This window comes from Bos grunniens, chromosome 14 (assembly GCF_055505025.1).
Source record: "Bos grunniens cultivar Pamir isolate PY7600 chromosome 14, Bosgru_T2T1.0, whole genome shotgun sequence".
Taxonomy (NCBI): Eukaryota; Metazoa; Chordata; class Mammalia; order Artiodactyla; family Bovidae; genus Bos; species Bos grunniens.
Window position 1 is genome coordinate 1,963,296 of NC_141178.1, and position 72,089 is coordinate 2,035,384.

A 72,089-nucleotide genomic window follows, 5' to 3' on the forward strand; every position below is an offset into this window, starting at 1 on the left:
TCCTCGCTGTTACGGCCTGTGACTGCTATGTGGCCACGTGTCGCCCTCCTGAGGCACGTGGTCATCATGAACCCCTGCTCCTGTGTTCTGCTGATAAAACATGTTCACTATTGATGGACAGGTTGGCTCAGCTTTCAATGCAGGAGACTCGGGAGATGTGGGTTTGATCCCTGGGTTGGGAAGATCCCCTGAAGGAGGAAATGGCAGCTCACTCCAGTATTCTTCGTAGGCTGGGACAATCTCATGGACAGAGGAGCCTGGCGGGCTACAGGCCATGGGGTTGCAAAGAGTGGGACATGACTAAGTGATGGAGCATTTGGATGATCTGGTTGACGGGTATCTCAAGAGTTGTTAACAAGAACTGCTGCAGGCTATTTGTATATTTAATTGTATTTGATTAGCTTATTGTAAACATATTTACTCTCTTCCTCTCATCTTCATGGGGTCAACATATTTCCTTTTTGATTTTAGATTCAACCACGCAACTTGTTTAGGCCCACAGAATGGGCAGAAGCAACTGTGCACTGATTCTCAGCCCAGACCCTTATAAGCCTTGCAAGTTCTGCTTGTTCTCGTGAGGGTCTGCTGTCAGCCTGGGAAGAATAAGCCCAGCAAGACAAACAGACAAATCTCTCTAGCTAAACGTGGCCAAGATCAGACAAAAAGGCTCTCAGATGCACGAGAAAGCCTAGTCTCAATTCGAAGAGCTCAGCCTATAGCAGGCTGTATTTCAGAATGGTTTGTTACTGAATACTCTGCAGTCATAACTACAACTTGCATGTCTAGATGAAGGACATATTCCTAGAACTAGAATCCCTGAGACTGAATATGTCCCTAATTCAGTGTATTATAGATTTCATTCTTTATTGATGTTCTTAATATATGTTTAATGATAAAATATAGACTGAGTCATTAGAAGTCATGATTTATAGTTTCTATATTTGGAAATTCAACCAAGCATGATACCATCCTGATAATGTTAATCCTAATAGCTTATTCTTACTTTATACGTTAATTCCACTTACCTATATAAATTATAGGCATGGATGTCTTATTTTTATAAAAGCACAAAGTTAAAGGTAAGATACTCTACTGCCTAGAATGGGCTTCCCTGATGGCTCAGCGGATGTCTCACCTGCAATGAAGGAGACACAGAGACCTGGGTTCGATCCCTGGGTTGAGAAGATCCCCTGGAAGAGAAAATGGAAACCCACTCCAGTATTCTTGCCTGGAAAATCCCTTGGATGGAGGAGGCTGTTTGGCTACAGCCCAAGGGTTCTCAAAGAGTCGGACACAACAGAGTGAGCCCACACACACACCCTGCCTCGAATAATAAAGTCAAATATGTAAATTTTGTATAAATAAATAGATTGTCTTAAAATGATTTATGCCGGTACTCTGGAAGTAGAGTATGCCTGTTAAACTTCTCAGGTTCCCCAATAAAATATCTGTCCTCTCAGATCCTAAATCTAGAAATCTACATGGAAATGAAGTTGTATTTCAGGTACTTACCAGGGAGTAAAATCTGGACCTGAGAGCAGCTCAAAAGCTACAAAATCACCTTGAAAACCACATTAGCTGCTTAAGTATTGTTGATCCATCCATTTTCCAGACATTATAAGTGCCTGTCAAGAGCCTCCGAGAGTCGTGGATATCTGGATCACTTAGGTTTTCCACCCAGTTGTCTGACGTTGAATTGGCTGTTGAGTTGTCATTAACTTAAATTGAGAGACATTAGAGGAAACGTCTCTGTGAAGGTTAGAGTTGCAACTATTTTAAGTTGTTGATATTATTTAGTATACACTCCAGGGTCTTCTCTTTGAAATATCATAATAAATTTTTTCCCATCCTACATCAACACCATATATTTCTTTGCCTCAAATTTTAAACTGTTTTAAATTCATTCAGCATTGTGTATTGCTTGGGTTTTTGAAAACCACGCTGAGCCTTATAAGAACATAGCAAAGTACAAATGTGAGTGTAAATCAAACTCTGGCTGAAGTGTGATAAGGTGAGGCAGGCATTGGGATATTCTTTCTATATGATACTATATTATGAGACAGAGATGGGTTCTTCCTCTCATACTTCATTCCTCTGCGTAGCTATTATTTAACTGCCTGCATGTTTTGGCATTAGGTTAACGAGAATGAATGTGTAGCCTGGCGGCTCCCTGATTCTCTGTTCCACTTTGGAATGCAAAGAAAATATGGCCTTGAGAAACAGGTGCAGGATGGTAGTCATAAGATCTATCAAGCAACTCCACTGATTCATGACATGTCACAGCCCTTAGGACACTAAAAATTATATGATGCACGCAGATTTTCACTGGGTAGAGAAAGAGGAATACCTTTCAACAGTTCAAATGACTCTTATGCTTTGTCTCAGATTGCCTGTACAAAGACCCTAAGTCAGTATTTTCAAATCATACAGATAGCAGACATGTATACTTGTTAAGGGTTAAAATAGTTAATAATTAAAAGTTTAAAACATTTAAAAAATACACAAATGTTCTTAATTATCACTGTGTGAATTATTTTTGAGTACATATAATAATGAAAACGTTCTAGTATTTTTCTCTGTACAAAAATCTTTAAATGATTTGAACTATATATTTTTATGTGTTTGAGGTTATTCTTTGGCTTAACCTAACTTGCTTGAGTTAGCAAAGTTTTTAAAGAAAAAAATTTAAAGAAACATAAAAATAAAAGAAAACTGTAGCTGTTAAAGAACATCTGTTTGTTTTGAAACACACATATACACCTACAAGACTTGCTCTCAAAGCATGCCTAAAGGTTTTCCAAACTCTGTGATATTTGTATTTTTCTTTTAGATACTGCATGAAACTTATCTTTGGCATTGAATTTTTACTTCACTTTGTTTTTAAAATGTAAATCATACATAAGTTTTATTTTATGCATTAAATCAGCACAATGACTTGGTTCTTTTTATTATACAATTATTAATTTAATTAGAATAAATAAACTTCAGTCTTGCAAAATAGATCATAACACCAAATCTTAAGTTTGGATGTTATCCCATTGTTCTGAACAGTATATGCAAGTGGATCTTGCCCCATAGGTGAGAATAATTCAGGGAAATACCTGGAAAGATTATAGAGCGTGAGGGCCCAAGACCCAGGTGTCATGGGACAGTGTTCTTACTTATCAAAATATTAAGCTCCAAAAAGTGAGGATATGTTAATAAAAGTCATAATTCCTAGTGTGAAATTGGCATTTAAAATGTTGTGGTAAGTTGTATATTTTCAGAGAAGTAAGTAAAGAACTTGAAGCCATCTATTTTCTACTTAGCTTACAACTCTCAACAGAAGCCTCACTTACCCAGAGCGGTCTACCTTGATAACCTCACCACCCTGCCAGCCTAGGTCAAATTCTCTTTATTGTTTTAAAGTGCGTTCAAAGAACCATGTTCCTTCCTGTGTTTGTAATTAAGTGCTCATTTATACATTTATTTGATCATTGGATAATATATCCTTTCCCTATTGTTCTGTCCCCAGAATTGAGCGTGATGCAGGAACACGGTAAATGATTTTTCACTTTACGAATGGCTGAAATGATTCTTACTGAATCCAAAGAGGTTGCTCTTTTCTTTTTTTTTTTTTCAGAACTGAGGGCTGATAGGGGGCATGTAGTGCTTCTCATTGTGTTTTGTCCTAGGATATATTACTACATGTTTTCTTTTGTATATAGCGAACATTAGATTTAAGAAAGATGCTTTCTAGTGTCATTAATATGACTGACTAGAATTGGGACTTATCTTCTTATCTGAGACAATTCTGGTTTATCCACTTGCCTTCTGAACTAGGTGAACTGACACACGTGTGTGCATTCTAAGTCGCTTCAATCGTGTCTGACTCTGCGACCCCATGGACTGTAGCCCACCAGGCTCCTCCGTCAATGGGATTCTCCAGGCAAGAACACTGGAGTGGGTTGCCATGCCCTCCTGCAGGGGATCTTCCCAACCCAGGGATCAAACCCATGTCTCTTAGGCATCCGGCATTGGAAGGTGGGTTCTTTATCACTATGGCCACCTGGGAATCCCAGGAAACTGACAGGTTTTGTCAATTATGTTTGAAATGCAATTATCTTTGGAAGCTAGAGACAGCTCCTGCTCTAAGTCACAGGCAGATTATTTTTTTCCCTCACCAGGAATTTAAAGATAATGATTCTCTGTGGAGAAAGGTTGGGCAGTTTTGAAAATCTGTAAAAGATCAAGGGCCTCTGAATTTGAGGTTCCTTTAGTGAAAATGAAGTCGCTCAGTCGTGTCCGACTCTTAGCGACCCCATGGACTGAGGCCCACCAGGCTCCTCCGTCCATGGGATTTTCCAGGCAAGAGTGCTGGAGTGAGGTTCCTTTAGCTATGACAAAGACTCATATATGTGGTGTTCACATTGGTCTGCCTCTGTAATACTTCACGAGACTTAGAAGAAAGGCAAGACTAACTAGTGTGAACATGAAGTTAATGATGCTGCCTGTGGCAGAAATAATAAACTATCTAAACCTATCAGGGCTTGTTGTCTCCTTCCCCCCCCATCTATGGAACTGTGGCAAGCTGACCCAGCAACTATAGTTTTTGGTGTTATTTAGGGAATTGGCAACTTTCTGCTGAAAGCTTTAAAATCATAAATATCTATATATCTTTCAGGGCTTCCTACTGTGTAATCATCAGGGATTTGATTTAGGTCATACCTGAATGGTCTACTGGTTTTCCCCACTTTCTTCAGTTTAAGTCTGAATTTGGCAATAAGGAGTTCATGGTCTGAGCCACAGTCAGCTCCTGGTCTTGTTTTTGCTGACTGTATCGAGCTTCTCCATCTTTGGCTACAAAGAATATAATCTATCTGATTTTGGTGTTGGCCATCTGGTGATGTTCATGTGTAGAGTCTTCTCTTGTGTTGTTGGAAGATGGTGTTTGCTATGACCAGTGCGTTCTCTTGGCAAAACTCTGTTAGCCTTTGACCTGCTTCATTTTGTACCTGAAGGTCAAATCTTCCTGTTACTCTAGGTATGTCTTGAATTCATACTTTTGCATCCAACTCCCCTGTGATGAAAAGAACATAGTTTTTGGGTGTTAGTTCTAGAAGGTCTTGTAGGTTTTCATAGAAGAGTCAGTTTCAGCTTCTTCAGTGTTACTGGTTGGGGCATAGACTTGGATTACTGTGATATTGAATGGTTTGCCTTGGAAACAAACAGAGATCATTCTGTCGTTTTTGAGATTGCATCCAAGTACTGCACTTCAAACTCTTTTGTTGACCATGATGGCTACTCCATTTCTTCTAAGGGATTCCTGCCCGCAGTAGTAGATATAATGGTCATCTGAGTTAAATTCACCCATTCCAGTCCATTTTAGTTTGCTGATTCCTAGAATGTCAGCATTCACTCTTGCCATCTCCTGTTTGACCACTTCCAATTTGCCTTGATTCATGGACCTGACATTCCAGGTTCCTATGCAATATTGCTCTTTACAGCATCAGACTTTACTTCCATCACCAATCACATCCACAACTGGGCATTTCTTTCTCTTGGGCTCCATCTCTTCATTCTTTTTGGAGCTATTTCTCCACTCTTCTCCAGTAGCATATTGGGCACCTACAGACCTGGGGAGTTCATCTTTCAGGGTCCTATCTTTTTGCCTTTTCATACTGTTCATGGGGATCCCAAGGCAAGAATACTGAAGTGGTTTGCCATTCCCTTCTCCAGTGGACCACATTTTTTCAGAATTCTCCACCAAGACCCTCATATATGCAAATGACACCACCGTTATGGCAGAAAGTGAAGAGGAACTAAAGAGCCTCTTGATCAAAGTCAAAGAGGAAAGTGAAAAAGCTGGCTTAAACTTGGCATTCAAAAAACCAAGATCATGCCATCTGATCCCATCACTCTATGGCAAACAAATGGAGAAAGAATGGAAACAGTGAGAGACTTTATTTCTTGGGGCTCCAAAATCACTGCATATGGTGACTGTAGCCATGAAATTAAAAGATGCTTGTTCCTTGGAAGAAAAGCTATGAGCAACCTAGACAGCATATTAAAAAGCAGAGACATTACTTTGCCAACAAAGGTCCATCTAGTAAAAGCTATGGTTTTTCCAGTGATCATGTATGGATGTGAGAGTTGGACCATAAAGAAAGCAGAGTGCTGAAGAACTGATGCTTTTGAGCTGTGGTGTTGGAGAAGACTCTTGATGCAACTGGTTGCAAGGAGATCCAACCAGTCCATTCTAAAGGAGATCAGTCCTGGGTGTTCTTTGGAAGGAATGATGCTAAAGCTGTAGCTCCAGTACTTTGGCCATCTAACGTGAAAACCTGACTCATTGGAAAAGCTCTGATGCTGGGAAAGACTGAAGGCAGGAGGAGAAGGGGACTACTGAGGATGAGATGATTGGATGGCATTACCGACTCAATGAACATGAGTTTGAGCAAGCTCTGGGAGTTGGTGATGGACAGGGAAGCCTGGCATCTGCAGTCCATGGGGTCACAAAGAGTTGGACACGACTGAGTGACTGAACTGAACTGAACAGGACTTCCCAGGTGGCTCCCATGGTAAAGAACCTGCCTGCCAAAGCAAGAGATATAAGCGACCCAGATTCAATCCCTTCCCAGGGTTGGGAAGATTCCCCCAGCCAACTCACCCAAGTACTCTTGTCTGGAGAATCCCATGGGCAGAGGAGACTGGCAGGCTACAGACCATGGGGTTGCAAAGAGTTGGACATGATGGAAGTGACAGCACACACGTGTAGAGTTGGAAGAACTATTACTCTTAGTAGTAATAGTGTGAAACAGGAGGAAACCACCCATCCTGCCAACACTTCCAAGTGCTACAAGGAAAACTGCCTTTTCATGGAACAGAGAATTAGGGACAAAATCTTATGAGACACTGTAACCACAAGTTTGCCAGTGATGACTTACAGGACAAATCACATCACCCAGCCTGCCCAAGATACCTTAGGATGCGAATGTCATTCAAAGTGGGAGTGAACCAAGGTGCTTTGCAAAAATCAATGTCAGTGCTGTCTAGAAGGAGGCCACTCATCTTGGACAACAAAGAGTTCGCAGTAATAGCTGGCCAAGGAAAAAGAATCGCTGACCATGAGCAAGAATTAAGATAAAAACAAAGCACTAGAAATAAAAAAATGACCTGCAAAGAAGACTTCAAATATTCGAGTCATCAGTCGTATATTAGTAAATTACAATACATAATGTGCTTAAAAGAAAAAAAGGTTAAAAAGATCTTTGAAGTGCGAGAAACTACTACAAAGGACCAAACAGATTTGGGGGAAAAAAGCACATCTAAGAAATGAAGGGTCCATAGAATTGGAAGTAAAATAGGATGGCTTAATGGAGGTACTTGACAGGTAGTTAGATGAAACAGTAGGAGAGTTAACTACAAGACTGAAAAGAAGGAATTATCTTCAGTTTTGGCGATCTTTGTAATTTGAAGTGAGACGTTTCCAAGTATTACAGTTTGATCTAGAAAATGAAGGAACGAGAAGAAAAGACTGTTTTCATAAACTCCAGGTTAAAGTCTCATGAACTGTGGTTATAGTAATGGTGATGCTGATGATAGTAGTATTTCTACTCTGACTTCTGTGCATGTTCCCAATACTACAATATATTGAGCTCAATTTAAAAAAAACATTATTGATTTGTAAACATTTAAAACATATTGTAGATACTATATCTTTACCAGTTATATACACTGAAAATCCTATTTCTTCTGAGCAGACTGTATTTTATGAAGTCATTTGTTAAATGAATAATAATTTCAATATAATCATTTTTATTATTATTTTCTTTTAGTTTGTGATTCCTGTGCCTTGTTAAGTGTCATTATTTGAACTAAATGAACATTCTATCTTCCTATTTATTTATTACTACTTATTTTATAAAATTTCTTATTTAATATCTTTGTCCTTTAATGCAGTTTTACATTTTTATAAAATATACATTCAAGGCTAGATATATTCAAAGGTTCTTAGAATTTAAACATCTATGTTCTGTATCTTTTACCCTCTAATTTATTGAAACTCCAATTGTTTTAAGTTATTGATCTTGTTATGTGGCAAATCTCTTGAAGCCTTTTATTATACTTATTGCCTACACATTATCCCATGTTTGTTACATAAATGATCAAATCATGCATGCAGAATAACACTCTTCTTTATGATTCTTTTCAACTTTTACCCTTTTATCACTGTTTAATTTTTTATGACTGCACTGAATGAAACTTCTTACAGTGTTGAAAACAAATGATCCTAACCAACAGCCCTGTCTTCTTTTTTAACTTGTTAACAGTCAAGTAACCGTAGCTCTCATTACCTGACAACTGAGTCTGCTTTTTCCCTCTTAACTATTTATTATGAACATTTTACTAGATTACCATTAATTCTTAATAAAATAATTCCTAATAGCTGCAGAGTGATCCATGAATGGATGTGTTGTAGTTAATTTAACTACAATTCTATGGTTAGATGTTTAAGTTCTTTTTTTTTTTTCCATTTTAGAAACAACTCTGCAATGAACATTCTTTTAGCTAAATCTGTGCAAATGGGTTTAACTATGTAAGTTAAATTTCAGGTACCTACTTTACACTTTTGTACACATATTAAAATGTATCACCTATATAAGATTAAAAAAGAGAAATGTTTCTTACAAATCACTATAAAGTATGAGGCATTTTAAAGAGCTTTGGAAAAACTTAGAACTTTATATTATACCACACTGCCTTGATAGATTGTCTTCTAATAGCATTTAAAGACAAGAAGCTTAATAATTTGTGAGAGGAAGTCCTGATGCCCTTCAGAAATATGATGAAATATATGGATTTTCTCTACAGAAATAAAATAGACTTTTGCACATTGACATAAGCACTTTGTATACAATTTTAGGGGTTCATGGATCTGTGAAACTTTCTCTATTGACTCAAAGTTAAGACCCTTTGACCTCAAAGAATTTTATTCATTAAGACATTCAACAAATATTGATCGAATTTCCATTGTGAGGGTGACTGTGAAATGTACTACGTACATAGAAAAAGCAATCAACACTCACGCACTCTAGGTCCTCACGGTGTCAGACAGACTAAAGCAGACGTTAAAGTAAAATAGGACACAGTACTTTTGAGGAGGAGATACGAATTCTTATCCCAGTGACTTTCTTTGGGTGTTCTGGTGACAGTGCAAGATCTAATTTCTAATACCATTTTGTTATTGTGTAAAAGTTCCCAATATTAAGATAAACACAAGTCTGGACAAATGAGAATGAGTTCATGCAGTAATAGGTCAACTCTGTCTGGCCTTTCTGTCGGTTCGCCCCCGCCCCTTCCAAATCTCGTATCTCACCATCCCGCACCAACACTAGCACGGAATGGGACCATGCTTTGTTTCGGTTCAGCCAACCTAGGGATGCTCACAGATTTTTTTATTAGTAGTTTTGCAAAAATGTCTGCAGGTTATTTTGCTGAAAAGGAATAACAGATCCCTTAGGCTTTATAGAAGAAGCTTTGTCTGCTTTTGCTTTCTAAAACGTCGCTGACAACTTGAAAATAAATAAATGGATAAAACGCTTTGGTTGAACTGATTGTAGTGATGGAAAAGGCGCCTTCTTTGGGGAAGTATGGCCGCAGGCCGGCTGTGCAGAGGATGGATTTCAAGCCCGGAACTTTATCTTACCTGCAGCGCTTGTTGCCTCTCGGCGTGAAGAGCAGATGATTATTTTCGCTGGACCTCTCAGCTGCTCCTCAGACCTCCCGCGCGTTTCACTGGTTTCTACACTCAGAGGAGGCATTCTGCCTGTGGCTGGATTAACCTCACTTTTTTTTTTTTTCTTTAAAAGGGGGATGTCAAATTGGTCAACGCTTCCTTGGGTGTATTTCTATTCCATCAATCTTTTGAAATGAAATTGCTTACACCTACTTCTAGGGAGGTTTCAGGAGGGAGTTTTCATTCCAAGTGATTAATACATACAGTGTCTTCCTCACTAACAAGTAAGGCTAAAAACAGCACACAGAAATACTTCTTTAGGGTCAGGAGGGAGGGGATGTATATTATATATATATTATATATGTGTGTGTGTATATATATATATACACTTATGGCTCATTTGTGTTGTACAGCAGAAACCAACACAACATTATAAAGCAATTATCATCCAATTAAAAATAAAAATACTATAAAAAAAAAGAAATACTTGTTTAAGTTTGCAGCAAATTTCAGGGGCAAAATCTAGTTACTAAATTTGCATATGTATCTTTGCTTATCAACTCACATTTAATTTTCATATGTATCAGAAAGTAAAAGATTCATGGAAAGAAGAACTATAACCATAATATAATAAAGCCACTTACTCAGTGCATCTATCAGTACTGAAACTTAGACATCAATTGACTTATCCTACCTACATGGTCTTGGATATAATTATGCTAAGTGCCAATCAGTGTCTTACCCAGAATTGGCAGAATTAACTGTCAAAGTAAAATAGAACCCATTTCAAAGAGTGGTTGAGTAATTCCTCTAATAAATGTTTAATATTCATATAAGCTATTGAATCATTAGTTCATGCCCAGTGTTGAACTTGATCTAAGACTTAAAGCCTTGATCTTTTGTTTCATGAATATTTAATTGGACTGAACTCTTTCCCTTTTACAGTGTGAGTGAGAATGAAACATTCTTTACTACTAAAGTTACCCGTTGTGCTTGGCATTTTAATGTACTTTCTTAAACTTTTTAACCAAGGACCATTTCAATTCCAATGAGCATACTTTATCACACTTTTTCAGATGATTACATTTTCTCTTTGAAGTTTTTTTTTTTTTTTCTTTTTAATTCTTTGGAAGCTTGAGAATATTTCTCATCTAGTTTTGGCTTACTAAGGTGACACTGAGGTCACATGGAAATCATTCTTTTATGGTCTGGGGATTTTGGTTGGTAGGTGGCTAACTATAGCTCGAAGAATGTTTCATCATTTTACTAGAAATGATCAAATGTGATCATATTCATTTCTATGCTTAATGGAATATTTGATTTATTAAGAATTAAGTGTATTAATATAAATCACTATCTCTTGAAGAGAATTTAATAAGAATTACCAGTCATGGTTATGAAATTGTTTACACCTGTTTTGAGGGGGTATACATCCTTTCAAATGATTAGTACATGCAGTGTCTTCCTCATTAATAATTAATGATAAAGATGAAATATTTAAGCATCCTTTTAAAATAAGTGTGTAGTAAGTTTGGGACAAAGTAATTCCCTCCCAAATATTGTCTATCTTCATTAGGTAGTGAGGTGGAATGAGAATCTGTAATATTGGCAGGCAGTGAATTTTTACTATATATTCTATAAATCATGTATATACTATATATTTATACATATATAGGCATTAATTAAAAGAACTACACTGAAGTTAATGGAAAATAATCATTATTAATAATAGTTTAATTACAATGCTTCAAATGTTTAAGTATTTTATGACTTCCCAAGCATTTTCTTCTCATTTTATTCTCATCAAAGTGTTATGAGTAGATGATGTTCTCATATATTTACTAAGTAATATAAATAGGTTAAGATAACATATTTTTAAAACTCAATGTGACTATCTTTCAGCTATTTGCTATTACATAAATTTCAGTGTTTTGCACATATATTAAGAAAATCATTGCCTACATTTGGGACTTCATTTATTTAAACCAGTTATTTCTATATTCTTTTTAATGCAGATTTTATCCAGATATTACAGAGGCTCAAAAATGATGAACATAAGACTGAACTGAACCTGGAAATATCCTTTGTTTTGTGCACTGTTCATTATTTTAAAATAGGAAATGAAATCTGTATTCCCAGCTTTTCTTGAAAAGTGGGAATGATGGGCAAGAAAGATGCAATGCCTCTGTGTGGAAATCATCAGACAGTGCTAAGGAGTCGCTGTCTCTTTGACGTACGATGTTCTGTTTTCAGTAACCCAATCCCTTGTGTCTTCCTGACACAGACACAGTATCTCATGCTGAACTAAGAACAAAATATGTTGACACTATATTTCCAGAATTTTTTTCATGAACTCACTTTATTCTTTTGTGTTTTGTGACCTGACTACTTCAGGCTATTGCCTTGTGACCTTTGCTGAGTCACTAACTCCCACTTCTGAGTTGCTTATATTGAGTTCTTATTTAAATTTCTTCATTGCTTATACATCCCTTAAGCAGTGGTGTTTGTATATGGAAGATCAAATATGATCGCATTGTGAAAGGCCTTCTCAACCCACAAAATTCTCCTAGGAGGCGTCTAATCTCAGCTTTAAAGTGAAAAGTCTTACATCTCTATCTGTAGATCATCTTTTTCTTTATTTTCTTTGATGTTTCAATTTTTATATCCCCTTCTTATTATACATCTCCATTTGAGTTTGGGGAAGATATCTCTCATTAAGCTGATTTTTATACTATTATCAAGGTTTGATTGTCCTTATATATTTCTCAACTCTGATAGTGGCAATATCATACCCTACTTATCAAAAACTAGAAACATTGACATTTTTCATCTCTTTTGCCCTTTTTATCAATTCCTAAGTCTTCAAAAGTAACCAGCCTATGTTCATTTGACCTCTGAAATTCACAACTTAAAATTTTTATTAAAATATTTACCATCTCTGGGTTTCCCTGGTGGTTCAGATGGTAAAGAATCCACCTGCAATGCAGGAGACCTGGGTTTGATCTCTGGGCTGGGAAGATACCCTGGAGAAGGGAATGGCAACCCACTCCAGTATTCTGGCCTGGAGAATCCCAGAAACAGAGGAGCCTGGCGGGCTACAGTCTGTGGGATAGCAAAGAGGCAAACGCGACTTAGCGAGTAACACTTGCACTTTTCACATATATGTACTAGAAATATACAATGAATATAATGAAAAAAAGAAATATGAATATTATAAAATTCAGTTTTAACATGAAATTTTTATTTAAAATTCTTACTGCCTACTATCATGTACTAAAAAATATACAGTGAATATAATGAGAATAAGAAAAAATTTTGACTTCCAAATGCTCTTGATTATGAATACAAAATTGTGATTTAATAGAAATTGTGATTTAATTTACATGAAAAAAGAGAAAATTATACAGAGGATGTCATAGGACTCACACTAATGTCACCTAGGCACTACTGGGGGGGCAGGTGTGGAGACTGGTGGTATTGCTTCAACTGAATGGTGCTACAGTTGAGTTCACCAATGACCAATTTAAAGAATGAGAATTCAATGTAAAGGGAACAGCCTGAAGAGAAACAAGGGCAAGGTATATGTTGGAAAATTTAAAAACAGCATAGTTTGCTTGAGTATAAAGTTTAACATAGAAAGTATGGTTGATAAGCTGGAGAAACAAATAGGAATTGCATTATGTAAGTCCTGAACTTTATCTTCTCAGGAGAGGATTTAAAAACCCTAGGGAAACAGGCAATAGAGTCAGAGATGTAGTTTACTGAGAATTCGGTTGCGTGTTTTTACTTGGTATGAACGGAAGGGTCCAATATGGAGATAATGCAATGGTTATGAAAATAAATTTTGAGGGCGTGAAACCACGTGGTTACAATAAGGACACAGAAGATCTGATCTGGTAAATATTTAGAAGTTAAAGTCCGATGAGCCCGTCAAATGTAGGAGTGGGACAAAGAGACAAATGAAGAATGTCTTTTACCTTTCTAGCTTGGCAGTTGAGTAGTTGGTGGTGTGCTCAACAATAGCAATGAAAATATGTATTGAACTGGAAGGGCATCTGTGGTAACAGAAAATGGAGAAAAAGGTAGGTAGTTGTGTAATACTGAAGCACAATTCTACCGTTCATATGACATAAAAATAAAGCTGCCATAAGCATTCATAAGTATTAATATGTTCTTACAAAATGTTTCCTTGAAGAAGTAAACAGAAGGATGCTGAATATTTGATATAAATGCTGGAGATTTATAGGACTATAGATTTATAGGACTGACTGAATGTGCTGAGTTTCAGAGCTTTGCAAACTGACTCACTTGAAAAGACCCTGATGCTGGGGAAGATTGAAGGTGGGAGGAGAAGGGGACGACAGAGAATGAGATGGTTGGATGGCATCACCGACTCAATGGACAAGAGTGTGAGTGAACTCCGGGAGTTGGTGATGGACAGGGAGGCCTGGCGTTCTGCGGTTCATGGGGTCGCAAAGAGTCAGACACGACTGAGCCACTGAACTGAACTAGAGCAATTTAGATGCTCAAGCCCTGCTGTAAATATATGAGCTCCTTTTCCTAACAAAATAAGTATTTTTTATTCCTATCAATAAAATTAAGTGTAAAGTGATTATGATAAAATAATAGCCAATATACTTACCATGTGCAGGTATTGTGGTAGGTTTATTGTATTCCTTACAATAAATGATTCTCAAAGCAATCACAGAACATTTGGATCAGAAAATAAGGCTTAGAAAAGCTAAACGAAAAATGTCAAATTAAACACTACTGTATATTGCACACATGTAAAATGGTTGACTACAATGAGGAATTCAGTCTTTCTGAAGCACGCACAAAGGGAAGACGTCTGAGCAACGTCACTTTCCTTCTGGTTTATTTGTGGGCGCCTATGATTAAAAAAGGCACTAATATGATATGTACGTAGTTTAAGTTTTTTTGGTGGGTGGCAGTTATAATAAGCAAGGAAACTTACATTTGAGGCCTGTCTTAGGCAGCTGCAAAAGTGAATAGACCTCTGTACCCAACAAACAGAATGCTCTGAGGCCTTAACAGCATTTAGTCACTGTCCACAGCGGCTGGTCTCAAGAGCACATTACTTTCTCAAGGCCGCAACCCTGAAGTGGCTCTAGGTATAAGGACAGTGGGCTGAAAGTCCATTTCAAGTACAGGGCATGGGGTAAGGAAACTGACCGCCTGGGTCCAGCTCATGCTTTAACGGCGGTCACGTCCTCCCCATGACTTAGTCTAAAGAAAGGCTTCCGGTCCTGTGACCTGCTGTGACGATCTTCGTGCACCGCCTTCTGCAGTGTGGCCTGGCAGTCAGTACAGGTTCCATTAGCAGGCAGGGAGAGGGTTGGTGGCTGTCCGGGTGCGCTGGAGGCAGATGCCATCGCAGCAAGATTGGCACATCTGAGAGAAGAGAGTGGAAGATTACTCAGGGGCTGCTGCTGCTGCTGCTGCTAAGTCGCTTCAGTCGTGTCCGACTCTGTGCGACCCCATAGATGGCAGCCCACCAGGCTCCCCTGTCCCTAGGATTCTCCAGGCAAGAACACTGGAGTGGGTTGCCATTTCCTTCTCTGATGCATGAGAGTGAAAAGTGAAAGTGAAGTTGCTCAGTCGTGTCCGACTCTTAGCGACCCCATGGACTGCAGCCCACCAGCCTCCTCCGTCCATGGGATTTTCCATGCAAGAGTGTTGGGGACCAGAGTGAGGTACTCCGCCTGTGGCAAAGGTCATGAGGAAGGAGGCTCGACATACGCAAAGGTGGGATCGAGCCTCAGGAGTCCCCCTGGAAATCCTCGAGCATCTACCCCCATAACCAGAGCCTGCCTGCTTTACTACTTTGTGCTCCCACCTACACCTCTGACTTTACAGGGGGCTGTCCCCCACCGCCTCTTTCGGAGAAGGAGTTAACTTAGAGCTCCAGTTAATAAAAACTCCTGGGCATGACAAGAGTGTTTTAACCTACAAACTCCTCTGAAGGTTCTCTGGCCTGCCTGACAGGCTTGTCCGGCCACATGTGATTGCTCACAGCCTCCCAACCATGAGAGGCATGAGATGCTTTAAACCTTCTAAAAACAGGTTCCTTAGAAAAGTTAGAAAACTATTAGTATAAGTATAATGGGCTGATTAGAAATTGTACTGGTGAAGGGTTTTTCATTTGTTGAGCCAATGTTTGCTGCTAAGTCTCCACATCCCCTGCCCTTACACACATTAATGAATATATAGAAGAAATAAGTATTAACCTTTGATATTAATCACGTTAGACCTTAGGCTAAGTACATTCTTTCCTTAACTAAAACCCACTACACCCTCACCCTGTAGGAATGTAACTTTATTTGGGTGGCGTCTGTTTTAAGAATAATCACCCCTGGAGAAATAAGTGTCCTGGTTGACTGACCGCTGTCACAAGGAGAGGGTCATAAATTGTCAGCAGGCCCCCTGGCCAGAAGATGATGTAACACCTAAGACCTCTGTATACATTTGTATGAAGCACCTGACTTTGATAAAAGTCAGGACTGCTGACCCCACGTGACTTTTGCATAACATCTCAGTGTATAAAAGTAGACCGTGGAAAATAAAGAATTGGGATCAGTTTCTCGAAATACCGGTCTCCCCATGTCGCTCTCTCTCTCACTCTGGCTGAGTCTCCATCTGGAGCGCAGAACCCGCCATGCTTACTAATTATGCCTGGGCTTCTAAGATCTGACCGGGGAGGCCTCAGTGTCTCCTCTCCTTCGGGAGAACGGAAGGACGCCTGTGGCCTACGTAAGTGGTGCAAACTTCTTGTCTTCAAGTTTTATTGGTCTCCCGTGTAAACCAAGCTACTCAGCCTCTTTTCTCCACTGAATTTTCCTACTGAGCTATCCTCATTCTATTACTCTTTACATCTCTAATTTATATCTAATTGAAGCTATTGTATCCTGATCCTCGCTGACGCCGTCCCCGCTTCGAACTCCCTGGATCACCTGGGGCTGGACCCCGGCACAAGAGTACTGGAGTGGGGTGCCACTGCCTTCTCCGACTCAGGGATTAGGATAATGATTTTCCTAATTATGAAAAGCAAGATGGTTTTATTTTTGTACTTCCTACTTAGTTCTTATCTTCTGATGTTTTCCTGCAGTCCCAGAGTTTCTTCCTCATCTTTATTGCTGTGACATAAGACAACATCCCTTCTTGAAGGAAAAAGTGCCTAATTCACAGGTAAGCATAACATCTCACAAACATGGATTGGGATACTTATTAAATGTCTGTGAGTTAAACCTATATTAAGAACTACTATAATATTAGACACTTCCTAGAAAATGCTTAAATGTGATTTTATTATCACACATGGCTTTTGATGCATAAGCCATAATGCAGAATCTACCTAAAGAGCATGCTAACCTCTTTCTCATGAAAGTGATAAAGTTGTCCTTTTAAGATTTAACATAAACATTAAAAATATGAATATTCTTGAACCTTCTATCTGCAGTTATGTGGACTATATGAGGGCGGCTCTTTGTGGACTTTATCTGAGGATGATACTCATAATCATTAACATCGATGAACAGAAGGCACAGCACAAGGGTGACTCCAGCCTGGGCTCCGGTCAACACAAAGACAGCAAAGTACACAGCGGCCAGTCTCACAGAGCTTCCGAGTGTGCATATCGTTTCAGACATGAAGTCAGGAAAGCACACAGCCAGAAGAGGGTAATAATGAGTACAATATTATCAGATCAGATCAGTCACTCAGTCGTGTCCGACTCTTTGCGACCCCATGAATCGCAGCACACCAGGCCTCCCTGTCCAGCACCAACTCCTGGAGTTCACTCAGACTCAGGTCCATCGAGTCAGTGATGCCATCCAGCCATCTCATCCTCTGTCGTCCCCTTCTCCTCCTGCCCCCAATCCCTCCCAGCATCAGAGTCTTTTCCAATGAGTCAACTCTTCGCATGAGGTGGCCAAAGGACTGGAGTTTCAGCTTTAGCATCATTCCCTCCAAAGAAATCCCAGGGCTGATCTCCTTCAGAATGGACTGCTTGGATCTCCTTGCAGTCCAAGGGCCTCTCAAGAGTCTTCTCCAACACCACAGTTCGAAAGCATCAATTCTTCGGCACTCAGCCTTCTTCACTGTCCAACTCTCACATCCATACATGACCACAGGGAAAACCTTAGCCTTGACTAGACAATATTATAGCTGTGCTTATTTTGTCTTTTGCCTCACATAAAACAAACTCAAGGTGGTAAATGTACTTTAAATAATGAGATGTAATTTTATAATGAACAGGATATCCCCAATAATATATAACCTTCAAAGAATCATTATATATATTTATTGATATTTTAATGTATTTACTTCAAATAATGTTTCTTTAATCATTTTGTCACTCAAAATTCCCTTTAAATAATATTACTAAATCATTGGTTTTCTATTTGATAATAGAAAAATCTACTTTCACAATTTCTTAACAATGCTTTTCTGAAATTAAAATTGTCTATATAATTATGTCACTAGCTTATATCAAATTGATTTTCCACTAAGAACAACTGTAAAGTCTACATTTAAAAACAGAAAATCAAACAAACAAACTGAAAAACCTTACTGATTGGAGGCATTGGAGAGCACCCAGGACAGTCAGCAATCGTTAGGGCGACATCCTAATAAAAGGAGTACAGGAGATGAGACCTGTTTTCCACAAATTTTCGCCTTGAGATTATTGCCAAATGGCCGAGGGCATAAAGACTAAGCAGAAAGCAAAATCTCAGAACTTTTGGCAGCCATGTAGGGCTAAGAGATATGATAATATGAAGTACAAGTCTAACTAACCCAGTCAGAATTAGAGGGACCAAGATCCTCAAGGTACATAAGACATTGAGAAGTGTGTCTGATTTTCTATGTTGTCATTAACTGTGAGACAATTTCCAACTGTTGTGGAATGAGAGACAAAGAAATCAAGACGACTGAAGTTAAGCAGAAGCAGAAGCTAAGCTAAGCAGAAAGCTTAACAGATATTTTGTCTGTTTTAATGTGCTGGGAAAACAAAATTGGAAGTTTAGTCTGCCGAGGAGTAATTGCAGGAGCATTTTATCTGAGTCCTTTGAAAAGGTACACCTGGAGAATATGGGCAAGTTATAAACAGAGCACAACACGCAGCTAAAGCCTAGCTTCCTGGGATGGAGAAGGAATGGCACCCCGCTCCAGTGCTCTTGCCTGGAGAACCCCAGGGACGGCGGAGCCTGGTGGGCTGCCGTCTATGGGGTCGCTAAGAGTCACGACTGAGCGACTTCAGTTTCACTTTCATGCATTGGAGAAGGAACTGGCACTCCACTCCAGTGTTCTTGCCTGGAGAATCCCAGGGACAGGGGAGCCTGGTGGGCTGCCGTCTATGGGGTTGCAGAGTCAGACACGACTGAAGCGACTTAGCAGCAGCAGCGACACTCTGGAGATCCAGTGGTTAGGACTCAGCACTTTCACTGCCAAAGGTCTCGGTTCAATCCCTGATACAGGAACGAAAGTCCAGTGCGGTGGGGCAAAAAATAAATAAATAAATAAATAAACAAACAGACAAAACAAAACCCCCAGCTTATCCAGATAAAAATTAAAATTCTAATTGGATCAAAGTGATTTGTCCATTTTCTACCTGGGTGTGTGTGTGTGCTCCGTCATGTTTGACTGTCTTTGACTGTATGGACTGTAGCCCTCCAGGCTCCTCTGTCCATAGGATTCTCCAGGCAAGGATACAGGAGCAGGTTGCTATGCCCTCCTCCAAGGGACCTTCCAGACTCAGGGATCAAACCCGCGTCTCTTACATCTCCTGCCTTGGCAGGCGGGTTCTTTGCCACTAGTGCCAGCTGGGATATTCTATCCACTAGCTACCAGGTAGAGAGGAGTTGAGGGGAGGAAAATCTCTCTGAAAGAAGATAAAACCATCCAAGCAGAGTTTTTGTAATACTTTATTCACAATGCCTGGAATTAAATTAAAAATTTACCAGGCATATTAGCATCAAGGAAGAAATGAGTGCCAACCAAAGAAGTAACAGATAATAGATGCTGCTGCTGCTGCTGCTGAGTCACTTCAGTCGTGTCCAACGCTGTGCGACCCCAAGGACGGCAGCCCACCAGGCTCCCCGGTCCCTGGGATTCTCCAGGCAAGAACACTGGAGTGGGTTGCCATTCCTTCTCCAACAGATGCAGACCTATACCCAAATATTCTATTATTCTCTTCACTCTAAAATACTACTGATCAATGTGTTCATGAAAACATCTGATATAAAATTTTATCAGAGAAATGAAATCTGTAAAAATAATCAAATGGAAAATACAGTGACTGACATTAAGAACTCACTATGAGTTTAATTGTAGATTAGATACAGTAAGAAAAGGGATAACTGGACTTGAAGAAAAGAAAATAGAAAATATCTTTAGTGAAACATATGAATAACAGGAAAAAATACAAAAATTATTGTAAGGGATATATAGGTTATGGTGAAAAGCACCAATATACATTAAATGTTAATCACAGAAGAAGAGAAGAAGAACAGACAAAAGCTACATTTAAATTGGTTCTAGTAAATTTTCCAAAACTGAATCAAGGTGTAAAAGCCACAGGTTCAAGGAACTCTAGGAATTTAAAATACTTAGGCATATCTTAATGAAACTCCTGTTTCAAAGATGAACTATACTAAAAGTAGACAAATACAAAAAAAAAACCCCATCATCATCAGATGGTTTACATTAAGACTGATCACTGACCTTTTGAGAATAGCAAGGTTGCAATTCAGAAAATAATAGTATAAATTGATTGTGCTAACGGGAAACAAAGCCAGAAGAGAATTCTATAGCTGGCAGCAATTTCTTTATAAGTGAAGGTGAAATAAAATATTTCAGGCAAAAACAAGACTTCATAGCCAGCATTTGAGCACTACGTGAAATACTAAAGTGTACTTCAGAGAGAAGGAGAACGACCCCAGATGAACATGCAGGAACTGAAGAGGAAGTTGAGAGTGGGGAAGATAACAGATGCATGTATGTAAGAACAATAATGTCACTTATCGATTTTAAAGATTTGTTCTTGTTGTTTAGTTGCGAAGTCACTTCCAACTCCTCGGCGACCCTATGGACTGTAGCCCACCAGGCTTCTTTTCCAAGGGGTTTCCCAGGCAAGAATTCTAGATGGCGTTGCCATTTCCTTCTCCAGGGAGTCCTCTCAACCCAGAGATACAAGGTGTGTCTCCTGCTTTTGTCGGGAGCCGCGTTAGGCATTACTGACAGAATGGAGACACCCCCAGCCCCCTCTCCACATTCTGCAGGCACGGATCCCGGGATGAAGGAGTTAGGCCTTGGAATTCTGACTTGTCTTTTCCTCTCCTCGGCTGAGTTGACCGAAAAGGAATATTAAGGTGCTTATTGTTCTTGAGAGGGGCATGAGAAGACACAAAGCCTTCTGCAGTTGTGCTCAGAAAATAATTCATAAAGTTAATCATTGACATTTGTTCAAGGACTTTTACAAAAGAGTGTTCCAGGATGAGCACATAGGCCGTAGCTTGAGGCCATGGCAGGGATTGATATCTGAAGCCTATTTGTGTGGAGAAAGTTTATGGCAAAGGAGTTTACTGAATTTAGGGCTTAGAAATAATTAAAATAGTTAGAAGTTAAAGATTTAAGGAATGTTGTAAAGTTAGCATATTTTACTATAGCTTATAAAAGTTAGGAAATTTTAGAGACACTATAGCTAGAAGCCTTTTTAAGAGACAGTGAGCTCAGGATGTTAGGGGCAAACAGGACTTAGGAAGATAAGTAGTAAACTGAGGAGTGTAGCATGAGCTGAAATGTAATCACAGGTTAACTATAGGACACATTAGAGGAGGTAGATAATAGATGATAAGGCTGATTCCAAGAGAATCCCTGAAGCAGGAACTCTGCTTGAAGAGCAACAATGATTTATGGAGATAATAAATCTGGGAGAGGGGGAACTGAAAATGTCAAACCTCTGGCCTAATGTTTTTGTTAAACTATAAAAGAGAATCTTAAACTTGGAATAAACAGGCAGTCCATAGAAAACTGAGAGGCTGTCTCATTGGCCGACACCGTCATCTCTTGAGGTTGACTCCCTGGTTGCTGGAGTTGGACTCCGGCATGCTTTGGCAGGAGAATTCTTTACCACTGAGCCACCAGGGAAGCCTGTAATTTTAAATATATGTAGGATTAAAAATACAGGGCTTCCTCAGTGGCTCAACAGGTAAAGAGTCTGCCTGCAATGCAGGCGATGCGGGTTTGATCCCTGGGTTAGGAAGATCCCCTGGAGAAGCATGTGGCCACCACTCCAGTACTCTTGCCTGGAGAATTCCATGGACAGAGGAGACTGGTGGGCTACAGTCCATGGGATCACAAAGGGCTGGATATGACTGAGCGACTGAGCACAGCACAGCACAGCACAGAGGGATTAAAAATCAGTTCAGTCGCTCAGTCGTGTCTGACTCTTTGCGACCCCATGATCTGCAGCATGCCAGGCCTCCCTGTCCATCACCAACTCCCAGAGTTTATTCAAACTCATGTTCATTGAGCTGGTGATGCGATCCAACCATCTCATCCTCTGTCGTCCCCTTCTCCTCCCGCCTTCAATCTTTCCCAGCATCAGGGTCTTTTGTAATGAGTCAGTCCCTTGCATCAGGGATTAAAAATACATAACCATACTAATGCAAAAGACAGGGGGTGGAATAGAATACAATGTTAAAGACAGTTGTGTATATTGTTTAAATGATTCTGCTCTGACTGTTATAATCTGTATTTCTTTTCTGTGAGTTTAGTTAGCTCTTTTTTTTCTAGTTTTCGAATGTTATGAGGTCATTCATTTGAGCCCTTTCTTCTTTCTGTACTAAATATTTAATGCTATAAATTTCTCTTTAAATTTGCTTTGGGTGTATACCAGAAATTTTTATATATTGTGTTTTCACTTTTCTGTATTTAAAAATAGATTCTAATTTCTATTTTGATTTCTTATTTTGACCCAGTTGAGTATTTAAAAATCCACTATTGTGTCTCCACCGTTTTTTGAAACTGTGGTAATTATCAAAATCCAGCGTTGAGATAGCCTTTTAAATGAAGAAGAATAATTAGAATTGGGCTTCCCTGGTAGCTCCGGTGGCAAAGAATCTGCCTGCACAGCAGGAGATCCTGGTTCAATTACTGGGTTGGGAAGATCCCCTGGAGAAGGGATAGTCTACCCACTCCAGTATTCTTGGGCTTCCCTGGTAGCTCAGACAATAAAGAGTCTGCCTGCAATGCGGGAGACCTGGGTTTGATCCCTGGATCAGAAGATCCCCTGGAGGAGGGAACGGGTACCCACTCCCGTATTCTGGCCTGGAGAATTCCACGGACAGAGGAACCTGGCAGGCTGCAGTCAAGAGGGCCGCAGAGTCAGACGCCACTGAGCGACTAAGCACAGCCCAGGACATTTGACGATAGTAGACGTTTTTCCTCGGGTGATTGCTCATGGTTTAGTTTCCAGAATTCGGTACAGCTTTGGATAATTCCCCCAGCCTTGCTCCTCTCTGGGGCTTCTGGCCAGTCTCTACTTTGACAATTTTGTACCCCTGTAAACAAAAACAAAAACGCATTCTCTCCTGCTCTTTCCAGATATATGCTGATGCTCATTAGTCATAACTCATCAGCAAAGTAAACATGTTTCCTTTTCCAGGAGGAAACGAACAACTTAACCCTCCAGCTCTCACAGGAAGTGAGTAATGTTTTAACTTTCAATGTGAAAACAAAAAGACAAAATCTGGCTTTCCCATTTAAAAATGACAAATATTTCTATCTTATATTTGTGAATAAAAATTTTCAAAGTATATCAGATACATATATAAGTGTGTGTGTGTATATATATATATTTAATGTATAAAATTTTCATTAAGAATTCTAGGTAAGTAGGATATACCTTAGTTAAAATAATGAAATTCATACAAGTCTGCCTGAATGAATGTACCATTTTTGCAATATTATGTATGAAAGTTTAGAGTCATATTTGAAAAACGTTTGTTTCAAAACCTTTAAGCATCCGTTTCATATTATGAAACCTTTAACTTGAATTATCATTAAATTCTTCTTGTAATTTCAGACATACTTCCATTGTTTTACCGATGAGACTTTTTTGTGGAAATATCACTTGATTGTAAATCCCAAGTTCAAAATGATTTGACTTGGAAAATAACCTTCAAGTCGTACATGGTTAAATAACCATCATTTTCCAGTTTTTCAAAAGAAAATAAGAATTATATTTAGATTAAAATGCAATAAATATTACACCTCCTGTTGTATAGGTTTAGGTGAAAATGTTAACTACTTTTTCACAGTAAAGTTAGCTAACTACTAAGTTTAGGAAAAATATTAATGATATGCGTAATTCCTTTTCCTTGGAACTTATTCTTCTTTGAAATATCATTCACACCATAGGACCAAACGACTTTATTTTTGGATTTGGCCCATGTATTATAATGTGCAGGGCTGGCTCAATGTATAGTCTTTCCCTTTTAAGGAAATTGCTGCTGCTACTGCTGCTAAGTCACTTTAGTCATGTCCGACTCTGTGTGACCCCATAGACGACAGCCCACCAGGCTCCCCCATCCCTGGGATTCTCCAGGCAAGAACACTGGAGTGAGTTGCCATTTCCTTCTTCAATGCATGAAAGTGAAAAGTGAAAGGGAAGTTGCTCAGTCGTGACCAACCCTTAGCGACTCCATGGACTGCAGCCTACCAGGCTCCTCCATCCATGGGATTTTCCAGGCAAGAGTACTGGAGTGGGGTGCCATTGCCTTCCCTGTTTAAGGAAATTGGGTGGTATTAATTTAGAATGTATATACAGCTTTTGAGTTTAGCATATATTCATTAATCTGTCAACATTTACCTTCCTTTTGAGGCATCCAGGGAAATTAAACTGCTAACCTTGTTGAAGAAGAGCTATGTTTTCCTAAAAGAAGATTTAGCATAGGCACTGGTATGGGTGTGTGCTTAGTCACTTCAGTCGTGTCCAACTCTGTGACCCTATGGACTCTAGCCCGCTATGCTCCTCTGTCTATGGGATTCTCCAGGCAGGAACGCTGGAATGGGGTGCCATGCCTTCCTCCGGGGATCTTCCCTACCTAGGAATTGAACCCTTGTCTCCTGTGTTACAGGCAGATTCTTTACAGCTGAGCCACTGGGGAAGCCAGGTGCTTTAATACCAAGTAGGAGATCCAGCCAGTCCATTCTCAAGGAGATCAGCCCTGGGTGTTCTTTGCAAGGAATGATGCTAAAGCTGAAACTCCAGTACTTTGGCCACCTCATGCAAAGAGTTGACTCATTGGAAAAGACTCTGATGCTGGGAGAAATTGGGGGCAGGAGGAGAAGGGGACGACAGAGGATGAGATGGCTGGATGGCATCACTGACTCAATGGACGTGAGTCTGAGTGAACTCCGGGAGATGGTGATGGACAGGGAGGCCTGGCATGCTGTGGTTCATGGGGTCGAAAAGAGTCGGACACGACTGAGCGACTGAACTGAACTGAACTGATAAGCTTTACATTCCTTCATACCATATATTATTATCCAGGATATCTTTGGGAATTTATGACAATTATTTTTTGCTCTCTTGACATGCAGAAATGCTATAGATATTCCCAATACTTTTTTCCTACCTATATCTAATGTTTTTGTTAATAAAATAAATACATGATTAGCTACACATCCATCTGAGGGAAAGGAAATCAGACATTTTGCCAAGGAGTGAAATTCTGCATTTTACATTTAAGAAACATACGTTGTCCTTTATTATTTATTATGTCATAAGGAAGAATCATTTTACTCTCACAGTCTGCAAATCGCACTTACTAGTATCAGAGTGATTCATAAGTCGGAAACGTTCCCAGTAATGACTGCTGCAATTTTTCAGCAATCAATTGACAAGCCTGTAGATTTGTCAAATGGAATGCTAGAGCGCAATTTTAATTGGGAGGTAGTGTTCTTAGAAAGCCATTATGACAATGTGGCTTTTTTTTTTCATGAATTTTTAAGAGTTTTAGAGCATTCAATTAGTTTAACTCACCTTCTGTAATGTGCAAGAGAAAAATCTCTTAGATTTGCTTTAATTACTTACATATTGCATATTATAAAATAAATTCAGATTTGTTGTAAAATACTTGGAAATATGCATTAGAAAATGAAGCAAATTAAAGTCTTTTATAATTGTACCAGCTCCAAATAATCTCTTTTAAAATTAGGAATATACAATTCCATTTTTGGATATATACAAATACAAATATCCATGTGTGTGTGGGGGAGGGCAGACAGAGAAAAACAGAAAGGACACTTTTTAAAATCTATAATTTTATTTCTTAAAACTACTCTACTTATATAGCAGTTTATTTACAAAATCCCATATTTCTTGTCAAATAGCGGTTGTGAATATTTTACTGTTATCAGTAGTGTACCATTATATATTTCTGTAGCTAACCTTTGGCTATAGTTACATCTGTAACTATGTCCCTTGGATTAATTTTTAGTAGTAAAGTGCAGGGGTGCAGTTGGTAAAGAATCCACTTGTAATATGAGAGACTGGGGTTTGATCCCTGGGTCAGGAAGATCCCTTGGGGAAGGGAATGGCTATCCTCTCCAGTATTTTTGCCTGGGAAATCCCATGGACAGAGGAATCTGGCAGACTACAGTCCATGGGGCCACAAAGAATCAGACACTGAGTGTGTATTCGTGGGCACGCGTGCGCGCACACACACACACACACACAAGACCTTTGGCTACATCTGTAATTATTTCCCTGGGATTAATTTTTAGTAGTAAAGTGAAGATCATAAAACAAAATACTTTTTAAGCTTTTCTAATACATATTGATATAAATTGCCAAATTAATCAATAGATTTCTTTCTCCAAATTGCTCTTATAGCAGATTTAACACTTTTCCAAACTTGTTATTAGAGTTGAAAACAAATTTAGATTTAAATCAGCATTAATTTAAGTGAACAAAAAGTTAAACATTTATGTTTATATATTATAATCAATATTTTAAAATTGTATAGTAAAATCCTATATACATTTTATACTAGCCTTTATCTATTTTTATAGATTTATAGAAAGTCTTTAATTAAAAAGATATTGGTTTGTCAGATTTTGTGTAATTTTCTTTAGCCAGTTATTCTCCTTTTATGTCAACTATTTCATAATCTAAGAAAAAATATTACATATACACAGGTAAAAATCCATTCTCACTTTTTCCCTTGATATTTTTTCTCTTTGCTGAAAATGTTCTCATCTAATTATCCTATTTCCATTTAGATTTTAAAAAATATTTTGAATTTTTTAATCAAAATTGTTAATTGATCCTCAATTTATTCCTGTGTTAGTATAAGGTGAGTTTAAAAGTTATATATTTTATTGAATATCCATACTTTTTTATAATATAAAATGCTGTATCAGTCAACATTTTAATTATTCCAAGCTCTTTTTAAATTTTAAAATGTAGGTTCACAGGGTTCATATGCCATGCCACCTATTTCTTTTCATGTTCTTTTTCTTGGCACTGTAACTTTCTTTTATATTTGAATGCTTAAATACTAATGAGAAAGTTCTCAGAGAGATTATCTGCAGTTCCATGTTCACTGTAGCATTATCCTCATATCCAGAACATAGTTGTCATGGTAATGCCAACTGATGAAAGAACAGATAAAGAAAATGCGGTGTAAACATAGCCTTTAAAAAGGGAGTTCATTTTCAGTAACATGGATAAACCTAGAGGATATTATACTAAGTGAAATAAGCCATTCCAGAGGGACAAGCCCTGCATAAACCACTTAGACGAGGAGTTTAAAATTGTCAAACTCAGAAGAGTTGAACGGGGGTTACTAGGGGACATGAGGAGACAGGGGAAGATATTGATCAAGGCATTATGTTTCAGTTATAAAACATGAATAAGACCTAGACACCTTCATGTACAAGATAGTACTTATAGTTAACAATACTGCTTTGTATACTTAAAAATTTGCTAAGGGAGGTATCTTAAGGTAGGTGTATTCATCACAAATAATACTAATACTACAGAGGACAGTAGAGAACTTTTGTTGGCGATGGATGTGTTACGGCGTAGCTTGTGGTGGTGGTTTCACTGCTGTGTATTTGCCTCCAAACAGATCAAGTCATTTAATTTAAGTGTGTACAGCTTTGTGTATGTCAGTAGTACTTCAGTAAAGTAGTTGTGAAAAAGAGTCTTTGAACCTTATTTTATTACAGGGACAGAGGCAATAAATGAGTGTCAGTAAGTGATCACATAGAAGTAAAGTTCAATTAAATATTTAGATAATTAATATTTGTTGTTGTTCAGTCACCAAGTCTTATCTGACCCCCTGTTACCCCATGGGTTGCAGCATGCCAGGCTTCCCTGTCCTTCACTATCTCCTGGAGTTTGCTCAAATTCATGTCCATTGAGTCGTGATGCTATCTAATTATTTCATCCTCTGCCGCCCTCTTCTCCTTTCCCTTGAATCTTTCCCACCATCAGGGTCTTTTCCAATGAGTCAGGTTTGGATAGCATCAGCTATCCAAAGTTACTGGAGCTCCAGTTTCAGCATCAGTCCTTCCAATGAATATTCAGGGTTTGATTTCATTTAGGATGGACTAGCTGGATCTCCTTGCAGTCCAAGGGACTCTCAAGAGTCTTCTCCAGCACCACAGTTTGAAAGCATAAATTCTTCAGTGCTCAGCCTTCTTTATGGTCCGACTCTCATATCCTTACATTTCTTGGTGGCTCAGACAGTAAAGAATCTTCCTGCAAAGTGGGAGACCTGGGTTTGACCCCTGGGTTGGGAAGATCTCCTGGAGAAGGAAATGGCTCTCCACTCTAGTATTACCTGGAGGATTCCAGGGACAGAGGAGCCTGACAAGCTACAAACCATGGGATCCGAAAGAGTCGGACATGACTGAGCAACTAACACTGATTAACAGAGAGTAAGCCTGGAGTTAGACTAACAGGCCCTGTGTTTTCACTAGGCCTTATATCACAGGCACTTTATCTACTGTAAAAAGTCCAGTCCACACTGCTCCTTTCCCTACTTACAGGCGCCACTCTGCCTCTCAGTCTTTTTCTCACCCTCCCCAGACTTTTTCATTTGAGGTCCCCAGAGGCCCGCTCTGAGAAGCTGTATTGCCCTGGGGTCTTCCCCATCACTTCTGACACTGATTGCCCCTATCTAGCCCAGAGATGTAGTAACGCACTGCTTTAGGCTTACTTTTTCCCTTGCTTCCTTTGGGACGAAAAAAAAAAAAAGATCAGGAACCTCTTGCTAAAAGTTTGAACTAGTGTCTGTGTGGGCAAAATAGAAGAACTACAGAGAAATGTCTTTTCACACATTTTGAGGTTTTTTTCTCTTCTTAAAGGGCCATGTGCTTAAATGCATGATTCCATTCCCCAGTGCATAGATATGTGATGCTTAGCATTGTTCCCTGCATCCCCAGAGATATTTATATATGAATTTCAGGGCAATTTCATCTAGGCCATATGAATAAAGAAATCTAATCAAATGGACTGCTTCAGAATGATAGTGAACTCAAATAAACACAAATTATGTGCTAAATAATTTTTATTAATCTATCTATGAAATTGTCAGTTCCGTGGTCAGACACTGCTTATTGAATGACTTTTGTTTATTGAAAATACATAGGACAATTAAGAGCAATTTATTTGTAAGTTCTTGATTCACTTGTCATTAGAATTCCTTTATAGATTAATTGCCAAAAATTAAGAGAAATCTCAAAGTGAAATATGCTTAGAGAGTCCAAGTGGTCAAGGGGAGGAGAGGCACTCATATCTGCTTGGTCTTACTACAGCTTGGCACTTCCATCTCCCCGGTCCTTCTGTTTCCAATCTCTGACAATCTCTCAAGATCCTGCTAATTCTAGGTCCTGAATTCACTTTACTCCAACCTTAAACACACCTAAGCAGCAGGATTATATGGGTTTTTTTTTTATTTAACTATCTTTATCTTGATTATCTTTGTTTTCCTTTTAGTCAGCCTTGGTGGGTGATTCAGTTGCCCTTTCAGAATCTAGCTCCTTGGTAATTGATTGAATGCTTTCCTGAAATTCAGCTATTTATTGACAAGCTACCTGATTGCTGAGTGACTTGCTCATGGTAAGAAAATGTCAAGATTTCTTAACTGGGCATCTTTGTCCTCATTGACTGGGTTACCTTGCCTTCACTGTGACTGTGTTCCAAGGATTTCCAATTTCCATTTCCTTTTTCCTTCTCATACACACACACACACACACACACACACACACACACACACACACTCAATGACTCTATGAACAGAATAATTCAAACTATTTTTCTGTACTTTTCATTGTTATATCTATGAATTTATATTCCTAAATTTCTTTGTTTTAAAAGTATAGAGACAAGCTCCCCTTTTCAAAATAATTCCCTGTAGATAATTTAAATTCCTTTGCATCCTTTAAGTTGGTTTGAAGTGTGTGAGAATGTAAACTAGTTCCATCCACATATAGAGATGAATACATTAAATTCAAGGAAAAAGCTATTACTATACCCAGGACCTGGGAATGATAATTGAAAAGAGAGTTATCTCTAGTTTGTCTGAAAAAAAGGGAAAGAAATCACTCCAGACCTAAAGCTATTTCTGTCACCTATATTAAAGTCTGTCTGGTAAGCTTTAAAAGCTGAAAAAATTAATAATACTTAATTCTTAGAAAAATAAGAATATAGGATAGTTCTTAATTTAATTGATGTTTTTCTTCTAGAATTTGGTTCTTCAGTGTTTTAGGGCCCTGCCATTCTCATGTTAATTTGATTTGTTTCTACAATGTCTTTGCTTGTACTGTAAAGTGTATATAACTAATTATATTAGATTCATATCATAGTTCATTAATCAGACATTTTTATTTTTCCTCTTTTAAATATCATATTTGCTTCTCAAATAAATATTGAATATTTCATTTATTTGGTGTGTATAATGCAAAAGCTTTTTTACAAAAAATACTTTGACCAGTAGTATTATGGAGTTCTAGGTTATATTTCACTTAAATGTGGACAACTGTGCACCCTTCTGGCTTAACACTCAACATTCAGAAAACTAAGATCATGGAATCTGGTCCCATCATTCCATGGCAGATAGATGAGAAACAATGGAAACAGTGAGAGACTTTATTTTATGGGCTCCAAAATCACTGCAGATGGTGACTGCAGCCATGAAATTAAAAGACGCTTGCTCCTTGGAAGGAAAGGTATGACCAACCTAGATAGCATATTCAAAAGCAGAGACATTACTTTGCCAACAAAGTCCGTCTAGTCAAGGCTATGGCTTTTCCAGTGGTCATGTATGGATGTGAGAGTTGGACTGTGAAGAAAGCTGAGTGCTGAAGAATTGATGCTTTTGAACTGTGGTGCTGGAGAAGATTCTTGACAGTTCCCGTGGACTGCAAGGAGATCCAACCAGTCCATTCTGAAGGAGATCAGCCCTGGGTGTTCATTGGAAGGACTGATGCTGAAGCTGAAACTCCAATACTTTGGCCACCTGATGTGAAGAGCTGACTCATTTGAAAAGACCCTGATGCTGGGAAAGATTGAAGGCAGAAGGAGAAGGGGATGAAGAGGATGAGATGGTTGGATGGCATCACTGACTCAACGGACATGAGTTTGAGTGAACTCTGGGAGTTGGTGATGGTCAGGAAGGCCTGGCGTGCTACAGTTCATGGGGTCGCAAAGAGTCAGACACGACTGAGCGACTGAGCTACCGTGCATCCTCAGTGGAACACACGAGGGAAAGCATACACTAGCAGTTGCCACATTGCCAAAAATATTCTTGACGTACAGTGGGCAAGTCTCCCTCCCTCTTCCCTGCCTTCTCTCTTTTTGGTTTTCTTAGGTGATTTGCCTTTTGTTTGCTTGTTTATTTTGTTTGTTTTATTTTACAATGTACTCAAAACCTTCTAACATAGTATGTACTTGTCTTTATTTTTACTTACTGCTCTTTTTGCTATATCTTTTGGGATCCAAGGAACCATTAAAGAAATTGTTTAAACAGTTTAAGTCACCTTTCAGTCCAATTTATATGCATTTGTCATTAATAAGGTGATAGAAATATTGACAATTTTATATCAGAATAATTAATAAGAGTGAACAGATGGGAGACATTTATGTAAATTGACACAAAAGGCCACCCCAAATCAGCAAAACAAATTAGGCAAGGGAAATTACATAGATGAATCAATTTAGGAAAAAATTAATGGGAAGCAGAGTAACAGAAATTAGTTTGCTTTATAAAATATGAATCTAAGATAAAAATACTATGATGACCATCATGTATTAGGCATATCCGACATGACTGCGCATGGTATTCATAATCTTACTCTATCTAGCTTTCCTGTAAACTAGTTTGGTTAAACAGTGCAACTCAAAGAGGTTATTTGTCAGAAAATACTCTAACTCTAACATCCTCTAACTCTAGTAGTAACCATGTAAAGAGGAGAGGAAGATTAGAATACCTTGTGTGAAGACTGTTTCTTATGTCCAAAAGACACTACACTGGCCATGTAACACAGGCAAGGGAGACTTTATCCAAGCTTATTGCACTAGGGGAGAGACAGTGAGCTGAACTCTGCTGAAGAAAAAGTGGAGAATGTTTGAGTTCTAGGGTCAACTAGTGGAAAACTGCTAGGACTTTGAGGAGGAGGTCGGTCGATTACACCATCTGTGTTTGCTATGACGCTTTTGGAAGTTAGACTCCTACCCTCCCACAGAGACTGCTTGCCAGGGGCTCTATCTTTCTTGATGGTTACATTTCAAAGGGATGGCTCCCAGGGCTTTGTGAAAGACATTCCTGGGTTGTAAAATTGGCAAGAGGCTAAGAAGATTTACATTTCAAAGGAACAGTGGAAAAAACCTCCAATTTTAAGTGTCCTAGAATAATTACCCTAAGGAAAGGGAGACCAAGGGTGTATAGTCTGAAGGGAACTTGTCTAAAGTTTAGTCCTGCTGAGGGGTGTGTTCAGCCGTCTTGGTCAGATAAAGGAAACTGTTCTCAGCTCTCCAGAGTGATCGTTTTTCTCCCTCCCTCCCTCTCTCTCTCTCTCAGTCTCTTTGTCTCTCTCATTCTTTTAATTTTCTTCTAGTAGCAAACATTTGCGACCTGGAGAAAAATGTTCTTTGGTTGCGGTCTGTCACAGAGATGAACAGGTGAAGGAATGATTCCAATGTAAGACATATTCAAGGGACTTTTCATTTTGTCCTGGTGTTTAGAGATGTAGCAAATGAGCACGCCTGATCTGAGGGGTCGAAATTAATAAAAATCTTGACACAGTTCTGTAACACAGTATATTGACCATGTAGAAAACTATGTTATTTGTGGTAGAAATTTAAAGTAATTACGAGTTTATTATTTGTTTGCTATCTATACACAATTGGGAAATGTTAAAAGCTAGTCAACATAAGAACTATATCCCAGGGACTTTTTACTTAGCGGTCACAGTTGGACGTTAAGAATAACCTGGACAGGGGGCCTCCCTGGTGGTCCAGTGGTTAAGACCCTGCGCCTCAGCGCAGGAGGTGCGGGTCGGGAGAACCAAGTCGCTGAGGTGCAGCCAGAGAAAGTCAACTGACCAACCAACCAGGCAAACTAACAGAGGAATAATTATCTTCAAGAAGATAAACACAAGCAGCTATATGACACAAATCCGTAGCCTAGATCATTGTCAAGTAGGTATATCTTTCTATTTAACTATTAAGTTTAGATGTACCTATTTACACAATTATACATTGTTGATTATAAAATAAGGATGTACATTTAATAGTATATATGATACTTTCTGTTAATTGTGTTATTTCCAGAGATATATATGTATATATATTTAGATGTATATATATTTAGATGTACCTATTTATACAATTATACATTGTTGATCATACAATAAGGATGTACATTTAATAGTATATATGATACTTTCTGTTGTGTTATTTCCAGAAGATATATATGTATATATATTTATGTATATATACAAATATATATATATACATTTTTGCTTTCTCAAATAACTTCAATTCAGTTCAGTTGATCAGTCATGTCTGACTCTTTGCGACCCTGGGGATTGCAGCATGCCAGGCCTCCCTGTCCATCACTAACTCTCGGAGCTTGCTCAAACTCATGTCCATTGAGTCAGTGATGCCATCCAACCAACCAGCTCATCCTCTGTCGTCCCCTTCTCCTCCTGCCTTCAATCTTTCCCAACAGCAGGGTCTTTTCCAATGAGTTAGTTCTTTACATTAGGTGGCCAAAGTATTGGAGTTTCAGTTTCAACATCAGTCCTTCCAGTGAATATTCAGGACTGATTTCCTTTAGGATGGACTGGTTGGATCTCCTTGCAGTCCAAGGGAACTGTCAAGAATCTTCTCCAACACCACAGTTCAAAAGCATCAATTCATCAGCACTCAGCTTTCTTTCTAGCCCAACTCTCACATCCATACATGACTACTGGAAAAACCATAGCCTTGACTAAATGGACCTTTGTTGGCAAAGTAATGTCTCTGCTTTTTAATATGCTGTCTGAGTTGGTCATAGCTTTTCTTCCAAGGAGTAAGCGTCTTTTAATTTCATGAATGTAGTCACCATCTGCAGTGATTTTGGAGCCCAGAAAAATAAAGTCAGCCACTGTTTCCATTGTTTCCCCATCTATTTGTCATGAAGTGATGGGACCAGATGCCATGATCTTGTTTTCTGAATGTTGAGTTTTAAGCCAGCTTCTTCACTGTTTTCTTTCACTTTCATCAAGAGGCTCTCTAGTTCTTCTTTGCTCTCTGCCATAAGGGTGGTGTCATCTGCATATCTGAGGTTATTGATATTTCTCTGGGCAATCTTGATTCCAGCTTATGCTTTACCCAGCCTGGCATTTCACATGATGTACTCTGCATATAAGTTAAATAAACAGGGTGACAATATACATCCTTGATGTACTCCTTTCCCTATTTGGAACCAGTCTGTTCCATGTCCAGGTCTAACTGTTGCTTCTTGACCTGCATACAGATTTCTCAGGAGGCAGGTCAGGTGGTCTGGTATTCCCTTCTCTTTAAGAATTTTCCACAGTTTGTTGTGATACACACAGTCAAAGGCTTTGGCAGTCAATAAAACAAAAGTAGATGTTTCTCTGGAACTCTCTTGCTTTTTTGATGATTCAACGAATGTTGGGAATTTGATCTCTGGTTCCTCTGCCTTTTCTAAATCCAGCTTGAACATCTGGAAGTTCATGGTTCATGGACTGTTGAAGACTGGCTTCAAATAACTTGAATATATTAATATATAACTTAAAAAATTATACACTTCCTATTAAAATGTTATGATTTTTATTACTATTGAAATTACTATTAAATTATGATTTTAATTAAAATTTTACCTAGTAGAAACAGATGGGGAAACAGTGGAAACAGTGGCTGACTTTATTTTTCTGGGCTCCAAAATCACTGCAGATGGTGATTGCGGCCATGAAATTAAAAGACGCTTACTCCTTGGAAGGAAAGTTATGACCAACCTAGACAGCGTATTGAAAAGCAGAGACGTTACTTTGTCAACAAAAGTCCATATAGTCAAGGCTGTTTTTTCCAGTAGTCATGTATGGATGTGAGAGTTGGATTATAAAGAAAGCTGAATACCGAAGAATTGGTGCTTTTGAACTATGATGTTGGAGAAGACTCTTGAGAGTCCCTTGGACTGCAAGGAGATCCAACCAGTCCATCCTAAAGAGATCAGTCCTGAATATTCATTGGAAGGGCTGATGTTGAAGCTGAAACTCCAATATTTTGGCCACCTGAATTGAAGAGCTGACTCATTTGAAAAGACCCTGATGCTGGAAAAGATTGAGGGCAGGAGGAGCAGGGGACGACAGAGGATGGGATGGTTGGATGGCATCACCGACTCAATGGACATGGATTTAGATGAACTCCAGGAGTTGGTGATGGACAGGGAGGCCTGGCGTTCTGTGGTTCGTGGGGTTGGAAAGTCGGACATAACTGAGAGACTGAACTGAGAGTAGAAAAGCATGTATATCACATCTTATATTTTGCTTTTCTTATCATGAAGTTCAGAGTTAGACAATGCTTAATCATTAATCTTAGAGGGCGATCTATTTGCCTGTTCTGCATCATTGATTCTAAACATCCCAGGAAAGACAAGCCTCACCTGGAAGGTGTACTAGAGTCTGTTTTCATGACATTTTTCATGTTATTGCATGATTTATAAACAATCACTTGATTTGATTGCATTTGATTATATGTAATTTAATAATCTTATTATGTACATGGCTTTTATTGATTTACTTTAAAGTCTTTCCATAAGAACAGTTTATATGACATATTTTTTATTCTATTAAGTATGTAATTTTTCCCTTGAAATGTTTTAAGTAATTATTTAATAAAAATAATATAATTAAAAAAATAAAGCATGATTAAGTTTACCAAGCATTATTTGAACACTATAAAATATAATGCATTGTAGAAAAAAGTATGAATGGCCTGACTTTTCTCCCCTGGTAAATCTTGGTAGGGAAAGGAATATTTAAAGATAGCATTCAGTGACGTTTATGAGAAACAGTATCTACAGAGATGTTAAAGCTGATGAACTCTGGAATCAGACTAAATGAATTTAGATTCTCAGTTTTGCAATGGAGTAGCTGTGTGGTCTTTTGCATGTTAATTAACCTTTCTATATTTCTATTTCATTATGCGTAAAAGGATACTAATATTACCTCTTCATATGCTTGTTGTCTGGGTTATATAATTAATGTACGTGAAATGCTTAACCTAGAACTAGAATTACATCATTAATCAAATACAATTTATTATTGTGACTATTGGGGGCTCAAATTGGTGAGGAAGGTTAGGGATGACTTCCTGGAAAGCTGTCATGTGCAGGTGATTCTGGTTCTTGAAAGCTGAATAAACATTCTGTAAATGAAGAAAAGAGCTGTGGGAAGCTCAGCAATGGAGAGGGATGAACAGCCGACAGATGACTGGAGATGCCTTTATCATCTCGAGACATCATCGGGTGTGTGTGACTAAATCGGGAAGAGTGGGGTGGGGAAAGGAGGGAGCGCTGCAGAGACAAGCAGAAGCCTGCTCATGGACAGAATTGCAAGTCCCTCGAAGGAAACTTGACTTTACCTTGTAGATGATGGCTGTAAATGAAACGTACGTTTTAAAAAGGGAGCGAGTTGGTCAGACTGGACTGTGCACAGTTCTCTTTGGATGTGATAATTTGAGAGAAACAGATGGAAGGCAGAGAATAGCTTAGTCCACAGGGTGGCAGCGAGTCAGACGTGACTGAAGTGACTTGGCACACACACGCAAGATCGTGAAAACTGCGCTGGACTCCATGGGCTTCTCATTCCGTGGGATTCTCCAGGCAAGAGTCCTGGGGTGGGCAGCCATTCCCTTCCCCAGGGGATCTTCTCGACTCAGGGATTGAATCCGGGTGTCTTGCATTGCAGGCAGATTTGTGGTCTGAGCCACCACGGAAGCCCTAATAAGATTAAGTTGTTCTAATCATAAGGATTGATTTATAGGTTTCTGCAATGAAACTATTTTCCTTACTTATTTTGCATTTTGAAATTTCAGTGAAAATAAAAAATACCAGCAACAGGGGAACAAATTCACATGAGAAAAGCATACATGTGAGAAAAAAGTTGACATCATTTGTGATGATATCACCCAGAAAGAAACAGTCGGCTTCCTATTGTATTATGCGCCATTTCTAAATGTTTTTGTAGGAAGTTTGTAAACATTCTATACCACGGTTATATATTTAGGGGCAGAACTAGTAACGTGATTCTTTCCTGTTCTACGTTATAAGGGCGGTAGCGGTAGTAACAGTAGTACTTGTCTTATAACATATTTGGTAAGAAACATGACGTTATATTTGGATTAAAATAATATAATTAAAATGCATTTAAGTTCATGTCTTCTCATTTGAGTAAGCTCTTGCATCAAGAATCAATTTCCCTTCTACTGTTTGCATCTTCCCTTTTGGAGTATCATTGTTTTTAAGATTTTTAATATAAACATACTTTTTTTTTTCAATAGGAAATACCTGTGTTCTTTCTCTTATGTATAATCTGTGATCTTATTAAAACCGGTGTGCATGTGCACATGGGAGAATCTGGGATGAGGCATGCCTGAAGCTCAAGCACCTCTGTGAGCGCACGGCAAGCTGACACGTGCTCACACGCATGAGTGTGAGGCACACAACCCTTTGCTGAGGTAGAAGGGGCAACGTCCTCCTTTTGCCATCTGAGGAAACTGTGACCTGGCCGAGTCAGATGAGGTGGGCAAGGAGGAGCCTGAAGCTTATATATATGGGATCCACTGAATCCAATTAGATCCATACTGGGATCCGCTGAATCCATTCACATCCAGTGTTTGTTTTCAGTATAGCATTGCTCTGTGTCCTGAAAAAAACTATTCTGAACCTTAACTCAGATTCAGATACTTAAATTTTAACCCTATCATTGAGGATGATAAAATACGTGGGACATTAGAGGATTTACTCTGAAGTAGGGGATGTTGTGAAACTGCAAACTGAGTCAGAAAAGCACTTGAACAAACAGCTACACAAAAGCTAAGGCCAGGTGTTGGTATGCTTACTTTCCCAGGCAGAGCGTTCAGTCTCTCCAGTTCTCCTTTAAGATAATGCATCTAGTGCTATGATAACAAATGTCTCCCAGAGCAGATCAAGTCATAATTATGAACAAAAGGCCAAATACTCTGGGAATTTAAGTTCTCAATGCACATTAGGCTTTTTTTTTTTTTTTCCCCATCAGTTACCTTTACAGTGCTTTGATTGGATTCTTATTTTAACAGTCTTATTTTCACTTATCCACCTGTTTACTTTTGTCGGTGCTCAGTCTGCTAGTTGCTTTGTGGTGGCTTCTCTTGTGGGGCACGGGCTCTGGGGCTCCAAGCTCCCAGGGCTCTAGAGCACAGGGTCTGCTGCTATGGCTCAGCGGCTCAGCTGCTCCACAGCATGTGGGATCTGTTCATATGGTTCATGGGGCTCTCGAGGCAAGAATGCTGAAGTGGTTTGCCATTCCCTTCTCCAGTGGACCACATTTTGATAGAATGCCCCACTGTGACCTGCCCACCTTGGGTGACCCCACACGGCAGTGGTTCATAGTTTCATTGAATTACACAGGCAGTAATCCAAGTCTGTGCCCCGACCGCTAACGCCGAAGAAGCTGAAGTTGAACGGTTCTATGATGACTCAAAGACCTTCTAGAACTAACACCAAAAAAAGATGTCCTTTTCATCACAGGGGACTGGAATGCAAAAGTAGGAAGTCAAGAGATACTGGAGTAACAGGCAAGTTTGGCCTTGGAGTAAAAGCAAAGACGTCAAAGGCTAACAGACTTGCCAAGAGAACGCACTGGTCATGGCAAACCCCATCTTCCCACAGACACAAGAGATGACTCCACACACAGACATCACCAGATGGTCAACACCGAAATCAGACTGATTAAGCTCTATACAGTCAGCAAAAACAAGACAAGGAGCTGACTGTGCCTCAGATCATAAACTCCTTATTGCCAAATTTAGACTTAAATTGAAGAAAGTAGGGAAAACCACTTGACCATTCAGGTATGACCTAAATCAAATCCCTTACGACTATACAGTGGAAGTGACAAATAGATTCAAGGGAATAGATCTGATAGACTGAGTGCCTGAAGAAATACAGATCAAGATTCGTGACATTGTATAGGAGGAGGTGATCAAAACTATGCCCAAGAAAAAGAAATGCAAAAAGGCAAAATGGTTGTCTGAGGAGGCCTTACAAATAGCTGTGAAGAGAAGAGAAGCAAAGGGCCAAGGAGAAAAGGAAAGATATACCCATTTGAATGCAGAGTTCCAAGGAATAGAAAGGAGAGATAAGAAAGCCTCAGAGATCAGTGCAAAGAAATAGAGAAAAACAATAGAATGGGAAAGACTAGAGATCTCTTTAAGAAAATTAGAGATACAAGGGGAAAATTTCATGCAAAGATGGGCACAATAAAGGACAGAAACGGTATGGACCTAACAGAAGCAGAAGATATTAGGAAGAGGTGGCAAGCATACACAGAAGAACTATACAAAAAAGATCTTCACGACCAAGATAATCATGATGGTGTAATCACTCACCTAGAGCCAGACATCCTGGAATGCAAAGTTGAGTGGGCCTTAGAAAGAATCACTATTTCATATACTGAAATAAAATATTGAATCATGGCTGGTACTGCAGCCATGAAATTAAAAGATGCTTGCTCCTTGGAAGAAAAGCTATGACAAACCTACACAACATATTAAGAAGCAGAAATATTACTTTGTGGACAAAGGTCCGTCTAATCAAAGCTATGGCTTTTCCAGTAGTCATGTATGCATGTGAGAGTTGGACTATAAAGAAAGCTGAGCGCCGAAGAATTGATGCTTTTGAACTGTGGTGTTGGAGAAGACTCTTGAGACTCCTTTGGACTGTAAGAAGATCCAACCAGTCCATCCTAAAGATCAGTCCTGAATATTCATTGGAAGGACTGATGCTGAAGGTGAAACTCCAATACTTTGGACAGCTGATGTGAAGAACTGATTCATTGGAAGGGACCCTGACGCTGGGAAAGATTGGAGATGGCAGGAGAAGGGGACGACAGAGGATGAGATGGTTGGCTGGCATCACTGACACTGTGGACGAGTCTGAGCAAGCTCCAGGATTTTTTGATGGACAAGGAAGCCTGGAATGCTGCAGTCTATGGGTCTCAAAGAGTCGGACATGACTGAACAAGTGAACTGAATGACTGATGTGGAATCCTTCTGGATAAGTTCCAAAAAAGTACTTGGCTTTTGACATGGTAGTTCCTCAAAGTGAAGTGTGACTTGGGGCCTGTAGGGGGCAGCAGCCCCAAATCCAGAAACTTGAGGGCCGCCTCCTAGGGATTTTACACATCCCATATTTCCCAAGCAAGAATACTTAATCAGAGTGAAAGTCGCTCAGTCATGTCTGACTCTTTCTGACCCCATGGACTACACAGTCCATGGAATTCTCCAGGCCAGAATACTGGAGTGGGTAGCCTTTACCTTCTCCAGGGGATCTTCCCCACCCAGGGATGGAACCCAGGACTCCAGCATTGCAGGCAAATTCTTTACCAACTGAGCCATCAGGGAAGATCCAGAGGTAGTATCAGATCAGATCAGATCAGATCAGTCGCTCAGTCGTGTCCGACTCTTTGCGACCCCATGAATCGCAGCACACCAGGCCGCCCTGTCCATCACCAACTCCCGGAGTTCACTGAGACTCACGTCCATCGAGTCAGTGATGCCATCCAGCCATCTCATCCTCTGTCGTCCCCTTCTCCTCCTGCCCCCAATCCCTCCCAGCATCAGAGTCTTCCACAGCTGGGTATTCTTTCTGCTTTGGCTCCATCACTTCATTCTTTCTGGAGTTATTTCTCCACTGATCTCCAGTAGCATATTGGGCACCTACTGACCTGGGGAGTTTCTCTTCCAGTATCCTATCATTTTGCCTTTTCATACTGTTCATGGGGTTCTCAAGGCAAGACTACTGAAGTGGTTTGCCATTCCCTTCTCCAGTGGACCACATTCTGTCAGATCTCTCCACCATGACCCGCCCGTCTTGGGTTGCCCAAAGTTGTCTCTCTTCTTAAACTCGTTCTAGAATATGGAAACATTTTCTTTGTTTATGTACAAGTGTTTTTAATGGCTGCTTCCTTAAATCTTCCCTCCTGGGCAGGTCAGGGGCTTGTACTCACGAGTCTCTCCAGCGCTGCTGTATTCCATCTTTTACCTTCAAGAAAGATGCTTGTATCTTCGGTTTCAGGACACTTCGCTCCCGGAGGGGTGAGGACTTAGCACTGGCTCTTGCTCAGTTTCCAGTCCCTCGGAAGGGCCTTCTGCTCTTAGCCATCACTAGAGCGGTTGTGCCCAGAGTCGTGTCCCCTCGAAGTTCACATCTTGAAGTCTACACTCCTGTTGTAACTCCTCAGAATGTGACCTCATTGGGGAAACTTTCTTGGTGATGTTAATTAAGCTGAGGTCGTTAAAGTAGGCCTAATCCAATACAACCGGGGTTTTTATAAAAAGCGAAACCCGGGACACAGAAAGGACAAGCGCAGGGGAGAATTGCCCCCAGCTCCGCCGCAGCCCAGGAAGCCCCGGGTCAGGAGACCCGGAGCGGATGCCTCCCCAGAGGGGCCGGCGCGCCTGCAGACACGCAGGCCCGGACCGCGCCTGCAGAGCTGGGAGGAAGCGATGTCTGCGAAGTCCCGCGGTTTCCTGCACTCTGTCTTGGCAGCCCCGACCAATACCAGCAGGAAGCAGAGAGCTCTGCTGAGCGCGCCGTGGAGCGTTACAGTGGCTCATTCCTCGGGACAACATTCTCACCAGAATGTTATATCTTTTAAGAAATGTCTCCTTGTCACTGAAATGGCACCGGAAGTGTAACCTTTCTATTATACGTAATTTAATTTCCATTTTTCCCTTTTACCATGGAGGCAGTATTCAATTCCATCAAGATCTCCTTTAAACTTAAATTCATAAGCTGAATACCTTTGTTCATACTAATTGTAAAAATAATTATTCCAATACTTTGGCCACCTGATGCGAAGAGCTGACTTATTGGAAAAGACCCTGATGCTGTGAAAGATTGAGGGCAGGAAGAGAAGGGGACGACAGTGGATGAGATGCTTGGATGGCATCACCGACTTGATGGACATGGGTTTGGGTGGACTCCGGGAGTTGGTGATGGGCAGGGTGCTGCAGTCCATGGGGTCGCAAAGAGTCGGACACGGCTGAGTGACTGAACTGAACTGAAAAATAATTAAATAAAAATATCTTCTGTCCATCAAAAGGGATGCTGTGAAGAATGGATGTCCCTTCTGTGACATATCTAATTTTGGCAAAGCATCTTATAAAGATCTATAGGCCACTAACTCTGCTCCAGCATTCTAGGTGAGACCCAGTGATAGTATTAAATCTACTGCAAGTCCTCCAGTTGTACACTTAATTATTTCCTGCACTTCTGTATTGATTACTTTACAAACCTCTCTTCCACATTTAATTTGATGACATCAAAGTTGTGCACCACCAAAGTTATGAGATGAATGGAAAATGCAATAGAATGTCATTAAGGTAACTGTAAGACTTGTGAATGTGAAAAGTGAAAATAATTCAGTAAAAAAATTATTTACAATTTTAGCAGTATCTCGATATTTATATACTGAAATAAAATATTGAATCATAATATTTTAATCCTTAACTTATGAAAGTTAATGTCCTATCTGTGAAGTATAGCCTGAAATCCTCAGTTAGCAAAGTGACTGTGAAAAATGGTTCAGTGAATCCTTCTTTGGTAAAGTGGGTATTACTCTAGGTATTATTTCACAGGCTGATTGGTAACCCCAGCTTTTTGAGATGGCAGCCAGCACATCTGAGATGCTCAAAATATTTCCTTATTAGACAGGTGTCTTTCCAGTATGGAAAGGTTAGCATTGAAAATAGAAATGGCATTATAAATGAAACCTACTATATTCACACTTCGGTGTTAGAGTTAGTAATAATATATATAACTGGCATTTTGAATATTTGTAATGTTTAAGGTAATTTGACATTAGACTGATATTTTATTAGATCAAACTTTATAATTTAAAGTACACAATTGATTTTAGACATCATTTCAAGATGAAAACTATACATAGATTTGGTCAACATCCAAACTGCATTGGGATAATCAAAATAACTTGAGTAGAAAGTTATGACCAACCTAGATAGCATATTGAAAAGCAGAGACATTACTTTGCCAACAAAGGTCCGTCTAGTCAAGGCTATGGTTTTTCCACTGCTCACGTATGGATGTGAGAGTTGGACTGTGAAGAAAGCTGAGTGCCAAAAATTGATGCTTTTGAACTGTGGTGTTGGAGAAGACTCCTGAGAGTCCCTTGGACTGCAAGGAGATCCAACCACTCCATTCTGAAGGAGATCAGCCCTGGGATTTCTTTGGAAGGAATGATGCTAAAGCTGAAACTCCAGTACTTTGGCCACTTCATGCGAAGAGTTGACTCATTGGAAAAGACTCTGATGCTGGGAGGGATTGGGGGCAAGAGGAGAAGGGGACGACAGAGGATGAGATGGCTGAGAGGTTTGTAAACCATGAGTTGGCACCACCAACTCGATGGATGTGAGTTTGAGTGAACTCCGGGAGTTGGTGATGGACAGGGAGACCTGGCGTGCTGCGATTCATGGGGTCGCAAAGAGTCGGACACGACTGAGTGACTGAACTGAACTGTATTTATATGTTTAATTTCCCAGATTCTCTAAAGTTTTGTTTAAGCGCTTGTAGAGATTTCGCTTGTTAAATCCTACATTTGAAAAACATAAAAATAAAGGAGAATTATTAAAATTGTAAGTGGATTTAAATGTGAATTATAATTGGGTTGTAAGTAATACTTTCTGAGAGGGGTTATTTTGTTTCATTTAAAGTAATCCAACAAAGAAAAAATGAAGATTATTGTCTTTTTCCTAGCTTTTAAATGGACTAACATTATTCATATATGAAATTATGAAGAAAGACATATTTCCATATTTGTTTCTTTGAATATAAATTTTAAACCTAAAAAAATGTTGATAGTGCCTTCTGTGAATAAAACAATCCTGAACATCATGAAATTCATTTTGGCACTAGGTCGTGCCCTAAAGTTTTTGTTAAGAAACAAGGACATGAAAGCTGGCAGTTCGAGCTTGGAGATCCTACCTTCCCAGCGATATCAAGTGGTACAAACTCTGACAGAAGCTGTTGTCAGCCTCTGTCAGTTTCTTCCTGTGGAAAAGTTTTGAATATCAAGGGACACCCCGTTCCAGCACCTCATTTTCAGGGGCTTTACAAGATCTTGGTTTTTTTGACTCTAGATGTAGGAACCATTGCCGGTTTCAAAGTTATGTTTTAGGGCCTTACTGCCCTGTGGCAAGATTGCTGTTCTTTATGCTCTCAAAAGCGTAGTATTGAAGACTATTACACAGCTTTCTGAAGTGACATTGTCAAATTCACACATTATCTCTTTTTGTGGGCTGAGAGGAATTATTTCACTCTTTGGTATATTGTGTATCAAGTAGACATTTGACACTTTTACTCAGGGAACAACAGGATGTTGACAGCATCAACATAAATTAGAATTTCCAGAGCTGTGAGTTCAGCCACATTCCCGTTACTTGTGATTCTTAAACTGCCAGAGATGCCACTTAGGGATTTTGGAAATTCATCTGCACTGGAATTCTGTGTTATGTATTTCTGCTTCTTGAATTAACAAGTTCTGGGACTGAGGGTAAGCTGCTTTATCTGTAACCTTTGCTAAATCTGTAAAATGCATTATTTAAACCACGGAGCACAAATCTTCCTAAGGCTTGAAACTCAGATAGATGCCATAACTTGCTATGGATGGTTTAAAAATGTAGTAAGAAGTGCACCATGTACATATATATAAAAAGATGGGCTGCTTTGCTCTCTGTTTTCTTTAGCTTGCATTTAGTTTCTCTCTTCCTGCTCATGAAACAAATTGGTATGCCATCTCTCTGTCTGTCTCTGGTGAAGAGAGAAGCCAAAGTAAGGAGCTTTGATTTGAGCCATAGAAGGGAAAACTTCTAGGCCAAGGACTGAGTATTTGACTCTGGTTCATGAGATATGTTTTTCATCAAATTAGTTAGCTTGGACACATTTTGAAATAAAATGAAAGTTGTGATCATCGCTGTGCATTTATCCATGTTGCTGAGGTGAATTTCTTTCCTTCTGCTTTGTGTTTTCCCAAGGATTTTTAAAATGCTGCTTAATCATAAAGAATTAGGACAATAGGACTTTTACAAGTAAAGTCATTATAATTTGGTAAGCCAACAAAACAGGATTTTTGTTTTGTTCTTATACTATTTCTTTCTCAATGAATTGTATGCTTCTTTACCTTTGTTTAGGGCTTTCCTTGTGGCTCAGCTGGCAAAGAATCTGCCTGCAATGTGGGAGACCTGGGTGTGATCCCTGGGTTGGGAAGATCTCCTGGAGAAGGGAAAGGCTACCCACTCCAGTACTCTGGCCTGGAGAATTGCATGGCCTGTAGAGTCCATGGAGTCGCAAAGAGGCAGACACGTGAGCGACTTGCACTTTCACTTTCCCTTTCTTCCTGACTTTCTAGTTCAGTGCCTAGAACACGATATTTTATAAGCATTGGAGGAATAAATGAGTGAACCGCCATTCTCTATTTGTTAACTATAGAGACATAACGAATTGCCCCCAAACTTACTGGCTTTAGCCAACAATAGAGTTTGATTGTCTTGGGTAGTTTCTGTGGACTGTGACTTTGGAATTGCCTTAGCTGGATGGTTCTGACTCAGAGTCTCTATGAGGTTACAATCAAGAGGCCTGGATCTTTTCTTAGAGCTACTTGTATGTGTTCACATCATAGAAGCTGGCTTTCCCCAGAGCAAATGACCCCAACGAGAACAAGACATAAGCTGTGATATCTTTTATCATCTAAAAATGATAAATCACCCATCATTTTTCCTATAGCATTCTGTAGGTTGAACAGGCCAGTGCTATTTAATATGGACACACTACAGGCAGAATGAGTACTAGGAGACAGGGATTACCAGGGCCATTAGGGGTTAGCTAGTAAATATCTACAGACACTTTACATTTGACAAAAGTTTTCCCACTTACTAAGCCATTCTCTCACCTAGTTTAAATCTCTTATGTTAGAATGAGGCAACTGTAGCACACAAAATTAGTCAATTCACTATTATTCTTAAGAGTCAAGAAATACATTCTCAGTAAACTCTAGAAATCTGCAGGGAGCTGAAGAATGATGTTAAAATGTGCATCTCTTCTACTTTTCTTAGCTGTTTTTCAAACCTCCTACTATAAAATTTTGTGCATATTTCGATGTTATCTAGAATCTGAAGCATGTTTATCAATCGGAGATTTGTCTAGTTAAAGCCTGAGCTTTCATGGGAATGAAACAACCTCAGTTAACATCAGTAAATCCCTTTAGCTTAAGTGCAAGAAGTCAATCACAGAAAAATCACGAAGCATAAAGTAACCCATAAAATAACCTGCCAGCCGGATCTCTCAGGAAAAACGGCAGCGAGAGCGGAAGAGGCTCTCTGAAAGCGTGCACAACCTTTCCTGGCAAAAGAAAAGCCCAAAACAAATCACAGTGTATGTTTACGCTAGAATGGCTATTACCTTAAGAAATTCAAAGCAATTTTCCACAAAAATAAGGTCATCACATGCCACAGTAAAAAAATCACTGAATTGAGGCCAACCTTACTGACAAACAATGGCAGTGGAGGTTGGGGGTGGGAGGGGAACCAAACCTAACCATTTAAGAACATCATGCAATTAAAACTTACATTTTCTGTAATTTGGGCTTTTGTTTCTGTTACATTTTACCTGGATTTCCTTTTTTAACTTTTTTTTCGTTTGTTTGCATTTTTAATGGGAGTCCATATGTCTTCTTGTGTTTGAGGATAGTTAGCTAGGTGGTAACAGTGACACCCTTTCAGTAATCCATAGTAGTAAATTGTTCAGAATGGAGGAAGTTACCGTTTACAGATTACCAAGTGTACCCAGTTCTGAGCATTTTGTGTTTGAAGAAGTCTTTTATCATGGATGGAGAAAGGGAGAAAGGGTCTCTCACTGCTTTTCTCCTTCTATGTGCCTGGCATTGTATCAGTACCAAGCAGTCTACTTTTGTTATCTCATTTAATCTCCACAACACACTGATAAGGATGACCTGAGGTGCCAGGTATCAGAGGAAGTTGGAGATTAGTGGTAGCTGTTGCTTGTGGTTAGCAGCTAAGAAGGGCAGAGACAGAATTTCGTCTGACTGCCCAGCTCTCTCTGCTGCTCCTGCTGTTGCTCAGAGGAAACAGAGGCTTTGCAAATCTTCCGTCATAACATCAATTAAAGACTGAAATAAGGCAGACAGATGAGTTTTCTGGGAACCATAGATTTTGGAGAGAGGCAGAGAACTAGAAAATAGTGACCAAATGGTAGCACATTTTACAAATGAACAAAACTTAAAGTTTCTCAATAATTCTATTTTCAAACAGCAATAAAGATGTCTCTTAAAGAAAAGAATTGTATTCCTGGTGACAAATAGGTGTGATGTCAGACCCTAACTCAGCTGAGTGCCGTGTTCCTCACTCTTCTCTGAACGTTGTCACACTAGTGGTGTGTGTATGTGCTCAGTCGTGTTTGGTTCTTTTGCGACCCCATGGACCGTAGCCCGCCAGGCTCCTCTGTTCATGGAGTTTTCCAAGCAAGAATACTGGAGCGGATTGCCATTTCCTTCTTCAGGGGAGAAGGCAATCTTTCTGACCCAGGGATGGAACTTACGTCTCCTGCACGGGCAGGGTTCTTTACCACTGTGCGGCCTGGGAAGCCCTTGTCACGTTGTTTAGTTTGGCATAATTGCACTAATACTGTTTGGCCAGAATGTCCTTCCAGCATTACACTCAGATTTGTGTTTAATTCTGTACCGATTACTACTGGGTGGATGATCAGGCTTGACTCCTGTCTCTCATTAAACATCCCTTCAAATGTAGCCTGAACAGCTTCTTCAGGTAACTAACTAATGCTCACCGTATGGGCTCCCCAGGTGACTCAGTGGTAAAGAATCTGCCTCCCAATGCAGGAGACATGGGTTCAATCCCTGGGTCAGGAAGAGCCTTTGGAGGAGGAAATGGCTACCCACTGCAGTACTCTTGCCTGGAGAATTCCATGGACAGAGGAGCCTGGAGGGCTACAGTCCATGGAGTCATAAAGAGTTGGACATGACTGAGGACACAGAGGACATCACCACACTAGTGTTTTCCAAACACTGAAATGATCGCATGGTTAAGGGGGAAACCACTATTTAAAGACTATTGTTTAAAAACATACTTTTGTTCTCCTAGCCCAATACCTTACTTTAGTGAAAGAATTGTATTAACACAAGCTCTGCTAGCTGGCCCGCCTTGCTCTAGAATTTGATAACCTCCTTCGGCTTCTTGCTCTAATGTGTTCTGATGCTCCTACTGTCATGAAAGGTTTTTTTGTTTGTTTGTTTTTGTTTTTAAAGTGGCTTTAAGTTTCAAGGTACTCAAGTCCTCCTAAGCTCTTTTCAATCTTTTGTTTGCTTTCTAGTAATCAAGCCCCGTATATTTTATCCCTCAGCCTCAGTGATTCACTGTTCAATTAACATTTCTTGGCTTCTTTAAATTGTTCCTCCGTTAAGGTTGGTGCAGGGTAATTGGTTTCCCCTGCGGCAGCTCCCGCCCCTCACTGACCACAGAGGCTCTCTGTCTGAGAGGCGGTGCTGCTCTTGATGCCACGTGCGTGCCACACGCAGCTTTCCTTCAGATAAAGTGCTACCGAGGTCTGAGGAAAGGTTAAACGCTCATTTAAAGGAAGTCCAGGGTGATTAGCACAGAGTTTTCAGTCCTTCTCAACATCATCGCTGTATGAATCTTCATGAATTTATGTGACTCTCTGTTCCACAGAATCTGTCCATGGAATTTTCCAGGCAGGAATACTGGAGCGGGTTGCCATTTCCTCCTCCAGTTCACGGACTGTAGCCCACCAGGCTCCTCTATTCATGGGATTCCCCAGGCGAGAATACTGGAGCGGGTTGCCATTTCCTCCTCCAGGGGATGTTTCCAATCCAGGAATCGAACCCATGTTTCTCGTGGCTCCTGCACTGCAGATGGAGTCTGTATGGCTGAGCCCCCAAGGAGCAAAGCAAAATAAAATCCACTATTTTTGTGTTTATCATTTCTCTGGTGTAAATATTTCCACTATGGCCAGTTTCCAGCCAGCAAGTTGGCATTATTGAATGTGGATTTATTACCCCAGTTCCCTTGGGCCAAAACAAGCCAACTCCAGCTTATATACACCGTTGTATAAACCTCCTTATGCAAATGCATGGTTTGGGCCCATAAATGTACATTTAACTCTGCAACTCAAATATCAAAGTCTTGTGTCATTTGCAATGTAAAATGGATAACTTATCTCTGTAAATAATTTATGCCAGCAAATTACCAAAATATTTCTGTCAATTGCTGCATGGGAGGTATAGAATATGTTGCTAGGAGTCATTATTTCTTAATTAAATTAAACAATATCATACATCTCTATCATGGCACCTTGTACCAGTGGGCACTCAATAAAAATGAAATATTGCAATATGCAAATGAAGTTATAATTATGAAAAAAATATTCTCTTTCACATATAATCAAGGCAGAGAGTTGAGTATTTTATTTAAAATAACATTCTTAAAGGATATAGGTGATTTATATTCAAAACCTAGAATGCCCGGGGCTGCTCTGTTTGCAGGCATGAGTCACCTAAAATCAAGAGATGGAAATCCAGGGGTATGAGTTAAATAATACATGAGTGATATAATTTTATTGTGTATCTCATTAGTAAAATGCTGCAGGAGACAGTAATGTTAAAAAAAAATAAATCTTTTTTTAGTCACCATTTTTCGACATCATCACATTTAAAGAGGCAATTTTCAGACAACCTGATGGGAAATCATATGAAGTTATAATGCAGTACAGACAGTTGTTATTCTGTGAATCAAAAGGAAAATCATGAATCTCATTTTTAATTCAAGCTTCCGTTTCTTTCTTTCTCTTTATTTCCCCTCTTTTTAATCTTCTGCAACAAACAATCTTCTCCACCTAATAAAATGTAAATTACCTCTTGGGTTCAAAGTTATTAGAGCAGTTTTATTAGCTCTTGGACTGTACAGCATTCTGGTAAGGAATAGGGTTGTATAAATAATCATCTTTTCCCTTATCTCCTGACTTCCATCTATAATTAATGGTCTATATCACCTTCCTTTACAGACAGCCATTTCTTCATAAACAAATAAGTGAACTTGTGCAAATGTGGCTGAGTGCCCTAAAAAGCAGTGTATCAATTTGCTGCATTTTAAAGCCTACAATTTCATGCCCAACACTTGGCATTGTAACCATGGTATCTGCAGTTAGATGCCGCATCCATAAACATCAAATAGAAGGATTATTTCCTGGGTCTATTATATGCAGTCAAGAATCTAAAAGGGACAGATTGTGAGAGCATGTTCGTATAGTAAAGATACTCACTATCTTTTTAAAAATACTCACTTTAGGAAATCTGTTATTTGAAAATAATTTCAAGCGTGTTTGTTTGCCTTATATACAATCCTTGGTTTTCACAGTTTCTTAAATAAAAATATATTAGCTGGATTTTCCCATGCTCCTTTATTAAGAAAGTCATACTGTGGGGGATAACTGAACTGTGTCTTTCCAATTTGGAAGTTTTCATATAAAACACATATGTGTGCACACGCGTGCACACACACACACTCGAAATGTAAATGTAGAATCTAAAAAATGATGGTGACCTTATTCAGGTGCATGCTAAGTCACTCAGTCGTGTCCAGCTCTGCGCGACCCCATGGACTGTAGCCCGCCAGGCTCCTCCGTCCATGGGATTCTCCAGGCAAGAATAGTGGAGTGGGTTCTCATGCCCTCCTCCAGGGGATCTTCCCAACCCAGGGATCGAACCAACGTCTCTATGTCTTCTGCATTGGTAGGCGGGTTCTTTACCACTGGAGTCACCTGGGAAGCCCCAGATTCCAAAGCATTAAAAAAAACAAAATCCTGGTGTGTTGATTAGCCTCTGGTGAAGTCTATCTTTATTTTTAATTTTTCCCACTCAGCATCTGTTTCTCCTTTCTAACACCGTTGCAATCTACCTTTAGGAATATTTTCCACTCACTGATGTTTTGTTGGAGAAATTAATCCAGGTGCTGCACCTACCATCAACAGAAGCGAGAGGAGTTCTTGAAAGCTCGCTCAGTCAAATGTCTTCTCTCCCTTCCTCTCAGCATTGAATCTGTGTGATGGGCAGTAGGGTGATCTGGCCTTGAGCAACCGGACGCGCTCTCTCAGGAATTATGAATGTTACTCTATACAACAGATCAAAATAGAGACCAATTTTGTTATCGTTGTCAGCGTTCTTTTGTTTCTTGTGCTTTTCTGGTTAAAGCTTGAGCCTTAATTTTTATACTAATAATAAAAAAAAAAAACCCATCAATGGACTTAACTAAACCAGGTGAAATTTACTCAAGAAAGAATTTTTTAAAAATTTGTGTTATTGAAATATAGTTGATTTACAGTATTGCATTAATTTCTTCTGTACAGCAAAGTGATTCAGTTATATACATATATTCATATTCTTTTTCCATTACAGTTTATTACAGACTATTGAGCATACTTCATGCTATAGAGTAGGCCCTTGTTTGTCCAGTCCATATACAATAGTTTGCGTTTGCTAACCCCAAACTCTCATCTCACACCCCCTCAGCCCCTCTCCCTGGTAACCACAAGTCCATGCTCTGTGTCTGCGAGTCTGTTTGTTTTGGGCAGCGGAAGTCGTGTCCAACTCTTTGTGACCCCATGGACTACACAGTCCATGGCTTTCTCCAGGCCAGAACACTGGAGTGGGTAGCCTTTCCCTCCTCCAGGGGATCTTCCCAACCCACGGACTGAACCCAGGTCTCCAACATTGCAGGCGGATTCTTTACCAGCTGAGCCACCAGGGAAGCCCAAGAACACTGGAGTGGGTAGCCTGTCCCTTCTCCAGCAGATCTTCTCGACCCAGGAATCAGACCAGGGTCTCCTGCATTGCAGGTGGATTCTTTACCAAAGCCCATTTGGGTCATATTTTAGATTCCACATATAAGTGATATCATTCGGCATTTGTCTTCCTCTTCCTGATTTATTTCACTCAGTATGATAATCTGTAGGTATGTCTGTGTTGCTGCAAATGGGTTTATTTCATTCTTTTCTGTGGATTAGTAGTATTCTCAAAAAGGAATTTAACTACTTCCTTACAAAGTAGAAAAATCTGCCTTGCTATTTAAAATAATTCCCACGGTTACCTTTTTCCCCATCTGTCTATTTACTATTATAAATAAGTGTTATAATGGAAAAGATGGTTTATTTATGTCCTGGATCACAAGTCTATGGTACTGGTATCTGGTGAAAACATTGGTCTGGAGGCTGTTTAAGAAGTAAAACAGCCTGGAACCACTTACCCCAGGATGCTGTGGGATGCGTAGGGTCAGAGGCTGGGCTGGGACGGCTATGTCGAGCCAGACTCACTGCCAGTAGCTGGTTAACCGACACACTCACTGGCTGTGTTCTCAGAAACCCTATAGGAACCATATGATTCGGGATGGGAACGGCACGTATTCTTTAATAAGAGTCAAGATATTACTCAATAAGGAGAAAACCTTTTTGTTTTCCTTTGGTTTGGTTTCCTGAAAAATGGCTGAAAGTTCTGAATTCTACACTATTTTTGGTTCAGACCAAGGGAAAAACATATTCTTGTTTCACTTCCAATAAGTCACTTATCCTGGACCTTATTTTTCTTTCCCTACAATAAAATCCGGGCTAATTATATAACAGTGTGTTTAGCCTATGAGTTAAAGTGCTTTACATTTTCTAGTTAAAATGAAATATGTAGCATAATTATACAATAATATAATGATGATTAATCCTTTTTCACAATTTAATTATGCAATGTGTATGATTAATCATTGTAATTTAAAGGGTATAATAAGCAAGCAGAATAATTATGTATAATAGAACATAAGGTGTAGGTTAAAAGGTATGTATTAAAATTACTCATAAGTATCTTGGAAAAGTTATTAAATGACATTACTGAAGATGCCTTTAATGTAATTAGTCTCAGGGTTTTATATGTAAAAGGCAGACATCCCCTCCCCTAGCACGAGGCGAGGGAACTTCATCTTGCTTTCTCTATCATCTTTCTCCAGCTGAGTGTACATTTTTTAGGAGCTCTGCACTTTTTATTCAAGTCTTCCAGAAAGGGAACAGAGAGAGACTTGAGATTTTTGGAAGGACAGACAGGGTCAACTCTCCTGGTAGAATCCTTAATGCTAGTCTTAATTTGAACAAACTATTTAAATATAGGCAATTTCCATCACACCAGCACCTAATCTTTAATGGCCTGGTTTATCCATACAATGTCAAGGAAAGGTTAGAGTTTTCAAAAATTTATTTTAGCAAAAGGAAAGTGTTCCATGAGAGGATGTGATCCAATATTCTCTGTGGTTCTTGCTGCTTCATATCAAGAGAGGTGGTTATTAACACTTTTCCTCTGGCATAGTACTTAGGAAAAAGATATCTGTTCATTTACTAATTTAATTACTCATTTAGAAAATACATGGATTGTGTCCATGTTTTATATAAACATTCAGTGGATGAAATCCACAAGTACAGAACGTGCATATTGCGATCCAGGGCCTTCCCTAGGAAGGAAGATGGGTTCCCAGTGCGCAAGGTGAAAACTGTGCTACAAATAAGGGTATATTTTCAGTAGAATTTACTGGAAAAGAACTCATATTATTTATAATATAATGAGCCTAACTCACTGAATTGTCTACTTTGAAAATTTTTTGAGCCTATTTCAGGAAATTAACTGACATTTAGTAACATTTTTCAGTAGAAAAGACATAGTCAATTCCTGACAAATAGCTAAAAGTTTAATGTTGTAAAACAATTTAGTGGTGAATTAGGGCCTAGCTATTCAAAAAATATACCATAAAGACCATTATGTCTTGGCAGGAACAATAAGATGTAAGTTGCTTTTCTTGCTGTAAGAGTATGGAATTCACCATACTTAACATTGAGCACAGTGCTTTGCTGGATAACTGAACAAAAGAGAAAAAGATTTGAAAAGCAAGTATAATTCGTAACGCCTTCAGGGAATTATTCCTCAATCCCATACGTGTGACTAACTCCCAGCAACACAGTGGGAACAAAGCCGGTCTCCAGAAAGGCACGTAAGCAATCCGAGGGGACAGGACCCAAGCCAGTCTTGCTGTTAAGACTCGTGTTAAAGCAAAGCACCAGGTGGGCAGCAGAGCTGAGGATGCGAGGGAAGAGCTGCAGATGGGCATTTCTCAGGAGAGAGCACTGTGGCTCCTTGGAGGAGTGGCATTTCCAGTGAGAAGGAGAGGAAAGGAACAAGGAGCTACATATAAACGGGGTGAAAGAAAAGCAGACGAGTCCAAGCAGGTCCCGCTGGACAGGAGGCGACTGCGCTCAACACCAGAGAATGTTCTGATCTCTCCACCTATTTATGCTCCCTTTGCCATCAGGGTAATATTTTAATTAAAGTAGACTAGTTTATGAAACCATTCTCTTTGTTTGACAAGGGCCAACGAGGTCATGCGTTCTCATTTCAATCCCAAAGAAAGGCAATGCCAGAGAATGCTGAAACTACGTACAATCGAGCTCATTTCACACGCTGGCAAGGAAATGCAGATGCGGTAGGCGCACTGAGAGCTTGCAGTTGTTCAAACTAGATTTAGAAAAGGGAGAGGAACCAGAGATCAAATCGCCAACATTCACTGGATCATACAAAGAGCAAGAGAATTTAAAAAAAAAATCTACTTCTGTTTCACTGACTACACTAAAGTTTTAACTGTGTGGACCACAACAAATAGAGGACAATTATTTCAAAAATGGGAATTACAGACCACCTTACCTATCTCCTGAGAAATCTGTATGCAGGACAAGAAGCAACAGTTAGAACCAGACATGGGAAAATGGACTGGTTCAAAACTGAGAGAGGAGTACGTCAAGGCTGTATATTGTGACCCTGCAAAATGCAGGGTGGATAACTCACAAGCTGGAATTAAGATTGCTGAGACAAATGTCAACAACCCCGGATACACAGATGACACCACTCTAACGGCAGAAAGCGAAGAGGAACTGAAGAGCCTCTTCTTGATCAGTGTGAAGGAGGAGAGTGAAAAAGTTAGCTTAAAACTCAGCATACAAAAAGTAAGATCATGGCATCTGGTCCCATAACTTTATGGTAAACAGTTGGGGGAAAAAGTGTGAACAGTGACAGACTTTATTTTCTTGGGCTCCAAAATCACTGTGGAGTGTGATTGCAGACATGAAATTAGAAGATGCTTTTTCCTTGGAAGTAAAGCTATGACAAACCTACACAGTGTATTAAAAAGCAGAGACATCACTTTGCAGATAAATGTCTGCATTGTTAAGGCTATGATTTTTCCAGTAGTCGTGTATGGATGTGAGAGTTGGACCATAAAGGAGGCTGAGCACCAAAGAATTGAAGCTTTTGAACTGTGGTGTTGGAGAAGACTCTTGAGAGTCCCTTCGACTGCAAGGAGATCTAACCAGTCCATCCTAAAGGAAATCAGTCCTGAATATTCATTGGAAGGACTGATGTTGAAACTGAAGCTCCAATACTTTGGCCACATGATGTGAAGAGCTGACTCATTTGAAAAAACCCTGATGCTGGGAAAGATTAAGGGCAGGAGAAGGAGATGATGGAGGATGAGATGGCTGGATGGCATCATCGACTAAATGGACATGGTTTTGAGCATCCAGGAGATGATGAAGGACAAGGAAGCCTGGCGTGCTGCAGTCCATGGGGTTGCAAAGAGTCGGACACAACTTAGTGACTGAACAACAACAAAATTAATATGCTGATGAGTGCATTGAAAGTGAATGACCTCAAGGGGGCTCAGGCTCAGGTAAAGAATCTGCCGCCAATGTAGGAGACACAGGTTTGATCCCTGGGTCGGGAAGATCCCCTGGAGAAGGAAATGGCAACTCACCTGGAAAATCCTACGGACAGAGGAGCCTATCGGGCTACAGTTCATGGCGTGGCAAAGAGTTGGACACGACTGAACACACATGCAACATGAGTACATGGGTATTTAACTTATTCATTCATTCAATTTGTGATACGTGGTGGTCTGTTTTATGTATCAACGACCAGTTTATAGTCCACAGTAATTCAGTTGAACACTGATTTTTGTGTTGCTGTGAAGGTATTTTTTAGATGTGATTGAAGATTTTAAATAGTTTACAGTTAGTAAAGAGGATTATCAAAGATAATCTGGGCAGGCCTGATTTAATTTTTTAAAAGACTTTTGGAGTAGAACTACTGCTTGACAGAGGAAAGGGGAATCCTGTCTCTGACTGGAAGCTTCAGCTCATGCCTGAGAGTCCCTGCCTGCTCTTCTTGATAACTAATTTCAGATTTCTAACTTAGCCAGCCCCACAATCACATTAGCCAATTCTTTGCAATAAATCTCTCTCTGTCTCTCTCTAAAAGAGAGACGTATACACTGACTGATGCAAAATGCATAGCGGATAGATTTGGAGGGATATAATGATAAATACTTTAATGCCTCAGTAGGAAGATGCTTTGTGAAAAGTGGTACTTAGAGAAGATTCAATCTTGTGATAATGCACAGGGAAGATTGCAAGAAGAATGCAGGTTGGAGGCAACCTGACTGGAATGTGGAACTAATTCAAATGTCCCAGTTTTACAGAACTGGATGTGGAGTACGGGATCCCTGCTAAAAGAAGCAACAGTCTCAAGGAATTAGAGAAATAACTGAAGTTAAAATCCATTGAAAAAAAATTGATGATGGAGAATATCCTGAAAATACCGAATCAAAATGGATCCAAAGTAGGAGTCTTGGTGGCAGGTGTTTGGAACCTGCTAGAGATCAAATCAAGGCTAGAGCAGATCACAGATTTAAAGAAGCACTGATGATGCGGTTCTAGGAATATTCAAACTGGCTTAAAAACCCAAGGGTGGGATGTGATTGGAAGTACTAAATCAGGTTAGGATGCCATAGCAAGAGATTGTAAATTAATAGCATGGCTTAAATAAGGCAGGGCTTACTATGGGAAATATTGAATGGAGGAAGATGGCATTAAAAAAATACATATTTGTCAAAAAGTTACTGCATTAATGGAAAAAAGGAAAGCATGGCCCTCCCAAGATCACAATGAGTTCAACTGTGAGACCAAATGCTCGCAGCAACATATCCTTTTGTGACTCTTAACGGAGTAATGATCAACTATGACACGAATATTCTACCATGACTCAGATATTTTAATATCTTACGCCTCAATCAAGCTGTAGAGATATCGAACTATTGGGCAATGGCTTCATCTCGTCCCTTCATCTGGGTCATAACTTTCTGCTCTTTCATCCTGGTTAACTTTCTGTAATGTGGTTTTTGTTTTAGCTGCTGTGGGACTGTGGTGGCAATGACTTTAGACTGCTTTATTCCAATCTAATTTTTCTGTATTTTCTTTTTTCTACCTTATTTTTTCTTAATCAGTAATTTATTTTCTAGTATGACAGTAGTTAAGACAGTAAGTTCTCTCATAAGTGGCCCTGGTTGCAGATATCAATAGCTCATTTTTAATTGTAAACAAAACTAGATATTCCAAGCGTTGGTAGTTAATCTTTCTTTTACACTCAGATTTTGACAATCCAGGGAGACAAGACCTCTGAAACACCATCTTCTGTGTGTGACCTCAAAGGTTTGTCTGTGAAAAAAAATCACAAATGTAATGAGCTGGGCTTGAAAATGTGGCCTGAGTTTGTACTGTTCCTTTTCTTTTTACTGAATCATAGTTGACTTACAATTGTACCAGTTTCAGGTGTATGACATAGTGATGGAATATTTTTTATGGGTTATGTGCCTTGCAAAGTTATTATAATATTATTAACTATATTCCCTGTAAAAGGAAGGGGACCAGTGTTACTTTCAACTTACTTTTCCAGAATATTTTTCTGGAATAATATTAGCTTGAGGTTGGATTATGCTGTACTCTAGCTGCTGCTGCTGCTGCTGCTAAGTCGCTTCAGTCATGTCCGACCCTGTGCGACCCCATAGACAGCAGCCCACCAGGCTCCCCCATCCCTGGGATTCGCTAGGCAAGAATACTGGAGTGGGTTGCCATTTCCTTCTCCAATGCATGAAAGTGAAAATGCTTGTTGGCAAGCATCTATTTGATACCCTTTAAAAATGGAGTAGGTTTAAAATTAATCAGGAACATTTGAGATTAGATATTAGAAAGATTCAGATCAGATTTAAAAATGGAGTAGGTTTAAAATTCATTAGAAACATTTGAGATTAGATATTAGAAAGATTATTAAAGCTTAAAAGTATTAGTAAAGGTCATTGAGAAAGAATGAGGCATTTAAGAAAAGGTTCTGAAATTTATTTTTCTGAGATGATTGAAGTCAAATGCAGTTCAGAGACAGGGTATTTAAATGCCACCTTCTGGAAATATTTGGCTAAATATTTATACATTAGGATATTTATGCATTTAGAGTCACACAGATTAGCATTCCACTATCAGATCCACAAAATACTTGGGTGTAAAATTAGATCAGAAAAACTAGACAATGACAAATTGTTTAAACCTTTACTTCATCCCTAAAATGGGGAGGTGGTAACACTGCCTCCCAGTTAGAATTCAGTTAGAACACTTACCATAAATGCAGCTAAAATGTCTAGGGCCATGCTGAGAGCTGTGGCCTCTGCGAGCGTAAGTCACTTCAGTCATGTCTGACTCTGTGAGACCCTATGGACTGTAGCCCGCCAGGCTCCTCTGTCATGGGACTCTCCAGGCAAGAACACTGGAGTGGGTTGCCATGTCCTCCTCCAGGGGATCCTCCCAGCCCAGGAATTGACTCTGCATCTCCTGCATTAGCAGGCGGGTTCGTAAAGAGTGCCACCTGGGAAGCCTCTGTGGCCTCTATTCTCTCATAGTTGGTACAGATCGGCACAACGATGCTAATTTAGCAGGCAAACTTTATTTAGTAGACAGTTTTTTATGAAGTGGGCTTCCCTGCTGGCTCAGATGGTAAAGAATCTGCATGCAGTGGGGGAGACCCAGGTTCAACCCCTGGGTCAAATAGATCCCCTGGAGAAGGGAAAAGCGATCCACTCCAGTGTTCTTGCCCGGTGAATTCCATGAACAGACCTGGGCTGCAGTTCATGGGGTCACAAAGAGTCAGACATGACTGAGCGGCTAACACTTTCACTTCACTTTTTTTTTTTCACTTTTTTATTATGAACTAGAGTTTGGAAGATAGAAGATTGGGATTTTTAGCTGAGTATATAAAAATTAGGTTAAAATGAGATGGACAGGTATACACTGCTATATTTAGTGGATATCCAACAAAGGCCCTACTGTATAGCACAAACAACTCTGCTCAGTGTTACGTGGCAGCTTGGATGGGGGAGGAGTTTGGGGGGGGAATGGGAACATATCTATATACATGTGGCTGGGTCCCTTTGCTGGTCATTTGAAACTATCATGATATTGTTTATTAATCAGCTATATTCCAAATGCAAAATAAAAAGTTTTAAATAAATAAATTTTTTAAAAGAAAAAAATCAGATTATAGTCATGCCACCACTGGGTAACCTGTATGGTTTTCCTTTTAAAGTGGTTCTCATGTCTTTTCAAAAGGACACTCCAGCAGCAGGTGAGTGGTGTACAGGGTGGCGCGGTTCAAGAGTGAGAGCTGCCTGATGCAGGGAACCTTCCTACAGAATTGCCCTCATCCAGGGTGGCGCGGTTCAAGCGTGAGTGCTGCCTGATGCAGGGAAACTTCCTACAGAATTGCCCTCATCGAGAGTAGTACTGGGAAGCTGTCTGCCTAAGTGGATTATTGCATAGACTTGACCAATCTAGCTGATTCTCTGAAACCCTCAGGCTTAGTTTAATGATTAAAGTTTCAGGCCATTCCCAGTGAGAAGGAATTATAATTCAGACCATTGGCAACTCCAGGCAACTGAGGCTGTTCCGAAAGAGCTGCATCTTAATGAATGAATCCCCTTGCTAGGGTTTCAGAACAGCTGTCACAGCTGCCCTGCTTGGAAATGAATAAATTCTACAGATTTAAAAGAAGAATATATTTTCCCAGAAAAGGTTGAATAAAAGACAGAAAAGAAGGAAAAGAAAACGTTTCTTGTGTCCTCAGTAATGTTATATCAATTGAAATGCATATTAAAACTAAAGATTAATACTCGCCAAAGATAGATAGCACTAATGATGCTAATGATGGTAATGAAACAGCATATCTAAAATTCTTTCAAGGAAATATTCTTGTTTTAAAAATGTGATGAGCAAAAATATAATCTTATTTTTCATTAACATTAACAAACATTTTCTTTTTATTGAAGTATAGTTGACTTACAATATTATATTAGTTTCAGGTGTGCAACATAATGATGCAGTATTTTTACAGACTAGGCATCTTGCAAAGTTTGTACAATATAGTTGGCAATATTCCTTGTGCGGTGCAGTCCGTCTCTGTGACCTACTTATCTGAGCTTGCATGTCTCAATCCACTTCACTCGCTCCCTTCCTCCTTCCCACCTCCGGAAACACTAGTTTGTTCTCTGTGTCTTTTTGTTGTTTTGCCGTATTTGTCTGTTTTGTTTTTTAGATTCTACATACAAGTAAAACCACAGCATTCGTATTTTTCCATTGAATATTTCATTGAACATAATACTTTCCAGGTCCACCCATGTAGTTACAAATGTCAGCACTTCATTCCCTTTCTTTTTAACTGAAGTACAGTTGGTTTACGATGTTGTATCGACTTTAAGTATACACCAGTGTGATTTGACATCTTATAGCTTATGCTCCATTCGCACTCATTATAAAGTGTAGACTGTGCTCCCTTGGCTGCACATTATACTGTTGCATCATCTTTATTTTGTTTATTGCGTCCTGAATCTCCTTCTCGCATCTGCTCATGTCCCTACCTCTCCCCACTGATAACCACTAGTTTCTTCTCTCTATCTGAGTTTGTTTCTCCTTTGTTATACTCATCCATTCACCTTTGTTTTTAGATTCCACATAGAAGTGAAAACATACAGTGTTTGTATTTCTCTGCTTGATTTACTTCACTTCGCATAAGGCCATCTAGGTCCATCTGTATTTCTGAAAATAGCAAAATTTCATTCATTGTTATGGCTGAGTAGTATTGTGTGGTATACATATACAAAATCTTCACCTGTTGAGGGACATATAGGTTGCTTCCATGTTTTGGCTATTGTAAATACGCTGCTGTGAACAATGGTTGCATATATCCTTTCTGAAATCCAAAGGAAACAAAAAGATTTCTTTCTTTCCTATGGCTAAATAATTTTAAAAATGTATGATTATGTCAAGTTATAATAATTATTAGGAAAGGATATCATAAACAATTACTAATCAATACTATACAGAAATAATAAACCAGATCAGATCAGTCGCTCAGTCGTGTCCAACTCTTTGCGACCCCATGAATCGCAGCACGCCAGGCCATAAACAGATCAATGAAACAGAATTAAAATTTATGAATATAAATACTGTGGCTTATACTAGGCATTTTTAGCATATGTTAGATTTGGCATTTCAAATTAATTAAAATGGTTATTATTTAATGTATAGTACTTGAAAGCTGATTTTGTCAAAAAGTAAATTAGACAACTTTTTCATGTTTATTTCATCAATGCCATAAAAATAGAAAAAGAAAGTGAATATTTATCTGATCTTGGTTCTGGGAAAAACTTTCAAATACGGATAGCAATATTTTTGGATATTATCTTTTTTCCACCTTTTCTCTACATTCTATCCTTTCCATCAGATACACTGAACGGACACCTGGCTCTATTTTGAGAGGGATTGTGGCCTACCAAATATTTCTATAGAAAGAGACTACATCTATTCTTGAATTTCTTTTCTTTCAAAGGCCAAAATTACAGTTTATGGAGCAGGGGAAAGGGAGGGTGGGCCCGTCTGCCCTCATTGCCTGTTGCCTTAGCTCTGAGCGCAGCATGTGAGCTGGGCACCACTTGGGATCAGCGGCGAATTCTGCCATGGCATAGAGTTTTCAGGCAACTTAGGTGACTGAAATCAAGGCAGATCCCATGAAGGAAAAACACGATGTTTCCCAGCTTAAATATGGAAAACAATTCTGTAGGTCACTAAATATCTTCTTAGGTACCGAGCAATATTTTCTCACATGTACTAAATTTTATTTACTTAATCATGTACCTATTTCTGAATATTTAGTTGTTTTCTAATTTGCATTATAAGTACTACTGTAATATGTGATTTATAGGTTTATTTTCAAACTCAACCTCAATTGTTTACTAGGAACAAATTCCTCCATTTGGAAATCCAGAATAAAAAGTTATACATATCTTTGTGTCTTGATGCATACGGACATATTGCTTTCTGGAAGCGGTTATCTCACTTTACTCCTGCCATTATTATCTTTTTCCCCTGGTTTTTGGATCAGGTTTTACTACCAGGGAAGATGTACCTTTATGTAAAAAAAAAAAAAAAAAATTTTGTCAGTTTGTAATTTTTTTAAAGAAATGTCTATTTGTTCTAATATGGGTAAGAGTTTCTGGTGCTTTGTATGAACTTTATATACATTAAAATATGACTTGCCCATCAAATTTTGTCAAAATGTGCCCCGTTTGCCTTTGTCATTTTAGTTTTATACACAACTCTTAAAATGAACATTAGTTTTAAATGTTGATGTAAGCCATTCTATTTTTCATATCCTTTTTAAAAAATTAATAGTATGCCTTGCTTCCATTTTCATTTAGAATTAAGCTTAAAAAGTGACATATAGGGCTTCCCTGGTGCTCAGTGGTGAAAAAAAAAAATCCGCCTGCCAATGTAGGAGACACAGGTTCGATCCCTGACCCAGGAAGACCCCACGTGCCGCCAAGTGATTGACTCCTTCCACCGCAACTACTGAGCCTGTGCCCGAGAGCCAGGGGCCTCATCTCTGCGGCCCACAGGCCTGGAGCCCTGCTCTGCAACGGGAGAAGCCTCCACGATGAGAAGCCGGTGCCCTGCAACCAGAGAGCAGCCTCGGCTCGCCCTGACAGAGAGCCAGCACGGCCACAGCCTAAAATAGAGAAAGAAGATTATAAAACAGTGAGACACATTGTGCTCTACTTCTCTTACGTTTTCTGTTTTACTGCTAAAAGAAAATCAATCTGGGACTTACGTCTTTAGGCTACAGTACAGAAGTCTTTTCCCTATTCACTTATTCACTGTTTCTTTACTGATAGCTATTGATAGCTGGTCATGTGCTGTGTCCTGGGGATAAAAGGGAGTGTAAGACACAGCCCATGTCTTCCAAAACGTTATTCCTTTATGCATACCACCAAGAGGCAAAGAAAGATTGCAGAATAACATAAATGCTACAGTGATGCTAAATAGTGCTAAGGGGGGCACAAAGTCTTGTGGAATAGAAGGCGTGGGGTCGCTTCTGAGATTCCAAGAAGTGGCATCTAGGCTGAAACATAGAAGATTTACAGGACTCCCCACAAGACAATGAAGGAAGGGGATTCCTTACGAAAGGATAACATGCACAGAAGGAAAGGCTGAAGAGAAGAAGGTACATGAGAGACTGTCCCTCTTTCAGGAGGTGGAAATAAGTCAGTGGGATGATGCAAAGAATATGAACTGCAGGATAAAAGCCACAATAAGCTGCCAAAAACTCAGGTCACAGGGAGTCTCATGAGAGACATTAAAGATATTGGACTTCCTTACTAAGTACAAAAATGTCATGGAAGGAAGCAGGAATGGAACATCACAGGATTTTGCATCAGCTCGAGTCCCTGAACTAGTGTGAGACTAGACTGGAGCATCACATCTCACTTGCAGGCATACTCATGTTGGCTTACTCTTTGTTGAGAGAGAAACACTTTTTTTTCCTTTAAACTACTGAGGCTTGAGGGTAGTTATTATAGTAGCAAGCAGTTGGCTGTCCACACAAGGTGAACAAAGATAATAGCCATTGTTGAAGTGCAACTCCTTCACTAAGTATTCAAAATGTAATGACGGATTTCTAAAGAAAAATGCATATGTTAAACACTATTGTGATTTTTAATACTTGTTATTTTCATTTGAGATGTAGAGAGGGATTGAACAGTTATGAGTGTGGGAAACCTTTTTTTTCTTTTAAAGGAAAGGAAGTTTAACGGTGCATTCACTCAGTTGCTCAGTCGTGTCTACTCTTAGTGACCCCAGGGACTGCAGCCTCCCAGGCTCCTCCATCCATGGCATTTCCAGGCAAATATACTGGAGAGGGTTGCCATTTCCTGCTCAGAGGATCTTCCCAAACCAGGGATCAAAACTGCATTTCTTGTATCTCCTGCATTGGCAGGCAGATTCTTTACCACTGCACCCAAACTGTAATTACCTTAGTACACAAAATTGGTAGCTGGGTTATTAGATTGGGAGTTTTCTCTCCTCTTGGATATTCTTCTCAGATGTTCAGTATCCCATATCAGTAATACAAAGGGTCACTTTAAATGATTAAACAATTAAATGGAAAAAGGTGGGCTATCAATCTATTTATCAAGGTGTTTGAACTCTGCACATCAAAGAAGAACAAAAGCAGTATATTGTAAGATTGCAGCTCACATACAATAATGGTTATTTTTAAATTCAAGCTCTGTGTACTAGTCAGGTACAATAGTTACTGAGATGATTGGTTTACTTTAGTGGATATGGGGAACTTTTGGCTCCCAGATTTTGAAAGGTCTGTTTTATAGCATGAGCTTCCCAGATGGTTCAGTGGATAAAGAATCCGCCTGCAATGTGGGAGACACAGGAGATGTGGGTTTGATCCCTGGGTCAGGAAGATTCCCTGGAGAAGGGCATGGCAACCCACTGTAGTATTCTTGCCTGGAACGTCCCATGGACAGAGGAGCCTGGTGGGTTATAGTCCATGAAGCTGCAAAGAGTCGGACATGACTAAAGTGACTGAACGTACGCACACGTGACAGAAACTAACACAGCATTGTAAAATAGCTCGACTTCAACTGAAGACATCTTTAAGAATCTTAAAATAGTTTGAAACACTCTAAAAAAATCACACATATTTCAGACTAATTTCCTCTGCTTCTTTCTAGGACTATAGTAAGAACTGCAATAAACCATAGAAGACCCACATCTAATATAACATTTATTAGTTTTCACCTATTAATGATCGTAATCAGACAGCAAGTATATATATCTAAAAATACTTATTTATGGTTGTGTTGGGTGTTGGCTGCTGTGCGGAGGCTTTCTCTGGTTGCAGCGAGTGGCGGCTGCTCTGCACAGCAGCGCACAGGCTGCTCACTGAGGCGGCGTCTCTCGTTGCAGAGCACGGGCTCTAGACACAGAGGCTTCAGCAGCTGCAGCGTGTAGGTTCAGTAGTGGTGCTGTGCAGGTTTAGTTGCTCTGTGGCACGTAACTCTTCCTGGAGCAGGGATGGAACCCTTGGCTCTTCATTGGCAGCAGATTCTTATCCACGGGACCACCAAGAAAGCCCCAGGTACATGCATTTTGAAGAAGTGTCATCAGATCAGATCAGATCAGTCGCTCAGTCGTGTCCGACTCTTCACGACCCCATGAATCGCAGCATGCCAGGCCTCCCTGTCCATCACCAACTCCAGGAGTTCACTGAGACTCACGTCCATTGAGTCAGTGATGCCATCCAGCCATCTCATCCTCTGTCGTCCCCTTCTCCTCCTGCCCCCAATCCCTCCCAGCATCAGAGTCTTTTCCAATGAGTCAACTCTTCGCATGAGGTGGCCAAAGTACTGGAGTTTCAGCTTTAGCATCATTCCTTCCAAAGAAATCCCAGGGCTGATGTCCTTCAGAATGGACTGGTTGGATCTCCTTGCAGTCCAAGGGACTCTCAAGAGTCTTCTGCAACACCACAGTTCAAAAGCATCAATTTTTCGGCGCTCAGGCTTCTTCACAGTCCAACTCTCATATATCATATTAAAAATCTAAAATTTCAACTTTGTCATGAAAATTTTCCTGTGAGTTATGAATGTTCAGTCTTGTTGGTTATGTCACCTAATAAATAGTTGCAAAGAGTTTTGAGTGCTATACGTCTAAGCTCTTATCTGTTATCACAATGTCTTTAATTACATGCAATAGTGATGTTTTTCTCTCAATGGATTGCATTATTTTTAGAAGCTGCTTTTAAGATATAGATAGATGTGTTCATGGAGTACAGTTTCCCTTTTTAATGTCTAAAAGTAAGTAGTATAAACAAAGAAGTTAACTGAGGTTGGCAGGTACAGAGAACAGGGTTGGCGTTCATGCTATTCTCTGCAGAAGTAAATTGTACAGGCAAAAGCAATCAGCATAGATCAATTCAGCCTGTGGAGTTGACTTTCTGATAAAATACTTCTCTACATCCCGCCTCCATTTATATTTGCCCTACGGGTTATTATTTGTTATCAAACAATATTACAATTCTTAAGGGAAAATAGCACAATACACTGTTGTGCATGTAGTACACTCAAATTCTTGCAATTACTCTTCTGACTTAAAGGGTTAGGAGTTATTCAAGAGTTTCTTCTTGTGATTTTTAACTTTAGCGGGTTTGTTTCTATTTCATAACATATTATGTTTATATTCAACAGAAAAAAGAGTTTTTAGGTAAGCAAATTCTATGGATCATTATGTCTGAATAATTTTTATTCTTTTGTAAAACGAACTGAGCATTCTGTTTAGCTTGATACAGCATATAAAGATCCATGAACTATTCTGGGCTATTAAGTGTTGGGGGGAGTTTTTATCCTATTTATATTTCAGAGATTATGACACATTAGGAATAAGCACTATATGCTTATTTCTAGGTCATATTGTTATTACGAGACTGATGTTATGATGTTTGTATTACAAGATGAATTGTGTATACATAATGTCATCATTGTCAATAAAATATCGTGTTAATTACTAAAAATTTTGCGTAAAATTTAAAGAAAGTGTGGAGTAAATGAGAGCTAGAACTTTACTAAATGCCCGTGGTGGACTTTGCATTAAACTAGGACCCATGTGCTCTACAAGTTGGGTGTGGCATAGTTGTCTTTCCCATCTTACATTTGGGAAGACAAAAGTAGTGCATGAAAAATAACAAGAGAAATAAGACAAGGTAATAAATCACATGGCTACTGACTGGGGAAGTGTGGAGAAAAGTGAGAAAGGTAGAGGACTTCATAATTCAAAGAACGTTTATTAACAATTTTAAAGTTGATTTGGTGTGATAATGTGAATAAAATTCAGATAATTAGAGAAAATGACCCTTCTGGACTTGTAGAATACCAGAAGCACATATATGTTGGATGTAGCTTTGTGCCTTAAGGGAACCAAAGATTAGAGGAAACATACTGGTTTCTCAGTGAGAAAACAATTCTAGTGACTGGAGCGGGCAAGATCAGTGAAGGCTTCAAAGCTATGGACCAAACATACAAACAGCTATCACCTATTTATCTATCCATCATCTGTTATCCATCTACTTCAGAAGCTCCTGACTCCCCAGGTCAATAATAGAAATACTTCTGTGAATTGGAACTGTACTTGAGTAACACTGACAGTCCATGAGGATAAATTTTGATTCAATATATTTTCTGTCCAAAAGGAGTGCTTCCTCCCCAAACCTGTTCATTTTAGTCACTTAAAGTAACTTATGTAATAATAGATGATATTTCCTTTGTGCCAAAATTAACTACTTGGTTGATGTATGGTTTTTCCTGTGGTCACGTATGGATGTGAGAGTTGGACTGTGAAGAAGGCTGAGCGCCAAAGAATTGATGCTTTTCAACTGTGGTGTTGGAGAAGACTCTTGAGAGTCCCTTGGACTGCAAGGAGATCCAACCAGTCCATTCTGAAGATCAGCCCTGGGATTTCTTTGGAAGGAATGATGCTAAAACTGAAACTCCAATACTTTGGCCACCTCATGAGAAGAGTTGACTCATTGGAAAAGACTCTGATGCTGGGAGGGATTGGGGGCAGGAGGAGAAGGGGACGACAGAGGATGAGATGGCTGGATGGCATCACTGACTCAATGGACGTGAGTCTCAGTGAACTCCTGGAGTTGGTGATAGACAGGGAGGCCTGGCGTGCTGCGATTCATGGGGTTGTGAAGAGTCGGACATGACTAAGCAACTGAACTGAACTGAACTGATGTATGGAAAGGAAGCTACCATTAATTAACTGTCATGTTTTAAACATGGGGTCAGGCACATCATGAGTTTTATCATATATTTCTTCACAGCAATGCTTGGAGGTAGACATTTTTTACCATTGAAAGCTAGAACTTAGGGACATTAGGAATAAGTTATCAAGCAAATCCAAACTTTTCTATCTCCAAAGTCCATGCTTTATTTTATAACCAAGCTGCCACAAAAATTGTAAGTAGTTCAATTTAGGAGATATATTTATCTTTGCTTCACTCCCTTCTACAATAACATGTCCCCTCTCCAATTTCTCATAATGCAGATGTGCATATCAATACTAGCTGCCCATATTGCTGAGCATACAGTTGATGCAACCAAAGGCAGGCACCTGATGTCGGTTGAGTCAATTGTTCTTCCTTATATAGAAATTTTAACTAAGATACACTGAGATGAATTGAGCTGATATTGATAAGTGGATCTCCAACTTATAAGGCAAAGCCAGAATCACCACCATGAAAAGCCATGGCATGTTGTGAGGGAAAGTGCAGTGAAAGCAAAGCATAAAAGCCTTGGATCGGAAGCACGTCCCTGAGAAGAAAATGAAACAGACGAGGGTTGAGAAACAGAGGAATGCAGGAGTCTGTGACTCCATTTAACTAAAAGTGTCTTTGTTAGTTCCTCTTGCTTGAACAGACACGACTCTAGGTTCAAAATCCAATTTTCATGGCAAGTTGTGGGTTTTATAAAATTTTACAGCATCTTGTGGCACAGAGGAAAAGCGGAATCTTAGTTTTGTTTTTATCTCTTTTTAAGCGATTTGTTTTTTCTTAGTAGAAGCTTATAAGTTTTGTTGTCATTTTTGTTTGTTTGACATTGTTGTTGTTCAGGGCATCTATCTCAATGGTCCATTCTGATTTAGGTATGCAGAAATGACACATTCGTCTAGTTTTATTTAATGAAACTTTAAGAATTTCAATGTGAATACAAATATAAGGGACTTATACATAAGTAAAAGAAATTACCTGGTAGAAATAAATTTATCTTTTTTTTTCTTTAAGAAGGGGGATTAATAGTAACATAATTTACACCAAAGTTTTTGCTTTGCATGTCATTAGAAAAGTGATTATTTCCAAGACTTTTATAGACAATTATCATGTGTGAATATTATATAAGAATATCAAGATAATGTATAGACAGTGAATCTAATGCACTTAGATTTAATTCAATAGTAATGGTAGGAAACCATTATTAGTTTTGGGTGCTCTGTTATATAATAAATTATTTCTTTAGTGTTAATATAAAATGTGACAGCAATTTCTGAGAATATCTACTTGCAATAAAAGTCTAATTAGAAATGAACAGCATATCTGTAAGGGGGCAATAGTTTTTCATTTCGTATGACAATATCACAAGACTAGAAATATTTTATAAACTGGATATAATTATTTGCCTATTATTTTTTAATTTTTCCTTTCAAAGATGTTTTATGCGAAGGCAGGATGCGTAGATAGAGATTAATGCTTAAATGCTGTAGGGACTATTCTGCAGATGTCTGTAGATGACCCTGGGTCTATTTGGCCACATAGGAAGGGGGTACTTTTTTTCCCATTTAAACAAATTTAGACCACATTTCAAAGGATGATAGAATAACAGGTGCTAAGAGGAGGGATTGGAAAGAACATCTGCCAAGTTGCTTTGAAGGATTCTGGTGAACTTTATTCTTTAAGCCACTCTGTCTTCATTTAACAAACATTGACTGGGTGTCCATTCGTGGGCCAGCTCTTTTCTTATGTGTCCAAAATAGCTCAGTGAACCAGAGACACAAAAATCCCTGCTCTTGCTGAGCTGAGACTTTTTCATGTGTCCACTTTCCCACACCTGATTAAAATGCATCCTAAATGGCTTGGCAGCTTTCACCACTAACATACACAATTTGACTGTGTATTTATGCTTCTCCATTGTGTCTACTTAGCCACTCAATTTGCTCATTCTCTCAAACGTTAAGAGCAAAGAGCTTGTAAATCCCTAGATTTCCTAGTACAAGATCATTTAACAAAGACCCATGGCAGTGGTACTTCAGAGAACATATGAAAACTGTCATGAAAGTGCTAAGGAACCATTTTGAAAAATAGACCACTTGTAAAATCAGGCAATTTATAGACATAAGTTTATAAATATAGTTTGGGAAACTGAAAAAAATCATGAGCGTACTTGAAATTCCATTTGCACATAATACTTAATAAGGAAGATGAGAAATAGGCAGCAAATTCAAGGAAAGATAAATATGGGGATATGGACAAAACCATGTAAAATCTCAATCTCGACATCATCACAGAGTCCTTGTTGACTCTACGAAAGACGCACACTTAAAGGGGTAGGAAATCTCACCACCAGATATAGTAATATTACTGAACCAGGATTAAAATTTCCCCAAAGCAAGATGAAATTGAGAAAGTAAGGAAGAATATATAGTTTTGTATCATTATGCCAAGTGTTTCCTGGGTGCACGCGTGGGAGATTTGACAGAAATACACAGCACAGCGCTTACCACTGGAAGCAATAGGCCAGAAAGGAGGCTGTGGGTAGCGGCGGCGAGAACTCAACCCAAGGCGATCAGGCACTGCTTCCCACGCCTAGAGACTCCAGAGAGAAACCAATTCCTCAAAGTTCTGTAGCGGTAATACACAACAGAGAGTTCCCGAAAGCAACTCTAAGTTCAAAGAGAACTTCTGGGTCCTGACGCCAGACAAGCACAGAGTTCTTGCCAGCAGCCAGCCACCGACATCCACAGCCGTCAGGAGCCGTGGGTTTTAGGCAAGTTTCCTGGTGGCTCAGAGGTTAACGTGTCTGCCTGCAATGCGGGAGACCAGGGTTTGGTCCCTGGGTCGGGAAGATTCCCCTGGAGAAGGAAACGGCAATCCACTCCAAGAATTCTTGCGTATTCTTGCGTGGAGAGTCCCATGGACGGAGGCGCCTGGTGGTCTACGGTCCACGGGGTCACAAAGAGTCGGACACGACTGAGCGACTTCACTTCACTGTCACAGAAGCTAGAAGTAGCATCGGGAAGCCTTTGCAATGTAACATCAGGGGAAAACAAAGACGCACCACTTTATATACAATACAATACAATATTGAGAAGCACACGTTATATGTTTACACGCAGAAAGTGAGTGAAAAGGAAAGTGAGGTCGCTCAGTGTGTCTGACTCTTTGCGACCCCATGGACTGCAGCCCACCAGGCTTCCCTGTCCATCGCTATCTCCCAGAGTCTGCTCAAACTCATGTCCATTGAGTCGGGGATGCCATCCAACCATGTCATCCTCTGTATCCCCTTCAAATACATTTTTTTAAAAAAGAAATGCCTAAAATATAAGTTCCAACAATGAGAGTTTTATGATCTGGATCCAATTCCCGTGGAAACCAAAGGGCG